This window comes from Vigna umbellata, chromosome 9 (assembly GCF_029865625.1).
Source record: "Vigna umbellata cultivar VRB3 chromosome 9, Vumbellata_1.0, whole genome shotgun sequence".
In the NCBI taxonomy this organism is placed as follows: Eukaryota; Viridiplantae; Streptophyta; class Magnoliopsida; order Fabales; family Fabaceae; genus Vigna; species Vigna umbellata.
Genome location: NC_142173.1, coordinates 352,881 through 424,969, shown reverse-complemented (window position 1 = coordinate 424,969; position 72,089 = coordinate 352,881). Strand labels below are relative to the sequence as shown.

Genomic DNA, 72,089 nt, shown 5'->3' with positions numbered 1-72,089 from the left:
GTAGGTCATGTGTGGAAACGGCAGGAGGTCCCGTCCTTAGGGGTACTTTGGATGAATAGGACTAACCTCGGGTGGCAGCTGATGAGAGCATTCCAGTTACTACACCACCCGGGTGCACGAACGCCTGTAGCTACGCAGATTTCATACAGTCCGGACAGTTAGTCTAGTAATAGGCTTTGTGTGATACATATGTTGAATTTCTCTTGTGTGTTGAATTGTTTAACTTATATGTTGAAGCATGAATTAAATTACATAAGCTTACCCTGTGTATTTCCTTGTGTTGTCTTGTTCTTGTACGTCCGTCTTGTTATTGCATTGATCATCCGTGTGGATGTGAGCAGATGGAAGCGCGCTACTGGAAGAGGCGCTGGAAGAAGACAATTTGGAAGATGCGAACCTCGTAGAAGTGGGAGTAAAGGCCGAACCGTACACTAGTGCAGCGAGGGGCTTTTACCGCGGTTCATTTTCATTATACGTCGCGGTTCTTGAACCGCGGCATATTCCGCCGCGGTAGTAAGTCAGACACTTTAGGCCGCGGTTCTAACCGCGGTATATAGGTTGCGGAATATGCCGCAGTTGTCGAGGGAACCGCGGCCTAAAGCCATTTTTTTAAAAAAAAAAAAAAAAAGACACTATATGCCGCGGTTCAACCATACATTACCAAAACTATAGAAACTTCATACATTACCAAAACTATAGCATTATGCAAAAACTAATGAAGAAATCACGTTAAGAATGCAAAAGGACATAAATACCTGGAAGAGGAACGGCGAAAACGCTTGGTGCCAAAAAAACCAAATCGCAGCAGAGATGGAATGACTCGTTTTCAAACGATTTTGATCGGCTAAAATGTTTCAAACGCGTCACAAATGAGAAAGGAACGAATAATTTCAAGTTTAAACGGTGCAGAAACGCTTACTTGAGATGTTGGGTGGTTCGGAGGAAGAAAGAAACGCGTTACAGAGAGCTCTTGCGCGAAGACGACGACACTGTTCCAAGTTTTGTTTTTTAACTCTGAACGGGGGAATCTACCGCGGTTCACTACTTAACCGCGGTATAATATGGGTATATGCCGCGGTTTCACCCCCAACCGCGGCATATACTGATTAAAAAAATAATACTAAATGGCATTTTTGAAATTATTTTCAAACTATATGCCGCGGTTCAGCGCGCAACCGCGGTATATACCTCGAAATATTTCAAATATATATTAAATTAATTTCTGATAGGAGAATATGTCGCGGTTGCTCAGAGAACCGCGGCATATACCCCTGTAACGTGCTAAACACAACTGTCTCCCCAACTGCCTTTTGGGGAATTTCAGAAGTTACAGGGGGCATATGCCGCGGTTCTCTGAGAAACCGCGGCATATACCCCCTGTAACTTCTGAAATTCTCTGACTGGTAGAGAAGTTGAGAAGTTACATGGGTATATGCCGCGGTTTCTCAGAGAACCGCGGCATATACCCCTGTAACGTTTAAAATTCTCTGACCAAGTCAGCACCTGCAATAAATTGGCATGGGTATATGCCGCGGTTGTCCAGAGAACCGCGGCATATACCCCTGTAACTTAATTTTTTATTCACACGTGGCGTCAAAGGGGATGGTTGACCGGTGTATATGCCGCGGTTTCTCGCTGAACCGCGGCATATGTGTTCGATTTATTTACAAAACTGCCACCGCGCACCATTATGCTGCGGTTTCCGTTGAACCGTGGCATAATGTGCGCTGTAAAAACCCAATTTTTTACTAGTGGTAGGACGTTCGGTTTGTAGATAGTAGTTTTGTAATGAAGTGACCGTTCGGTCACTTCCTTCTCCTTTTGTTATCTGACCGATCGGTACCTTGACTTTTGTAAGCCGTTCGGTCATGTTTCCCTTAATCTTGTACAGTTACTTTTGATTAGTATAAGACTGAATTGATATATTACCAATTGTAATTATTTCTAATGTATGATTTATTACTATATTTTTGGGATGTTACAATTATTCAACACATAAAAATTAACTAAGTTACCACAACTTTTTTTCTGAAAAAAAAAAATCACTAAATTCTTTGCCGACCATTAAGATTAACAACACGTAATAAATGCTTACATACTATAATGCCATTTAGGATGTTCAAATTCAATCAAATATATAAAAACATCCAAAGTTATTCAAAAGAATGGATTAGAACCAATTTTTTTAAAATAATAATCATTTTTAGAAGAAAAATAAAAATGTTTGTGAATTGGTTTCATTTCAAATAATTACAAAGTAAAACAAATATTAAATGGAGAATTATTTTTTAGTGTTCACATGTTTTCCAAATTTACCCTTCAAATGATGGGTTTTTTTTTTTTAAATTTAATCATTTTTTTTAAATTTACCATTTTTAAGTTAAATAAATAAAAAGTCATTTACAAAATAAATAAAATCTATTTAATAATTGTAAAACTTATTTATGTTTATTTTTATAATTATAATTTCAATATTATTTTTGTTACCTTAAAAAAAATGAGCACATGAGTTTTCATTAGTAAATAATAATATTTGTTAAATAATTTATATGTTTGTTTTATTCAATGATAAAAAAAATTTTAAACATGAAACTTTGATATATTTAGAGATATATTTGTAATTGAGTATATTTAAAAAATTATGTATTTGTTATCTAAATAACTATATATATATATAAATATATATATATATATATATATATATATATATATAATGAGATATAGTAATTAGAGATGAATAATGATATTTAAAATTTTAAAAGACTGTTTCATAGAGAATTACTCGATTCTCTCATTAATTATTAGAGTGTTAGAGATTTCTCAACAAGTAAATCTTTCTTTGATCTTAATTAATAATTCGATGATTAGTTTTTAAAGTTCCAACTCAACTTTCTAAAATTCATTCTTTTCATATTAAAGGAAATACACTCTACACTAAAAATAGGAGGAAAGCAAAAGAGAATAAAAAAATAGGAGAAAATACTTTTTTTCTTATTTAGTTCACAATAAGAGAAAAAAAATTTGAAAAATAACTTCTTTTTATGTTTTTATTGTCTTTCATTTCAAATAATGAATAAAAGCATTTTTTTCATAAATTTAAAATATTTTAAATCTTGTCCTCTGACTAAATCTTTTAATATTGTAAAACCCCAGAAAATGGTGTTTTAGAAGTAGTGGTAGTCTAAAAATAGTGAGACTCGATTATTTTAATATTAAACGATTTTATTATAAATAGTTTTGTTGTAAATGAGTTTCATTATTTTAAAACGTATCATCTCTAGAAACTACTTTTCTAGAGTTCTCTACCTTCTCTCTAAGAGTTCTTGATCTCAAGTCATCTATTTGACGATCAGGAGGTGCTAGATGATCACGGCGTCAAGGTCTACCATTCTATCCGATCAATTTGGTGTTTAGAGTAAGTAAGTTTTCATCCCTTTTCTTGTTCCTTTTCTTGATCCTTGATCATGCAAAGAGGAACTATTTTGCATGTATCAAGTGATCTTCTTCCTTGATTATTGGTTCAATCTGGGATCTAAGATTTGTCTCCAATCGCCAATTGATGATTCATAGGTGTTTCTAGAAATTCCTTGTGCGAGAAGTAATCGAGGCATTATTTGAGCTTTGTATCGTCGATGTAAGGTAAGGGAAGCTAGAGTTTTCTTTAAATCATGCTAATTGTGCATGTTAAAGAGTGTATGAATATTGAATGGTTGAAGTAAAATTATGTTCTGTGAGTGTAGGTATAGAAATCAATTTTATGTTTAATGCTTTGGGTGATGATGAATGTTGTATAATTATGTTGAATCTATTTGTATGAGTTTTTATGTTGGATTTGGTGTTGATGAAGTGAATTATGATGATTGAATTATTGGGAGCAATGGTTATTATTGAGTGTATATTATTGTGGTCTAAAAATGAGGTTTTGGGCAAGGAAATTGTGTGAGAAGTGTTTTGAACTGGCTAGGGGTATTGGGAGTTGGTTATAAGTTTATTTGTGAGCTGTTTCTAACAATTAAAATAGAAGAGATATGAAGTGTGAGTGTGTGTTGGTGATTAGGTAGAGTTCAACTTGGTTGAGAACTCAATTTTTAGGAAGTGGACTACTGAAAATCTGAGTTGTAGGTTTTGTGCTTGTATGATCAGTTTGGGGGGTCTTGGTGAGTCATATGAGACTTATTAGAGTCCCTAAGTTACTTGGAATTGTGTCACAAAGGGTATAATTCAATTTGGGTCTATAAGTTGAGCTTTTGTAAGTTTTTGGGTTAAATCTTGAGGCTACTTATTTAGATTGATGTTAGAAGGGTTTAGACACACTTAGTTAAGTTTAATTGAGTATATAAAACAATCTAGGAGAGTTGGAAGTTGATAAAAATAGTTAGAATTGGTAAAAATTTGTATAGGTTGCGTAATTTTGCATAATTGGTGTTGCAGACTCGCTGAGCGAGTGGTTGTAGAAATGGGTTTTCTGTCTAAGGACTTTCACTCAGCGAGAGGGTGCGCTCAACGAATGGTTGAGGTCTAAGAGTACTGCCAGTTTTATTTGGATAACGAGTGGATTGCGCTGAGCAAGTATGCTTTAGCTGAGCGAATAGACTTGGTTCACTGAGCGAAAATATCAGATTTTCAACTAAGTTTTTATATGTTTTCTTAAAGTGTGTACAATGTATATGAATATTTGAATGATTGGTTTCTATTACTTGTGGAGTATGAATTGAATTGTAATATGAATTGAAATACATAATGTTTGATCATTGATGTTATGTATGTATTATTGGAAGTTTTTATAATGGACGTAATTCCATGACTCAGGGTAAGATTTCATGGTAGTGCCTTGATTGATGTTGATGTTGTTGTATGAATGTATGGAGCTTTGAAATGGTAAGTCTATTCCGACACTCTAATGATCATTCCTTCTCAAGTCGAGAGGAATGATGCATGTGGTGAGAGTAGCGGGAGGTTCTTGTCTATAGGCTTTAAATTTAGCCCTAGGCATTGAATATGGACAAACATTGTATGGTGTTGGGGAGTGTCAGTTGTACCATACAAGTGCACAGACTACTAATAGTTCGACATTCATACCTAATCCAGATGAGTCTTGATGAGGTCTTTTCATGTTAAGATGTTTGGGCTGATATATGTGATTTAAATGATTTATGTATGCTACGTTATAATTGTGATATGATTTCTTTGGTATCTAGCTTACCCTTGATTTTCTGTGTCTGACTTTGTATGTTGTTTCTCGTTTGCGATGATCACCTAATTGTGTGAGCTTAGGGATTCACGTTTTCAGTTGTTCAACCAAGAGGTGAGGGAGAAGCAAATGAGTTGCTGGGTAGATCTACAGAAGTAGAGCTCTTCTTTTAGGGATGTTTGTTTTACCTAGTTTTTCTTGTAGCATCTATGTAACGTTTCATTTTGGTAGTTTTATACTATTAAAATGGGATGTTACATTAATGGTATCATAGCAGTTCGTCCTTAGGAGGACATATGGATTGTGGGTTTGTCGTGTCTTCCCTATGAAGAATTGATTCTAAATGGTATGGTTTACCATTTCCTCCAAGTGTAGATAGTATAGTTGTGTATTTAACTAGAAGTTTTGAGAACAGAAAACGTCTTGATAGGAGTAATGAGGGTGCACACTCATGACTATATTAGAGATTATTTTCCTTTTTTAATTCTAAAGGTTTGGGGGAAAAGAAAGGGTTGTGATTCTAGTGTTGTTGTCGATAGTAATTTTTGTCTTGTTCTTGCCTTTGTGATAGTATATTGTGCTCTATAGTGATAGAGGAATGCATATTCAAGGACAACTTGACCTGTATACCTTTATTAGAATTGATTTAAGCCTTTGAGACAAATTCTTGCCTCGAAGATAAGGAATTAGAAGTCCAAAATGTAGGTTTAAAAGGAGGGGTGAAGATATTGGAGTTTAAAAGTAATGTTTTTGGGCGAAGAAGTTTTCAAGAATAGAGTCAGAAGATCAGATATCGTACGTTTCACAAAAAAAGTTGAGTTCAAAGGCTAGAATAAGAGGAGCTTTGGGTAAGCATTGGTGTAGCAAGGTTTGAGAAATCAGTTTGGTTCTATGTATCAGTAACGTTAGAGGTAAGAAGAAAGGAAAGTGTTGGTGAGCAATGGAGTAGCATTGGGTGAGATTGGCAACATGGTTTGGTATATCAAGGATGTTTGAGATTTGAAGAAGAAAGGTGGTGGAAGGTTTAAAGCTTGAGTTAAGAAAGGATTAAGAATTTGAAAGTGGACCTAGGGTTGAGGAACAATTGTGTAGGGTTAAGTTTCCAAGTTGAGAGAATATGAGGTCTTTGAAAAAGAATGAAGTATTGTAAGGGTCTTAAGTTAAGTAAATTAGAAGGAGATGGTTAGGTTTTATCAGCAATTGGATGCATCCGAGTCAAGTTTAGAATGATGTTTCAAGATTAGTAGCTCGCATAAAAGAAATGTTTGATCGTGAGTTAAGATGAAAGATTTCAAGTGTTGAAGGGAGGAGTACATGAGAACGTTAGTTTTGTAAGGAAAATGTAAGGTAAGAGAATTAAGAGTACAAGGTGTGAGGAATTGAGAAGAAAGGTCTTCAAACAAATAAAATGGGAGTGGCTACAATATAAGTTGTTGAAGTGATTATCGAGATGATCAAATAGTTGGGTTGGTTGAGAGGTTTAGGGATATGAGGATGCATATTGAGTTGAAGTAAATTTTTATCAAGTATTGTTTGGTGGTGGTGTTGAGTGATCGACTAAGTTTGATCAAGAGGAAACAATTGTTGGGTGTTAGGTTACAGAAGACATTGAGACTGTGGGATTTGGAGTAGGTCAGAAAGTTTGCTTGAGGTTTCGAGTTGAAGAGGTAATTTTTGAAGAAAGTTTGAGAGTAAGTTGACAATGTTTGTTATAGTAGGGGTTACATGAAGATTTCTATGTTAGGTGGCATTTGACGAGGTGATCAAAGTACTTAAGTTGGAGGTTTATGTGAAGTAATTTCTTTGCAAATTTGAAGCTTGACCTTATGAGATAATGAATTGATTATAAGTCTTGTTCTAAGGGAGTTTTAGTCTTCGAGAGGGGTTGCTCGTTTTGAGAAAAGGAAAACAATTGTGATGCATCAAGGGTGGATTAAGATATAGTTAAGGATCAATGTTATGTGAATCAAGGTAGTTTAGCAAACGCAAGTGAAGGAAAGATGAAGTTGTTTCTTTTATAAGATAGGAGTGTGATTGCAATGATGGTTTAGCTGTGTTTCAATCTCCTTTTTTGTGGTTTTTGATCTTCAAAAGAATTGCTAACACTTATGTACTACACAATATCTATGGTATTATGAATAATTTTATTCAATATTAAACTATTGATCAATCTACTGAGTATTATTGAATTTTTGTATTTAGCTTTTTGAAACAAAAAATTTATTGTTTGTGAAGTAGCTTAATGGGAAAAAAATGCTTAGGTGTTTAAAAATGGTATAAAAGATACTTCTAGGTCAGGAGTGATAGGACAAAATCTTAGTGAAAAAGAATTAGAAATAACTTAAAAATAGTAAACCATGTCAACCTAAGTCTTCTCCTTCATTTGATTTACAATTATACTTACTTTTATCCCTTTTAATGGAATCAATTCTGTTGTACCAAATGCGGATGTAAGTTGGCCAACGCAATAGTTAAAACACCTAATCCCATCTAAAGTGGAAATTAAATAAAATGATAGCATTGTTAAAAAAGGTAGCATTGTTTTATAAACAGTAATATATTTATGCAGTTGAAAACAAATTTCGTGCAATGAAATGAAAAACGAGTTAACGTTTCAAATCACACATTTAAAAACTAAATTAATTCTTAAAATCAAGATAAAGAATTAATCTTAATCATCAATTTACTTAACAATCATTACTGTTCACAATTTACCTAATGAGGATTTCTAAATTTGAACTTGAGAAGACTTTTAACAATCTTCACATGTAGGAGCAAAAAGTGTATGATACATATAGAAAAAAAAATTATTTGTATCTTTTATATTCTTCTAAAACAAGATATTTCTCATCATCATTGAATTAAAAAATAATCAATGAATTAAAAAATAATTATTTTAAAATAATTTGATAAAATTATTATAGTTAATAAAAAATGTTTTTATTTTTTAAAAAATTCACCTACAAATTTTAGAAGATTGTGAATACATAATATATAAATTTTCAATTTTATATTAATATTTATTATTTATGTAATAACCTAAATTAGTAGTTTTATAGGTTTCTTCTGTCGTTACATTACCACCCAATACGATATCTTTAACATTGCAGGACCTGTTGACTCATTGGATGCATCATTTATCTCACTATAACACCCCAATTTTTCGAGATGTCACGGTGTAAATTTTGTTTTAAAATTTTTCTATAAAACATTCATTTAAGATAATGACATTGGTTCATGAATGATTTGACTGTGATGTTGATACCGTGATGAAATATGTTTATGATTAATTATTATGTGTTTAAAATGATTATTGTATATTATGTGTTATGATATTTCTGGTTGTTCACCCTTGTATGTTGTGGTTGTAGTTTTCATCTACGATGATCGTACTTGTACAAAAGTAGATGTCGTTTCAAATAAGACTGGATTGAAGTAGTTAACGAGAGTTGGGATCTTTTACTTCGAAGTTGATTATTTATTCATTATTTAAAACGTTTTCAGACTTGGAAATTATTATGTAAAAGTGATATTTTGAGATTTTAATTTTTAACAGGTGAGGTTTATAGTTATGTGTTGCTTCCGCATTTTGATCAAATAAAGTTTTATTATCTTAAATGAATGTTTTATAGAAAAGTTTTAAAAAAATTTACACCGTGACATCTCAAAAAATCATGTTGTTACAACCACTCCATCAATACCTCTTGAGTTTGTTGCTCACAGGGAGTTTGGTAAGGTTTATAAGTTGTGTCACTCTCTTTATGGCCTTAAGCAATCTCCACGTGATTGGTTTGGTAAATTGAACTCAATTGTTCAAACTTTTGGACTAAAACTCAGTGAAGCAAATAATTTAGTTTTCTACTATAATACCCTTCTTGGGAAATACACTTACCTAATCATCTATGTTGATGACATAGTCATTACATGAAATGATATTGCTAGAATTTCTCAATTGAAGGAGTACTTGTGAAAAGATTTTCAAACCAAGGATTATGAAAGTTTCAAATATTATTTGGACATTGAGGTAACTCAGTCAAAAGATGGGGTTGTAATCTCTCAAAGGAAGTACAATTTTGACATTCTACAACAAACATGCATGCTTGGTACAGATAATTCAATGGACCAAAATAAAAAAACTAATGATGGAAGAAGGTAAATCATTATTTGATTTAGAAAGATATAGGTGACTAGTTTTGAAGCTAATTTATCTTACTATTACGAAACTTGATCTATCTTTTGCAATTGGAGTGTTTAGTCAGTTTATGCAGACACCACGTATTGCCGTTAGAATGGTATCATCTATATTTTAAGGTCCCAAAAATAGCTTTAGGACAACATTTTCCATATGAAGATAAAGGAAATATTCAAGTCTCCAGATGTTGATTGGGCAAACTCCCTTACAGATAGATGCTCTACTACAGGATATTATGTCTTCCTTGGAAAAAATATTATCTTATGGAAAAGTAAGAAGCAAAATGTAGTAGCTGGTCAATTGTTGAAGCTGAAGATCGAATAGTGATGTCTCTTACTTGTGAACTTATATGGATAAAACAATTTCTTTGAGAGCTTAATTTATGTGAAATTCAAACCATGAAGATCTACTATGTCAACCAAGTTGTCCTCCACATTGCATCAAATCCAATGTTTAATGAGATGACTAAACATAGAAATATTCGTGAAAAATTGTTGTCCAAAGAAATTTTTATTGAGTTTGTTGGATCAAATACAGATATGTTGACCAAGCCCTAAAGGGAATCTTGAAGTGAGTTCATTTATTTCAGGCTTGATGCATACAAATTGTATGCTCCAACATAAGGTGGAGTGTTAGAATAATTATATCTATGTATTATCATTAAGTCTAAGTATAGAAGATATAATATTGGAAACATCTATTCGTTGTATCTATAATCGTACCTAATTATATATTTAGGTATATAGTGTAGTCTCTTAATCTTACCTAGATTCTTATATCAATTTTTCATTATAAACAAAAGATTGAGAGATTAATCCTTTAAACCCTCTAAACATTTAGATCTTAAATAAGCTTTTTGTCTCATTAGGTTTTTCATCTATTTATTTAGAAAACTTGAATCTCTACCTTGAATATTTTCATGTGTTACATCATTTTTATCCTATTCATCCAATTTGCTTTCATCCATTAAGGTGATGAAAACATTGATATTTTACATTGATTTACATGAGCGTATGATTCTATTACCATATAAAGGATGCTAAGCAACTTATTTGGGTATCTGAGTTCTAAATGTTATACTTCTTCTCTTGTTTGAATTGTTAAGAGTAAGTAATAAAGTGCTTAAACTTTATCATCTAAATATGCGAGCTAAGAACCATCAAGAAATTGTATTCTAAAAGTGTAGAGAAAGTAATATATTAATTACAAGTGATCACGTAATATATTAAATTATTTTAAAAATAGTATCTATACTATTTAATTAATTGATAGTATAATTTTCCTACACGATCTATCCATAAAAATTGAAATATAACTCGAGAATAAATAGTTTATCCACGTAGTATAAGACACTTATATAATATTATAAAATCACAAACTTCCACATATCATACGTTTATTAAGTTTAATAATACCCACTATAAAATCCATATTGTTTATAGTTTGTTTAGAAGTTAAAATCTTGATATAACACGGTTAAAAATGAGTATGAAAGTGTATGGTTTTTATATTGAAAGAAAATGTAGAAAGGAGAAAATAAATTAGTGACATACGGGTAATGAAACTCATACTATAAGCTAAAACAACAGAAAAGTATAAAAAGTCCTTAAGATTATCATTACATTGACTCTTTGCTTTGCTAGCTGGTTCGCACACTCGCTGCCTCTCCAAAGGAACGCTGAAATACTAAGTTGGAGTGGAATTCTGGAGAAATCTGATTTTGAGCAACACAGCATGATAGTTGGAGGTGTTCATAATCCTTGTTAATGAGGTCAAAGCTAGTTCGTGTCTCACAGGAGACTATGGATTAAAAATGACCCCGAGAGTTTAAATATAAATTATTATAAAAAATTATAAAATTCAGCTCGGTTTAAAAAATTATAAAATTAACATGATGATAAAAGAACCGCTTGCCCTGACAAAAGTGTAAAATCATTTTTAAATTTTTAAAAGGCGTACAACTTTTTTTAAATGATCATAAAATTTCTAATTTCTAATATTTTTCTAAGCATTAGGCATAAACTACGACAAATATCACTGTTTGTTAACTAATGGCGCAAGCAAATAAATAAATAAATAAAAGAACGTTTTATCATGTTTTTTTACCTTTAATTTTACTTATTTACTAAAAAAAACAAAACATTTGTAATCCCATGCCTTGCTCTGTTTTTTTCTGTGCATAACAAAAAGAATATTATGCCTTTTTTTGGATTTCTAATACATTGACTAACTTGATACGTTAATTAATGTTAATAATCAAACTCGTATTAACTTCATATTCCGTCGTTCTTGAAAAAGATGGAAAGGGAGAAAAGAGTGAGACCAAAAACATCAGATTCCACGTACTTGCGACAGCATGATCAATCAAAGATTTCACGCGAATCCAGATAATCTTAACACCAATTTAAGATCTAAAATAACCCTGTAAATCTGTATCACCTTCAATCGAAGGGGTGGTAGAAGGTTTTCCGAGGAACGTATAGCGTTACAGATTTTCTCCCTTTCCCTGTTTACTCTCTCTAGTTTCCTTCTATATCTTTGAATTGAGCAGAGGAACAATATTAAAACAGAATATACCTGATGAACAATTACCTAAGCGGTGCATAGACAGAAAAGGGTGTATACACCATGCGTAAGGACAAAAAAAAGTTATATAGACACGTACATCCTGAAGGGATTAGGATAAATGGTTGCATTGGCCAGAACCAGCATGAAGCAAACAAGCAATCAGTTTACTTCCCCCACGTGCTGCAAACACGGCCAGCTTGGCTCACAGATGTCTCGCGGTGAATTCCCATCATTATCTTTTGAATTTATGTCTGCATTATGCTTCACTAAATACTCAGCTATGCCTTCTCTCTCACACGTAACAGCGTAATGCAAGGCAGTTTGTCCATCATTATCCTTTAAAAAAGAAAACATAATATCAACAGAAAGTGGAAGAGACATTAGTATCATTAACTGTAAAATGCCAAAAAGCATCTCCAAAAGCCTAAGCTAAACTACGATATTATTCAACTTCTGCAGTGAGGTTTGTCTGGTTCAGAATTGAGGTTCAGCTCCGTTTTCATTCTGGGGAGTTACGGCAATGTCATGAAATATGAGTAGTCCCTGACGTTAATGCATATATTATTGATTCTAAAGCATATGGAATACCTTGGCATTCACATCAGCATTCTTGCTCAGAAGCAACTCTGTGACATTAAGGTGGCCACGATCCACAGCCCAGTGTAATGGTGTCCGGCCCTCACTGTCTGCATTCATTTCAAAAACGCATGTTGATATAAAAAGGAAAAATAATAACAAGAATCAAAAGCAAATATTAATTTGATAAGCCACTGTCACGACATGGCAAATATCAATAATGATGAGATTGCATAGGAACCTTTAGTGACTAGGTGGCAGTCAAGGGAGAAAAACTTTTATCCACATCCCTAATATCATCTGATGACCAATGTTATTGTATCCTCTACAGTTAAAATAATCAAGACTTTCCCCTACTGTATCAAACTTGTCATAGAGAAGAGCAACTAGAGTGAATATAGCTACTTCTTTATATCAAGCTTTCATATCTAAATGAAAAGAAAATAAAATACACACAAAATCACCGGTACATCTCTTCGCCCACAAATGTAGGAATCAGGAGAACAAATGGGAACGAAATTAAATTGAAGGTTGAACATGTAACAAGACAGATTTCTCCACTTCAGCTAATTTTCACAATAAAAAGGAAATTACTAAAGCCCATGTCCTAGAATATTTATTCCTTTTGTGCCACATCAGTCACCAGTCAATTTTCTATCTTCAAATGCACCTTCAAGCAATTACACAGGCTTGCTGATTAATATTGGAACTCTCAACTTTCATAATCAACAAATGGGAAAAAGAAAAAGAAATGTGTAATTTGGAGAAACAGATGAATGGGAACTCTTGGCACAAGAAACATGTTTTCAACGTTTCAACTTGTTCTCCATTCTCCTTCCTCACATTTTGTTACATTTTTTTCTTTACAATCTCACTCCAACTCTTACCTTGAAAGATGAAAAGAAAAGATTCTCCACTTCATGCAACCAATCCGATGAGAAGAAAAGACTCTCCATTTCATGCAGCTTCTAAGGGAAGAGTTGCCCTTAGGAGAAGGTTCTAAACAAGGTAAAGCTCCCCGTCATATTTTGGTTCTCTTGTGACCCCTACAATATAATTTTTTAAACCTTTTCTATTTACAGATTGTTATATTCCATGTTTACCTGCATGTAATTATTCTCACTTTAGAGGACACAAAGATTACTGTTTCTACCATGATTCGCTTAAAAGTTTCCTGATTTTTATTCTCTCCAACATTTTATTGAAGGATATTTAAGGAAGTTGTTTTGGTATCTCATAGTAAATAATATCTCTGAAGTTTTAGCCTTCAACAAAGATGAATGGTGTCAGGTGTTGGCTTCACCAAGTGGGATAAGGCTTTTGTTGTTGCAGTTTACATTTTAATGAAGTGGTCATGAACTATCTTCGCTATCTTAGCATATTCTGCTGGAGTTGTGATAGAAAAGAACCACCCTTGCATTGTTATGGCCTTTCTACCTCATGGTACATGTTATGCCCTCACTTAGTTTATACAAGTCACCATTCTTATTTTATACATGTTATCATGCAACTGGGCTGCAAGCTATTTGGAGTTATGGTCCCTCCAAGGACATTATTTCTTTTACAGGCCTCCACTAGATTTATAGTTCCCTCTTGGATTTTTTAGCAAGTATAACTCTACAGCTATAGGAGACTCGTCATGAATATATTGAATTGCATTAAATATTGTAATGTAATGGAACAATATATACCGTATTTGTTGATATTCCTAGACTGCATACGGACACACACATATCTTCCAACAGGCGATTATTATCTTTTTGATGTTGAAAATGTATACACTAAAGAATTTTTGGTCAAACTGAAAATACAATTTCTTTCAGCAAAAGGATCTCGGTAACCATGTTTTGAGCAACTTAGGCTTACCAGGGTAAGTAGTATTTCAATTAGTAACTTAGCGTGTGTACCAATTATGGGTTGGGTTTTGGGTTGTAATTCATAAGTCATAACAAAAACATAGCACCTGCCTTTGGTTTTAAAAACAGTGAAAACAAATTTACTCATGTTAGACTTATCAAGCAATGCTGCTAAAATTCAGGTAGATGACGTTTCACTAAATCACTGACTGTAATTTCTAGAGCTAGCCACAATTTTTTATTAGGAGCTTGATCCATTCAAAAACCAAAAAAAAAAAACATTACTGACAGCTCACAGCTCGGTAGAGAATAATGTTTACACAAAGAAAAGCAAATAGCTATTATAAATAACTCACCTTTCAAATTAACTGAAACACCATTTTCAATACACTTGAGAAGATTAGCCATATCTCCTTCCCTGGCAAATCCATGAATGGCTTCCATTTGCCTGTAAAGGAAGAAAATTAAAAATCAATATGCCTATCAATACTTTGTTCATTCCAGAAACAGTGCCCTTTTCACGATGAAGCACCTAACTACTGAGTTTTATAATTTTGTGGCTGATCAAAAGTTTTTATTCATCAACAAATATCCTTGATACTTGGTATATATTAAGTTTGACAATTTGTAACTTCTAAAAAATCTTGTGATCAGCTCATATAATCCCCCAAAATGTCAAAGGATCAAGGAGTTTAGTGATAGGTGAGGGTTGATGATTAATGTAAAGACAGGGTGGTGTACAAAAAAGAGGAAATGAGACCTGAACTGCATCCATATTAAAAATAAATACTTCAGAAGGATTTGTATTAGTAGTATTATCAAGTAAACTATAGAAACCATTCCAAAAATAGGTGAAAAAAATTCCCACTTAGAGAGAATTACACACAAAGTAATTCCGTTAAATAATTAGTTATAAGAAATAAATCATCAAAAACATTAAATTAAAAATTTCACTGTTATATACGTGACTTTGCTGGGAGGTACGTATTGGTAAGTTGTGATCAGCAATGAACATGATTTATATGCATAATAGTTTTTGAAATTCATAATAAAAAGACATACAAATTCACATATAGCAACAAGAAATCTTGTAGGACCAAAGCAGATTAGAGATTAGTAAAAAAACTAAACCCTCTGACTTATCCTTTCAAGACCCGCCATTCTAAATACATTATAAGTCATCAAGGAAATATCATTATAATTACATTTAGCTCCACACACACATAGGCTCCCAGAACAAATTATTATTGGCTTTAGGAATCTTACGAGTCGCTGCCATATTCTTCTTCATAAACAAAAGTACTGAAAACTGGCCCCATTGGTCCCTTAGCCTCTGAACCAGAGCCAGCACCATCACCACTTCTACTCCTCTGTTACAGAAGCTTTATGAGTTAGGCAAAGCAATGAAAAAATAAACACACCAAGAATGTATTTAAACATACTACTTTGATTCTAAATATAATATTTCCTCCTTTTGGAGAAAGTAGCGATTCATCCATCTAAAGCTAAAGAAGAAATAGCATTTTGGCTCACCAAAGATGAACCATCAAGCCAAGCAGGATACAGTTCAGTCACAATATCAATGTACTTCTGCATTGCATCTTCAGGAGGCATCGCGCCCAATTTCTGCCACGCTTGCCTACAAAAGAGGGTAATGCGACAGGTAAGGGAAAAAACATCAGTTGCCCATTTACATACAATATTCAGTAATAGTACGTCAGATATTCCGCAAACACTTAGGTTTTAAAAAAAATAAACATTACTTACATAAAAAGAAAAAACCATAAAGAAAAAGACGAAGAGGATTTGTATTTGTGGTATCAGTCTCAGCTTTAATAGTACAAACTACAAATACATCCAAAACAAGCTCAATGATCGCCAATCCTACATTTCACACACTGCTGTATAAACACTCAGAAGAGCACGAAAGATTACTAATTTATACTATTTCAATCTCTTCTCCTTTTTCTTTTCCTCTACAGTGTCACTTCTGCAGAAAGCGCATATAAGAACAGAGAATAGCGAAGAATATACCATTTAGCACGTGCGGTCATTTTGAGGGGCGAAGGTTGGGGCGTGCTGCAGGGACCTTCGGTGGCAATCTTGTACAACCCGTAGAGCTGGAGCTGCAAGTCGCTCGACACCTTCTGCGAGAGCCGATCAGCGGCGGCGGCGGCCACGAACGCCGTCGCTGCGCTGAATGCCTCGTCCAATTCGGTGCTCTCCACACCTTCCCAATCATCATCGTCGTAGTCGCCGTCACTATCATTCCTCACGCTACCGTGCTCGGCCACCACGGACTGCTCCTCTAACCTGAGCGAGGCCGCGGAATCTGGAACGACGTCTTCGCGTTTAACAGCCTCGGATTCGACGCGCTCGGCGGCGGCGGTGGCAATGGCAGCGCGCGTGACGGTGAGGTTGTCATCTTTGAATGAAACGACGATGGAGATGAGCTTGGCGAGAAGGTAAGAGAAAATGAGGCCGACAATAATCGATTGGAGGAGAGACTGCCACTCGGCCATGGCGGTTGACGAAACCCTAGAAGCTAAAAATAGGTTCACGAAGAAATCGCTTCAGTCGCGAGGGTGAGCTAAAACCCTAGCGAGAGTAGGAGATAAAGCATGTTGGGATTGATGACGGAGAAATTGAGAAGATTGCAGAGGAATTTCACAATGGAGCATGCGCTGGCACGGTGGGAACGGAGAGGATTCTCTCTCTCTCTCTCTCTCTCTCTCTCTCTCTATCTGTGCTGTTGGCGCTGGGGGACACTTATCAGGTGCTTCCTGGAATTATCTGTGCTTTACCGTATAGTTGTTGAAAGAGCGACACGTGTTTACTTTTGATGAGTATACGTGAGATCGCCACCGGCGATCCGTGATTCAAAGGGTTAAAGAGAATGGAGAAAAGGAAACGAATCTTTGGAATAATTATGCTTTACCAACGAGATGGACCAGGTTGTTGAATGCTCTTCCTTTTGATTTCGAATTTTCCTACTCCAAATAACTGATGTTTTGGTTATGCGTGCTTTACTTAAATTCACTCTACAGCTAGAATGCTTTGTTCTTTTAGTAAAATTTTAATTCACATCGAAGTTCTCCATTTTTTTTTTAAATATTACTAAAATATTTTTTTACTCCTAAAGTTTGAACCAAATTTTATTTAATCCTAGTATTTAAAGTGACATTTTTTTTATCTTTCAAATGTAAAATTGACATCTAAGTATCTCAAAAATTTAAAATAATTATTTTAATCCTGTAATATATATATATATATATATATATATATATATATATATTCTAATTTAAAATGATTTCTAAATTTTTAATCGGAAATAATTCATTATAATTTTTAAAGCTGACAATGTATATTTGTTCACATAATTTTTAAATTGAGAAACATGATTTTGATAGCATTTGATTTTCTTTTTCTCTTTGTCCCACTATCCCTTTTCTTGTAATAGTGATCCGAGTGATTATTACTTTAACTAAGATATAATTATTTTCTTTCTTTTTTTTTCTTCTTTTTTTCTTTTTTTTTTTAATAAAATCTTCGTGATAATAATGTCTAACATATGTTTATTTAAAAATAAAGAAAATAAAATAGTAATTTTTAATTTGAAAAAAAAAAAACTCAAATTTGAATTGCTAAATAAAAATAAAAATATATTCAGCTCTTTCAAAACTTAAAATTAATTTAAGTATTCTACCTTAATGAGAAGCTTAATTTAGCTTATGCAAATTTTTAATTTACTTTTGTTATCTTATTTTCTTCTTTGTATATAGAAAATGTATCCAAAATATAACTAATGAAAAAAATAGTATCAATCATTCATTAAAAACAAGCTATTAATATTAAGAAATCTTTGTTCACTTTAATTGTTACAGTTAAAATATTGGTTTAATAGCCAATTTAGTCCCCACTTTGGTTGAAAAATCTCAATTTAGTCCCTCGTTATAAAAGTGTTTTACATTAGTCCTAACTTTTAAAATAGTGGGTCAGATTGGTCCCTTTCGTTAAATATAAGTTAACGAAATTAATGGATGATGATGTGACACAGCTTAAAGCTGATGTGTTAGATTGGTCCCTCGTTAGCTTTAAGTTGTGTCACATCATCATCCATTAATTTTGTTAACTTATATTTAACAGAAAGGACCAATCTGACCCACTATTTTAAAAGTTAGGACTAATTCAAAACACTTTTATAACGAGGGACTAAATTGAGATTTTTCAACCAAAGTGAGGACTAAATTGGCTATTAAACCTAAAATATTAGTTGTCTTTTATTATGAATAACTGAGAATAATTATTTATTTTGTCTTTGTCCATTTAGACTAAGAGAAGTCAAACGCAAAAGAAATTCATTAGGAAAAGACATTTTTGGGTGGCTATGATTCGTAAATTGCACCTATATTCATAAATACTACAAAAGGGAGGAAAGTGGAATCATTGTAGCACGTAAAAAAAATACTGCAATTAATTAATTAAACATGCTAAAGGAGGATCCAACCATAAAGTTACAAACTAAATAAAAAAAGGGAGAAAGTGGCTGCTTATTTTCCATTCCCCTCTTTAAGTATAATTACACACACTGAAGAATTACCCAAGAGAGTGCATCCTAATTAAATAAGTTATCAATCATGCCACTGACCACTCGGTATCATCGAGCGGTGAACATACTTCTTGATTTATTACAAAATATCGACAAATTGATCGGCTTGATCACTCACAAAATTATTAATAATAAGAATAATCATTTAATATTAAGTTAGATCAATATTGTATTAAGATTAAATTAGATTTACACTAATAGAAATATATTCTTAAACTTATAAATATAAGTTTGATATATAAATAATTTGTTACTTTTGATTACATATTTATTACGGTAGTATTTGGACTTGATTTTAGTATGGAAATTCTTTTCAAAGACAATACTCAATCCGATCAAATGATAGAGAAAGGATTAAAAACATAACTTTGACCTAAGTTTAAAACTTGGAGACTTTATGTGAAAAAATACTTAATCTTGACCCATGAATCAAAACAATTACTAACTAAAAACGAGTATCTCAATTTATAATTATATCATATTTTTAAATTTGTTACCATAATTTTTGTTGGGCTAAAAATTCTTCTACATTGAGTTAATTAGTTTTATTTTTCAGATGGTATAATATTAGATTTGTAACATCTCAAAATCTCACACTCGACATTTAATAGATTTTATAAATATTGTAACATTTCTACGTTCGGTCACTTAGTAATATATATATACTTCACACTTGATAATTCATAGTTAATATATTGTAGCATTACACCACCACTCATAATGAATATAAAGAACTTCATACAAGATACCTATGTGTGTGTGTGTGTGTATATATATATATATATATATATATATATATATGTTTTAAACTCAGATTTCAACTAAAAACTCATAAATACAACTCGAACTCTTCTAATTTATTCTTCTATCTCTTCCTTCATTGGCACTGAATCGAACGATATTCCTTCATCTGCTCCCGTATAACGAATTATACGATCATCGCACAAACACAAACACAAACAAGTAGGGGTGAGCTAACATTACACAAATCATTTGTAAAACATGCATAATTACATTGATACACTTAACAAACATCATATAATAATTATGTCATACACCCACATACTATCATACAACAATCGCACCATAGACACTCATCCCATCATACCACAATCCCTAATAGACACTTATCCCACAATATTCAATAGACACTCCCACAACACCCAATAGACACTCATCCGGATGATACGTTGATGAGCAGTCACGGGAGGTTATGCACTTGTGATGACTTCTACCTATTCTTACAAATACACTTCCAAAATATTTTATACCATCCACAAGGTTAGTACTCAAAATGTCCAAAATCGACACATAGACCAGGACCTCCTGTCCCTCTCACCACATAATTCATCCTTCTCTACTTGAGATTGGATGATTATTAGAGTATCAGGATAACCTCCAACAACAGGACCCTCAACATCAACATATACACTAATACCATATCATTACAGAATCTCTCCATGAGACTCGTATCATGCTCATATTCCTCAACTCATATTATACCATTACAAAATCTTCCCATAATACTCATATCATGTTCAGATGCATAATTTCATATCAACATCATAAAATACATTCATCACAGAAATCATACAAGATAAATATATTACAAACAAATTAACAATAATAAAATATTACTATAAATGGTCACCGGAGAAGAATCAAATGTTTGACAATCATTAAAATAATCTTAATATATAAAAATTCTTGGGGAAACAAGAAGTTGAATCTGGCAGAGCCGGTTAGATAATTTCTCATCCTTCCAAGAAGATGCAATAAAAATTAAATAGAACAGTAAAAGTTCTGGGGAAACAAGAAGTTGAATCTGGCAGAGCCGGTTAGACAACTTCTCGTCCTTCCAAAAAGATGCAATGTAAATAGATAAAACAATAAAAGTTCTGGGGAAACAAGAAGTTGAATCTGGCAGAGCCGGTTAGACAACTTCTCATCCTTCCAAAAATACAATATAAATAAATAAGAAAAACAATAAAAGGTATGGGAAATACAAGAAGTTGAATCTGGTAGAGCCGGTTAGACAACTTCTCATCCTTCTAAAAATGCAAAAGAAACAACTAAGTGTTCTGAGTAATAATAACGTACAATTAGTGTAGCAGAATCAGTATCACGTTTTACAACTATCAAACTTGGATCTAGGCACAAAAGCATGTTCTTATTCGAAATTCAAGATCATACAGAAACAAAATACTCCATAATCAAGATTTAAGATCAGACAAAAGCAAAATATTGCATATTCAAGACTCAAGATAATGAAAAACGAAATACTCAAGGTTAGCTCCCCTTACCTCTATTCCAGACTTAATCTCCTGCTTAGAAGTTGTTCCCCAAAAACTTCCAGAATTTTCCCTTTGCAACTAGAATTTCCTCCAACTCTCTTCTCTCAAAATTTTTCTCAATTTTGGGTGCAAGTTTCAGCCTTCCTCATGCTTGCTATTTATAGGCTAAGATTTGACACTATTTAGGTTTTTTTTTTAAATAATATTTTATTATAAATAATATTTAAATCCCATTACAGAAAGTTGTTCCCCTTAACTCCACTAAGTAGTTTTGTCTTTTTATTTATTTATTTATTTATTTATTTATTATTTTTTTAATATTTTATTAAAAATACTATTTTATAAAAAATAATATTTTGACTTCACTACCAAAAGTGTCTTGCTCACCATTCCACTTCTGAAAGGTTCTTTGTCATTTTGCAATCATATTATTTTTTTTATTTTTTTATATATAAATATATAAATATATATATATATATATATATATATATATATATATATATATATATATATTAATTTATTATTATTATTATTATTATTTTTAATGGACTTTACAAGATTACTCAAATGATAGATAAAATTGTTATAATATTACATTCCTCATAACAAATTGACCTGTAATAGGAAGTAGTTTTTTTCTCTCAGTACACGTTTTTATAATTCTTTATCCAACTTTTTGTCTTCAAGTATTTTTCTCATAAATGATTTTAAATATAATTTCAATCATAAATACACTAATTTATGTTTCATTTTCATCTATTCCAAACTTAGAAAATGTATTGTCTAATGTCAAACCTTCAAACGACATTTTGCCTAATGGCTCAAAACATGTAGGTTTACATATTAATTTTCAAAAAATTAGTTTTAACCATTATTTTGTCTAATAAATTTTGAGACAACTTCATTCTTAGACATGTAAGAGCCTTAAGATAACCTTTATTTATCTATGCGTGGAAAATATATAAGTGCCACAACAAAAAGAGAAATAAAGATGACCTGACTATATGTGTTAAAAAAGGAGGATTTCTTCTTCAATATTTTAAGGCAAGAACTTCTTGCACCCTATTAAATTTCTTGCTGCACCCTATCAAATGTTTTATGAACTTTTATAATGTATAACGCACATTCATCCTAACATATGTTACTTCAAATGTTGATTATGTAGATAGTGTTGGTGGTGTTAGTTGTAGTTCCAGTGGTTTACCTCCAACCTCACGGGCATTTGATCAAAACCATGCATATAAGTTGTAGTGCCACACATAAAATATGGTAGCATATATGACAAGAATCCTATCTCTTCCAAACAATCTTTGAGGTTGAGTTTTTCATTCCATTCCATCAATATCAATCATCTTCCCATGTAGAACATATTCTTTTGAAAACAACTCCATAGAAGGCAAGGGTAAGCTTTGATTTTATTGGTTGGCCAAAGGTAGTGTTGGTTCGAGTGAAAAGGGCACAAGAAACCCATAATCAATGAAAAAAAGCAGAAAGAATGAAATGAATGAAATGTAGTGAGCTAGAGAAAAGAGAGAGATCTGAATGAATACTTTGATTAATTCACTTTTTAGAAATACAAAGACATGCTATAATATATAGCCAACCAAAGCAACTATAACAGATAGTATAAAACATAAAACTGAAAGCAACAGTAAAAGACTGAACGACACAAAGCAGTAGACGACCAAACAGAAAAAGCAAACACAATATTTGAACATGACCAAACGGTTACACGTACAAGACCGAGTGGTCCACAAACTGAACATTGTTGAGTCTAACTAACAATTCTCCACCTAGACTCTAACAAAAAACTACCGAACGGTAAACAATCAAACACCGAACGATACAGAACTAATCCTGGACAAAAACTTCAGGGATTTTCCCTTTGCGAGTTGCTTAGTTAACATATCTGCAGGATTGTCTTCAGATGTTATTTTGCAGATTTGGACAGCACTGGATTCCACAATGTTTCTGATAAAGTGCAACTTAACATCAATATGCTTTGTTCTTGAATGGTAAATTTGATGGTTAGCTAAATGAATGACGCTTTGACTATCACAATGAACACAGACAAACTTTTGATCAATCCCCAATTCTTGATGCAAGCCTTTTAACCAAAGTGTCTCCTTTACCCCATAAACGAACGCACAGTATTCTGCTTCAGTGGTTGAAAGAGCAACGAATGATTGTAGTGTAGACTTCCAGCTCATAGCAGTTCCGAACAAAGTAAACACATATCCCGAACGAGACTTTCTTGTGTCCATGCAGCCAGCAAATCAGAATCAACAAATCCTTCAATAAAATCTCCACCTTGAAAGTTATTTTGAAAGATTAATTTAGTATCAAGAGACCCCTTTATGTATCTAAGCATCCACTTCAAAGCTTCCTAGTGGATTTGTTCAGGATCAACCATGAAAAGACTAAGAACACTTATTCCATGCGCCAGGTCAGGTCTAGTGCAGACCATGCCATACATGATGCTCCCAATCCCCTTAGAAAACGAAACAAACTCCATCTTCTTCCTCTCACACTAGTGCAAAATTGGCTTTTAACGTCCCCCCATAGACGTCCGTCCACAAAAGCCCCAACGTATATAATTGACCGGTGGCATATTCGTAAATAAGTAAAACTCGAGACGTCCGTCCTTGGTCGAGCCGGACGTTTATAATATTATAGACGTCCGTGGGAGGGGGACAGACGTCTAATAGGCTCCCATGTCAGCCCTTAGAACGTCCGTCCTGGGGCCAGACGGACGTTTATAATATTATGAACGTCCGTCTGGGGGGGACGGACGTCTAGTAGGCTGAACAAGTGAACGTTTCAGTCCCCCTGGTAAGCCCTTAGAACGTCCGTCCTGAGGCAAGAAGGACGTTTATAATATTATTAACGTCCGTCTGGGGGACGGACGTCTAGTAGGCTGAACAAGTGAACGTTTCAGTCCCCATGGTCAGCCGTTAGAACGTCCGTCCTGAGGCAAGACGGACGTTTATAATATTATGAACGTCCGTCTGGGGGGAACGGACGTCTAGTAGGCTGAACAAGTGAACGTTTCAGTTCCCATGGTCAGCCCTTAGAACGTCCGTCATAAAGGCAAGACGGACGTTTATAATATTATGAACGTCCGTCTGGGGGGACGGACGTCTAGTAGGCTGAACAAGTAAACGTTTCAGTCCCCATGGTCAGCCGTTAGAACGTCCGTCCTGGGGCGAGACGGACGTTTATAATATTATAAACGTCCATCCTGGGAGGGCGCGGACGTTCACTAGGCTGAACACTGAACGTTTCAACTCCCCATGTGTCGGCCACTTGAACGTCCGTCTTGGGAGGGCGCAGACGTTTATAATATTATAGACGTTCGTCCTCCCAGGACGGACGTTCACTAGGCTGAACACTGAACGTTTCAACTCCCCATGTGTCAGCCACTTCAACGTCCGTCCTGGGAGGGCGCGGACGTTTATAATATTATAGACGTCCGTCCTGGGAGGGCGCGGACGTTCACTAGGCTGAACACTGAACGTTTCAACTCCCCATGTGTCAGCCACTTGAACGTCCGTCCTGGGAGGGCGCGGACGTTTATAATATTATAGACGTCCGTCCTCGGAGGGCGCGGACGTTCACTAGGCTGAACACTGAACGTTTCAACTCCCCATGTGTCAGCCACTTGAACGTCCGTCCTGGGAGGGTGCGGACGTTTATAATATTATAGACGTCCGTCCTGGGAGGGGGCGGACGTCTATAACAGTATTAATATTGTAAACGCGAACCCGCGAGCAGTTACGCTCGTCTTCTCCCCGCGAACGCTGTCTGCTCCATTGATTTTCCAGGTGTGTTTTCTCTTTTTTGGACCGTTTAAATTAACTTTCAATCCGATTACATTGCTCTATGATGAAATACCTTTGATTTGAACCAATTAAAAATCGTTTTCGGTACTTTTTTTGCAGTCTCTTGCGTGTTCTTGGGCGGATTCTTTGACTGTTTTTGGGCTACATTTTATGACGTTCCCTCCTCGATTTCCCTCCCTTTGACTGTTTCTGGGCTACATTCTTAGGCCGTTCCGGCAGTGCACAAACGGACGTCCAACCCCCCAACCCCTACCACTAACAATACAGCCAAGTAGACGTCAAGGGTCGAGGTGCCGGACGTCTATATGGACGTCTATATAGACGTCCAGCCTGACACAACGGACGTCTATATAAACGTCCGGCCTGGCATAGCGGACGTTTATATAGACGTCCGGCCTGACACAACGGACGTTTGTATAAACGTCCAGCCTGGCACAATGGACGTCTACATAGACGTCACCCGCATAGACGTCCGTTGGAGGTCGGACGTCAAAAGGCCCACAGAACGGACGTCTATAGCCCGTTCTGCACTAGTGTCACCATCGGTCTTTGGGCTTTGCTCTTTGGTGAGTTTCAAGTATTGACTGATCGGTGTGCCAACTTGTTTGGATTAAGACATTCGATACGTTGAAACCACCTTTTGCAAGTAATTCTTTTGAGATAAAAGCAAGTTTCCCTTCAGTTTATCTCTCTTTATATCAATTTCCAAGATCCGCCTAGCTTCTCCTAACTCCATCTCGAAAGCACCACTAAAACTTGCTTTCAACTCACGGATCATGCACTTGTTACTGTTGGCAATAAGAATATCATCCACGTATAGTAAAAGATATAATACCTCACTGTCACGATTCAGAGTATACACACAGTCATCATAATTGCTTGAAGTTCAACTTTATGAGGAAATCATCAAATTTCCTGTACCATTGCCTTGGGCTTTGCTTCAAGCCATATAAAGACTTTTGTAGCAAACACACCCTATCATCCAAAGAAAATTCTTCCGGTTGCTTCATATAAATGGTTTTTTCCAAATCTCCATGCAGAAACGCAATTCTCACATCCAATTGCTCAAGGTGAAAATTGTGATAAGTAACGATAGCCATAAGGACTCTGATCGAACAGTGCTTTACCATAGGCGCAAAAATCTCATGATAATTTATACCTTCAACCTGGGTGAAGCCTTTGGCTACAAGCGTCGCTTTGTACCTTGCTTTCTCACCCCCTAGTATAACTTCCTTTTTCTTGAAGATCCATTTTGAACCTACGACCTTTTTACCCTTTGACAGATCCACCAATCTCCAGGTGTTATTCTTCCTTAAAGCCTCAAGCTCCTCCTCCATAGCACCTTGCCAAAGTTTTTGTTCGCTACTATCAATAGCCTCCTTGAAACTTCTCGGTTCATCTGAGCGTTCAAGATCTTCAGCAACATTTAAGGCGTAGCAAATTAGATCAACTTCTCCAAACCGTTTGGTTGGCTTAGAGATCCTTCTTTCTCTATCACAAACAAGCTGATAATTTCTGAATTCAACACCAGCTCCTCTTGAGTGACTAACATCACTAGACGTTCCATCTGTGTCGTCATCAAAATTTGTGATAGATTGTCTTTGCACTTCACCACATGTTCGGTCTTTCTCAGTTAACGATCGAACGACTTCATTAGTAGTAGTATGCTCAACCTCAATGAGAGTCTTCTTCTCACATTCAGGATTTTCAGCATGCATCGCCATTCTTGTCTCATAAAAAATGACATTTCTACTAATGATCAATTTTGAAGGTTTACCATCCAACCTCCATAGCTTGTATCCCTTAACTTCTTCAGCATATCCAAGGAATACACTCTTCACCGCCCAAGCCTCTAGCTTATCTCCTTTGACATGTGCAAACGCCAAAGAACCAAACACCCTTAAGTTGGAGTAATCTACTGGTTGTCCACTCCAAACTTCCATTGGTGTTTTATGATTTAGAGCCGAAGACGAACTCCTGTTGATCAGATATACTACCATATTGGCAGCCTCTCTCCAGAAAGCCTTTGGCAACCCTGATCCAAGTAACATGCACCGAACCCTCTCTAGAATTGTTCTATTCATCCTTTCAGCCAAACCATTATGTTGAGGTGTTCCCACTGTAAGACCCTTGAAACTTGTTGTAATTAAGATACTAGATATTTTTGAAATAAAAAAAATATAATTTTATGTATAAATGCTACAGTAAAATGCTACAGTAAAATACGTATAGTGCTACAGTAAAATATGTACAGTGCTATAGTAAAAATACCTCGTGAATCATGTGTTGCTACAGTACTGCTACAAGAAAAATGTAGTACAAGCTACAGTACCGCAACAGTGAATAGTAGTACAGCTATAGTACTGCTACAGTAATTGTAGTACAGCTATAGTACTGCTACAGTACTACTACAGTAACCCCTAACTTCAACTATAAATAGGAGTGAGAAATGAAGTTTTAAGAGAGGAGAGTGAAATTGAGTAAGACTTTTGTCAAAAATAAGGAGATATTAGGAATAGAATCTGAGTTGTAGAGAAGGTAGCGAGAGCTTCTGAAGAAGTGCTCTTCATTCATAAAGGAGGGAGAATCAGGTAAGGGGAGCTAACCTTGAGCATTTCGTTTCGTATTATCTTGAGTCTTGAATATGCAATATTTTGCTTTTGTCTGATTTTAAATTTTGAATATGAAGTATTTTGTTTCTGCATGACCTTGAAATTTGAATGAGAACATGCTTTTGTGTTTAGATCCAAGTGTGATAGTTGTAAAATGTGATGTTGATTATGTTATGTCATTTGTATATTATTAGTTGTTTATTTTGTATTTTTGGATGGATTAGAAGTTATCTAACCGACTCTGCCAGATTCAACTTCTTGTTTCCCCAAAGCTTTTGTTGTTTCTTATATCTTTATTTTTGGAAGGACGAGAAGTTGTCTAACTGGCTTTGCCAGATTCAACTTCTTCTTTCCCCATACCTTTTATTTCTTATTTATATTGTATTTTTGGAAGGATGAGAAGTTGTCTAACCGGCTCTACCAGATTCAACTTCTTGTTTCCCCAGAAATTTTATTGTTTTATCTATTTTTTTTATTGCATCTTTCTGGAAGGATGAGAAGTTGTCTAACCGGCTCTGCCAGATTCAACTTCTTGTTTCCCCTGAATTTTTATATTAATATTATTTTGATGGTAAGGGGAGCTAATTATTTTTGTATGAATTTATTTTATAAAAATATATGCATATGAATGTTGAACTGGTAAGCTCTTGTGAAACTATTTTATGACTTTTATTATATTGGGTGTTATAACTGAAACTGTGAAATTGTACATGTTGTGATGTGATGAATTTAATCTGTTTTGAATGAGTTTGTTGGCTGAAATTGATCTTGTTGGAAGGTCTGGAGTAAGGGTTCTGTAATAGCTTGTATATGGGTATTAAATAGATGTACAGATATTGTTTGAGGTTGCTGTGAGAGGAAGTGAAAATATTAAAATTTGGCATTTCAGATTTAGAGCATAAGAGAACAGGGTAGATAATTTAAATAAATCAATTGTTAATTATTGAGGGCCCTTCTTTGTTGGTAGGATAGAGGAACCTTAAAAACCTGAGTTGGCACATCCCTGATCATAGAGCAGCCCTGGCCTGGTCCAGTCAATTGTGACTAGTCATATGTGCTGGCGTCGAAGGTGAGTTTGATGCGTTCAGACATCTGGGTCCTCTTCGGTGACCAATTGGGGTATAGAAAGATCTCTACTAGGATGAAAATAAAATAAAACAAGTTGATTGTAGATGCATAAAGTTATCATGGTAAAAACTTCATATATATTTCATTTATCGTTACATTGAGCCCAGACTTTAATATGTAGTTCCTAAGATATGTTGATGTATTTTGGCTGATCTATGATCTTTGATTGGTGAAAATATGTTGAGTTATACTCGTTATGGGCAAAATGAGTTTATAATATGAAGTATGATATCTGGTAATATGTTTAATTTATTGACACCAAAACGGGTTATTGTGAATTTATGATTAAAGAATGAACATGATTGAGTTAGGTGGATAAGAGGGTATGAATTGTTGATTTTATGAAATGTTGGAGTGGATATAAGAAATCATTACTTATGAAATGATGTTTACTACTGGGAGTAGTATGTTCGAATTATACCATGAGAGCTTGATATGAGCGAAGTAACACCCGAGGTTTATGAAAGCAGGCAAAAAGTAGTCTGACCATAAGGCTTTGACATAAACATATGATTCGTAAGTTTTATGAAAGCAGGCAGAAAGTGGTCTGACCATAAGGCTTTGACATAAACATATGATTCGTAAGTTTTATAGAAGCAGGCAGAGAGAGGTCTGACCATAAGGCTTCAGAAAGTAAGACATAATATACAGGTAAGGCTTAAGGAAGCAGGCAGAGAGCGGTCTGACCATAAGGCTTCGTGAGTAAGCATGGTATACTTGTAAGGTTTATGAAAATGAGAAAGAGGATTTTGAAGAAGTTAAAAAAAAATGGATTAATGACATCGGGATAATGGTATTTATAAATTGCGGAAATACATGATTGAAACATTTATATTATAAGTAAGTTTAATGATTGTATGATATGGTTGGCTTACCCTTATTTGTTTGTGCTATGATCATATAACTCATGTTATATGTGAGCAGATAATGTTGCAGATGCGGTTGAAAAAGCTTAGAGATGATGAGAGAGATGCGGGGAAAAACTTTCAGGGATTTTTGTAAAAAGAAAAGAATAAATTTGCATTGGAAAAATATGTTGTGTAAGACTTATAAGTTTAATTTCAAATTTATGTTAAGTGGTGAAGACTATAATGTTTAAAGTTTGTAAGTTTGGAATTGTACTTTAAAAGAATTGAAATAAAGTTTGATTGTTTATATCAGATATCAAATTAATTTAGTCTTTACTATCAGTAATACCCTTTTATTATATTTGGGTGTTACACCCACCACGTTCTTGTGCCTCTTGATCCCTTTAACCTTGTAGAACTCATTAAATTCCTCTGAAACAAACTCCAGACCATTGTCAGTTCTCAGGCATTTCAACTTGAACCCCAATTGATTCTCGGTCTAAGTATGTCACTCCTTGAACCTTTGGAACGTTTCAGACTTATTCTTCAAAATGTAGATCCACACTCTTCTTGAAAAATCATCAATTATACTTAGGAAATATGCTCCTCCACCATGAGTTTGAGTTCTCGCAGGCCCCCACAATTATTCAACAAATTTTATTAGAATTTTCGGCTGTATTCCAAGAGCCACAAGGTTTGCCACCTTGCAGAGATGTGGTGCATTTCATTACATTGTAGTTAGAAGCGAAAGCAGTGAGTGTGCGACCATATCAGTACCCATATCATCATAAAGAGAAAATTGAAAAACAGGTTGGAAAGATGTTGAAATAAGGAATTATTAAATCCAATTCTAGTGCTTTTTCCAGTCCGGTGATTATTGTTAAGAAGAAGGAATTATTAGATCCCATTCTAGTGTTTTTCTAGTTCGGTGATTCTTGTTATGAAGAAGGAATTATTAGATCCAGTTCTAGTGCTTTTTCCAATCCAATAATTCTTGTTAAGAAGAAAAGACAGTTCTTGGTGCATGTGTATGGATTATAGGGAGTTGAATAAAGTCACGATTCTCGATAAATACCCAATTCATGTGGTAAAGGAGTTATTGGATGAGTTGCATGGTGCAACTTATTTTTCTAAACTGGACTTGAAATTCAGGTATTATCAAATACGCATGGTAGAGGAAGATGTTCATAAAACGACTTTTAGAACACATGAGGGTCACTATGAATTTTTAGTGATGCCATTTGGTTTGACAAATGCCCTTACAACTTTTCAATCTACTATGAATCAAATTTTGAAGCCTTACTTGTGGAAGTTTGTACTAGTATTATTTGATGACATACTAGTTTGCAATAAAGGATGGGAAAAGCATTTGAAGCACTTAATTATAGTGTTTGAGTTGTTGTGTGAACAATCTTTAATGATTAATAGAAAAAAGTGTGTTTTGGGGAGTAGGTAAGTAGAATACTTGGGTCATCTAATTTTTGAGCAAGAAGTTGTAGTGGATCTAGAAAAGATTAAAAGTGTGGTAAATTGGCCCGTTCCTCATAATGTCAAGGGTGTGAGGGGTTTTCTGGGATTGACGGGGTATTACCAGAAGTTTATTGCGGGTTATGGTAAAATGGCTAGCCCCTTACTGAATTGACGAAGAAGGATGGATTCCATTGGGGCCCCTCAACATTATTGGCTTTTCAGGACTTAAAAAAGGTGATGACTCAAGTCCCCCTATTGGCTTTACTTAACTTTTCTAAGCCGTTTGAAATTGAGTGTGACACTTTGTGAGCAGGGATAAGAGTAGTATTGATGCAAGATTTTCAACCAATAACTTATTTCAGTAGAGCTTTTTCATCGACTAATTTAAATAAGTCAGCCTATGAGAAAGAACTAATGGCATTAGTGTTGGCGGTCCAACATTGGAGGCCATACCTGATTGGAAGGAGTTTTAAGGTGTATTCAGACCATAAGAGTTTGTGACACCTTTTACATCAAAGGATCACCACAAAGGCTCAACAAAATTGGCTGGAAAAACTGTTGGGATATCAGTTTGAGGTGATTTACAAACCTAGCCCAGATAATGGAGTTGTTGACTCGTTGTCACGAATGTTCGAAGGTAGTGAATTGAGGGAGATTCACTCTTTTCCCCTATGGTTTCAAGAACAACACATCCAAAAGGAAGTGGAAGTAGATCCATTTCACAGTCGATTGTTAGTGATCGAGACCCTTTGTTTATGAGCCTCTTTTGGCACAAATTATTTCGATTACAGGGAAAAACTTTGAAAATGAATTCTTCTTATCATCCTGAGACCGATGATCAAACGAAAGTGGTAAACTGATGTTTAAAAGCTTATTTATAATGTTTTGTGTCGGAACAATCCAAGAACTGGTCATATTGAGTACCTTGGGCATAATTATGGTATAATACTACTTTTCATGGATTAACAGGAAATAGTCCTTTCAAAATCATTTATGGGAGAACACTACCTACATCAGTGCACTTTTCACAGGGAGAAACGCGTGTGGAAGCTATAGCCACTGACTTGGTTGATAAAGATGAAGCTATTCGACAATTGAAATACCACTTATTGCGAGCTCAACAACAAATGAAGAAATTTGCAGACGAAAAACATAGATTCATGTAGTTGGAGGTAGGAGAGTGGATGTTTATAAAATTACGACCACATAGATAACAAACCATAGCTTGGTGTATTAATCAGAAGTTGGCACCTTGGTATTATAGGCCTTTTTTAGTAGTGGCAAAAATTGGAGAAGTGTCTTATAAGGTATAGTTGCCGGAATCAACCAAAGTACATCCAGTTTTTCATATTTCCCAACTGAAAAAGGCTATTGGAAACCATGCAGTAGAACTGACTTTACCAACAAAGTTGAGTCTTGAGGAGGAAGATAAGGAAGAGTCTGAGGCAGTGTTAGCAGCTAGGGAGATTTTGGAGGGTGGTAACATCATCAAACAATGATTGGTGAAATGGAAGGTGAGAACAGAGGAGGAGACAACTTGGGAAGATGAGGTGCTATTGTGAAATCAATTTCCTTCTTTCAATCTTGAGGACAAGGTTGTTGTTGTAGGGGGAGTAATGATAGGACTACTAATAAGGATCATAAGGTGGGAAGTGAACATAGGCCTATTACTCAACAAGGAACAATTATAGAAGGAACAGTTAGACCCAAAATATGGAATGTTTATGTCAAAAGAAAGTGTGGTTAGGAAAAGAAATAGTGAGAAGTTAGTTAGGATGGGAAATGGCGTGTCAAGAATCCATGGATAGGGGAATTCTTTTATAGGAGAGAGAGAAGGGAGAGTGTGAAGGGGTACGGAGTAGGAAGTTGTGAGTCAGTTAGGAGGAGAGTGATCTTTTGGAGGAGTCTAGTACTCTAGGGTTGCCTTATTGTTGCAGAGCTATCAACTCAATAATATTTTCCTGCATAATATTCTAAATAATATAGATTTGGAATTCAGTTTTTATCAACCAAGAAATAACGATGATAATGTAAGTTAATGTATTTTAAAGTTTTGAGAATTGTTTGGCGGAAGAAAAATGTGTTTTACATCCATAAGATGCTATATGCATGGTTATCGAAAACGCGAGTTAACTCGTTAACTCGACCGAGTTTACGAGTTCAGACAATGCTTTCGAGTTAACTCGTAAGCAAACTCGTTTTTAGAGTAGGATCGGTAGACTCGGTTGTTGACTCGCTAAACTCGCCTAAAATAGCGATTTTGGTTCCAATTTTGCGAGTTTGGAAAAAAAATTTGAAAACGCAAAATGGCTACGTTTTTAGGACGCATCAGATTAGGATTTATAAAAGATTCACTCACTGTTCATCTTCTTTCTCGCACTCTCGCATTCTATCTCGTTCGATCTCGCCTTTCGTCGCTTTCTCGTCCATCAGGTTCGCAGTCCGCCGCGTCGTCGATCTCGACTTTCGAACTCAGCCTCCGTCGCGCCGTCGATCTCAACGTTCGACCTTGCCTCTGTCGCACCTTCGTTCTCGTCGTTCTGTAAGTGCAAACCCTCTATCACGTTCGACCTTGCCTCCCTCACATATATTTTAAACACTTTCTGGCACTCACAGGCACTGCAACATGATTTTTTTTTATTGATTTTAAGTTGAGTTGATGTCACGGGCCAACAACATATTTTTAAACATTTTTATGGCACTGCAATACTTTGGGTTCACATCACGGGCACTGCAACTTGTAATATTTTATTGATTTTAAGTAAAGTTGAGTTCACGGGCACTGCAACTTATAATATTTTATTGATTTTAAGTAAAGTTGATGTTACGGGCACTGTACTACAGCAAATATTTTTTTAATAATTTTATGTGGGGTTCATTGGTATGCAACAGCAACACGTATTTTAAATATTGTTTTGTTTTCCAGCTGCAACATAATAGTATGTTACGGGCACTGCACCACTTTACAACATCATTCCTTTTATTTTTTTCAAAAATAAAGTGTTGCATACTGCATTGTTAAAAAACCGTGCTGCCACAATATTTTTAAACTTTTGGACATTTTATTTTTTATATTTGTAGTGAAAAAGCTTACCTCACTATGTCGGGAAACGCATCAAATTCAGGAGAAGTTAATCCAAGTGTATCTTCATCAGTTAGTAGAAGTAGAAGTAAAAATGCTCCAGGAAACCGATCTGATATTGGATGGAAACATGGATTTGATGTTAATGGTAATGGAAGAAAAGTGAAATGCAACTATTGCTCAAAGATTGTAAGTGGAGGCATATTTAGATTTAAGCATCATCTTGCTGGAACTAGAGAAGATTCTGAGCCTTGTGCTTCTGTTCCGGATGAAATAAAAAATTTGATGATAAAAGTAGTTGCAGAAGCTAAGAATGCTTCATTAAAGAAAAGAAAGATAAATATCGGTGAAGACGAGGAAGAAAGTGAAAATTTTGAAGGAGGACACAAGGTATTCGGTTTTAAAGGAAAAGAAAAAGTTGCTACTACTAGTAAGGGGGGAGTTCAAGCAACTATAAATCAAATGATGAAAAAAGGATACAAAGAAGAAGTTGATGCTCAAGTTGCTGAATTCTTTTACACCAGTGCCATTCCTTTCAATGTAATTAGAAATCCAGCATTTGCAAAGATGTGTGAAATGATTGGTAAGTATGGAGTTGGATACAAACCACCATCTTATCATGATATTAGAGAGAAGCTCTTGAAACAAGCTGTGAAGAAAACAAATGCAAATCTTGAGGAATATAAGGAGGAGTGGAAGAAAACTAGATGTACAATTATGTCTGATGGTTGGACGGATAGAAAAAGACGTTCTATTTGCAACTTCTTGTTGAATAGTCCTAGAGGGACGGTTTTTCTTTATTCACTTGACACTTCAGACATTTCAAAAACAGCTGATAAAGTTTTCAAAATGTTGGATGATGTTGTCGAGTTTGTTGGAGAAGAAAATGTTGTTCAAGTTGTCACTGATAATGCTGCAAATTTCAAGGCAGCCGGAGAGTTGTTGATGCAAAAGAGGGACAAATTGTATTGGACTCCATGTGCAGCACATTGCATTGATTTGATATTCGAAGATTTTGAAAAAAATTTGAAGGTCCATGAATTGACCATTAAGAAGGGAAGAAAAATTACAACTTACATTTTTGGGAGATCAATGTTGATTTCCTTATTGAAAAAGTTTACTAAAGGTAGAGACCTTATAAGACCGGGTGTGACTAGATTTGCCACGGCTTATTTAACTCTTGCTTGTCTTCATGAATTGAAGGCATCGTTGTTGACCATGTTCAGCTCTGAGGAATGGAAGACAAGCAAGTTTGGAACTTCACAAGAGGGGAGAAAAGTAGCACATGTAGTATTAGATAGCCGATTTTGGAAGAATGTCTCCATATGCTTGAAAGTTGCTGCCCCTCTCATGGTTGTCTTAAGATTAGTGGACTCAGATGTAAAACCTGCAATGGGTTTCATTTATGAAGAGATGGACTGTGCAAAAGAGAAGATTAGGTCTAACTTTAACAATATCAAAAAGAGGTAAATTTTCAAACTTTTACTCATTCAATGTTTAATTACTTATGTGTTAGATTATTTCTGATATAGCATGATTGATGTAGTTATGAAGATGTTTGGAGAATAATTGATGCTCGATGGGATAATCAACTTCATAGGCCTTTGCATGCAGCTGCCTATTTTCTAAACCCTCATTTCCACTATGAACCTAACTTTAGATCTGATGATGGTGGAGAGGTGAAAGAAGGATTGTATTTTTGCATGAGAAGATTGATACCAGATATGGCAGAAAGAAGAAAAATTAATTTACAAATTGTTGAATTTCATAATGCTAGAGGCCTGTTTGGAATGGAAGATGCAAAAGAGTGTAGGAAAGAGTTAAATCCTGGGGAATGGTGGGACATGTTTGGTGATGGAACTCCAGAGTTGAAGAGATTTGCTATTCGAATTCTAAGCTTGACTTGTAGTTCTTCTGGATGTGAGCGTAATTGGAGTTCATTTGAAATGGTAATTTAAATTATTTTTAATTTATAAATTCCTTTATTATGTTTATATCTTCACTAAAAATATTATCTTTCATTTTAGGTTCATACAAAGAGAAGGAATCGTTTACATAAAAAAAAGATGAATGATTTAGTTTATGTGATGTATAACTCCAAGCTGAAAAGACATAGAATCAGATGATGAATGGATAGCTGAAGAGACAGATGATGTTGTTGAGATTGATCAAGTTGAAGGTGAAAATGATAGTGAAAATGTTCACTTAGATGGAGCAACAACAGATCCTGTTTTAGATGCTCTTGATCTTGATAACATAACATTTGAGAACAATGAGGATGCACAAGCACAATATTCATTAGAGGAAGAGTTAGATGATGATGATGATGATGGAGATGATGATGCCATTATTAAAGGATTAGAGGATTATGCACAGAGACTTTGACATTTCAATTTATATTTTACATTATATCTTTATGAACAATATTTCTATGAACTTATGTATTTCAATTTATATAATTTTGTTATCTTATTTGAATTAGAATGTTATTTATATTTTTTTCATACAAAGTAAACTCTTACGAGTTTACGAGTCGAGTTTACTGGACTCTCACGAGTTTACGTAAACTCTCGAGTTTGACAACCTTGGCTATATGTATTATGTGCTCATAATTTTCTGGTGATAATCCAGTGAAATTTGTGTAGCAGTAGCACTGGAACATATATATACTTTTACTTTGATATTTAGATGGCCTCAAATGCCCTCAATTTACTAGTCAATATTAACATAAAACCAGAGCCTAAAAAGAATTCTTTGCAATATTTAATTTAGCTCCTAAAATTGTTGAATATTGATATTTAAGTGTATATCGATATATTCAGGTTTCAGACAAGGAATCTTGGGAATTATATTCCTCATCCTAGTTCCCTTTTGATTTCCTTAATGATTCCAATAAGCAAATAACGGACTGGGACAGCCATATTGTTAGCCCGTGCTTTAGTTGGTCTCATGTCACTTGTAGAAACGGACATGTCATATCACTGTATTTTCATCATCCTAGAGAGTATTAAGTTGCATGTTTGCTTAGACATTTGGAACCTCGAATCCAAGTTTTCTGATGTGAAAAATAGAAGTTATTCAAAGTTCCTTCAACTTGAATGTAGATCATGGATCTAAATTTAATTTGATCTGAAGCCAAATTAAACACTCAATAGATGTTGTTTTAGTCAAGTCTCATCATCCTTTATTCAAACACCTTTATTGCATATATGAACCTCTCAAACATTTGCAGGAATTTAACTTGTTAGTGTTATTCAATCTACAGGGCCCTGCTTCGGTTGGATTGGTTGGAACACTGTCTCCCTCAATTACCAAGTTGAAATATTTGGTTAGTGTGTAAATTGTCAGCATGATAAGTTGACAATTATAAGAAATCGATGTAAAATATACCCCAGTCTTTGGTTTAGTGAAACAGATTGATCAGTGATGTGTTTTTTTCCTTAGATTATATAGTGATCTGTCTTGTAATGCAGGGAATTGCAGAACAACAATCTTTGAGGACCCTTTCCCGATTACATTTCCTACTTGGAAGACCTACAATATCTAAATCTTGCTGACAATAATTTTAATGGTTCTATACCAGATAAATGGGATGAACTATCCAATCTAAAGTATCTGTAAGCCATCACTTTCCATTTCTCTAGTCTTTCTATCCTTTTATAGCTGTGTGTGTGAAAAGAGATTTAAAAACAAGGTCTTCTCGGTGGGGTAAACAGTTCAAAATTGAAAATGATGGTCTCATGTGATTCAGTATTTTGGGAATGAACAACTGTTCCTCAATCAATTGCAAATCTAAAGGGTCAGCAAAACTATAAAAAAATACGTAACCAGAGACTATTTTGGTTATGTTTAGTTGCTTCCATACTCATTCTTAAAATATTTGTCCATTATGTCTTCAAAATATACTGATTGACATTGATTTAAATGTTTTAAAATATATTAAAAAGAATTAAAATATACCAAAACATCTGTGTAACACCAAAAAACCCCAATAGAGAATCTAGACATAGTTCTTTCTACCTTGATCTTGAATAATATAACTGACTTGTGTTTTCATTTGACAGGGATCTTTCGTCTAATGGTCTTACTGGAAGGCTCCCAATGCAACTCTTTTCAGTTCCAATGTTTAAGTAAGTTTTATTACAACTATGTATTCATTTGAATATTTTATTTCTTCATGCTCTTATGAAATTTTGTTTCAATCATTGCTTTCAATTTTTCAGACACGCACCTTCAGTGTGGTCCTGGCATCCAGCAGACTTGCACTTCTAAATCTGAAAATCAAGGTTTGATTGCTTACACACACAAACAAGCAGAGTGTGCAAATATGCTTTGTTACCTAACTCAATTCTTAAATACATACACGCTTGTTATAAATGAGAGAATAGGAAATCAAAAGAAATTAATATAAATGAGAGTATCGATTGCATTTCTTAATACACATTCCTAACTGAACAGATTCAAAAAATGTAGGGGATAAAATAATGATGCTTTAGAGGTCAAATATTCATCAGAGCATATATATATATATATATATATATATATATATATATATATATACACACTTCTTATCAGGCTACATTAAGTTCCAATGTCAGTAAATTCTTCAATCAAGTATTTGCACATTTATGTTTCCTTCAAGTGGAAAAATGTGGAGGTTAAAGGCTCTCTGTCACTATACAGAAACTTCCTTATAGACTCGTACGTTGTAAACTGTCATCAATTATGTTTTTCTATAATTGACATCATATCATTTCATGCACCCTCAAACTAAACAAATAATTAAGAGGTAAACCATGCAAGAAAAATTTACAAAATATGAAACATGTATTGGGGCAGTTGGAAGTCGTTACTTCATTTGGCAGTGGATTAGTTTCTTGGTAATGATCTAAGCTTTTAGACTTAATTGAATTAGCTCAGGATAACAATGGTGGAGTGTGAACATGCATGAAATGCACTAAGCTATTTGTCTCTAGAACTGATTTTCTTTTACTTGTTTCAACCGAAATATTGACTCAAATTTGTGTTATTTCTTATCAATTGAAGCATGCAAGATGCTCAATCATACTCTTCACTTGTGCCCTATTGGATCGATCTTTTTAACTTATTGTGTCCTGTCAATTTGATACCTTCCATTTATTCTGTTGGAAGGATATTGTGCATATCTTGATGTAGAAAATGCTCTGGACTTCTCACTTGTGGAACTGATAGGTGTAAATGCTAAAAACATTTTCGTATTACATCCTGATTGTGTTGAAAATTTGTTAAGCATGGTTGATACATTAACAAAAAGTGGAGTTGTAGATGTCATTGTGATTGACCGTGTATTGTTAACCATTAGCAAAAATTTGTTAAGCATGGTTTATAAATACTTTCATGTTAGAACTTCCCTCTTCTATTCACTATGGCAATTTACAGGATGCTTGCATACGAAATAGTATCTAATTGTTCATACAATATTGTTTTAACTCCATTATTTTATTTGTAGATTTTTAATGATTCATCTCCAATGGAAAGTCCAGACGTGGAAGATGTTAGAACCAAGTGGACTTCTTTTATTTTAAGTGTTAGTAAATTGTAGAAACTTGGCTACAATTTAATAGTATATATGTAGGTTAACGTAATATTTGGATTGGATATATAATTTTATATACAAATAATTTATTAAATATTATTAGACAATTTAATGTATGAAATGAATTCAATTTTTTTTATTCAATTGAATCTTTGATTTTCAGATAAATTGATTGGATGAGATGATAAAACAGGGTAATTGATTGTAAATTGATTGGATATCAAATGGAAACACGTAACCTTTAAAAAAACAAGTTTTTATGACGTACATGATAATGTGTCATAATATGTTAATTCTGAAAAGTATATATTATGATAGGTGAAAAAATATCTGTCATAATACATAGGAAATATTATGATAGGTGAAAATAACTATATCATAAAAGCTCATATATTATGATAGGTAAATCGAACTACTTCATAATAAATTGAACATATTATGAATGATAATTGAAATTTTGTCATAATAGACTATATATTATGACATGTGACAGAAAATACGTCATAATAGGCTGAACCTATTATGACATACTTTTTTACTATGTCATAGAATGTATAGACTTATTATAATTATTAGAATTATGATGTCAATCCACCTCTCATAATATGTCAATTTTACCCTTTATAAAAGGTTTTCTTCATACTAGTGGATTGTTATAACATGTCAATATGTTTGTGTTTGGAAAGGTAAATATATGCTTGTATGTGGTGACTCGGTGGAAGGTGGTGAATGATAATTTTACATAATTGTGCTAGAGATGAACTTCATGGGGGCTCTTGAAGAGAGTAGTGGGAAGTGAGACTTGGATACTTTGTCAAGAGAGCTCTTTAGGGGAATGGTGGAAAGTGGCATTTATGTACTTTGCCGGGAAAGCTTTCTAGGAGAGTAATGAAAAATGATACTTATATACTTCGCTAGGGAAGCTTTTGATTAGAGTGATGGGAAGTGGACCCTAAGGCTTGAGGGAAGCAGAAGGGTGTCCCATTTGTAAGCTTGAGAGAAGGGTAATTGCTCTAATCGTGAGCAGTTGTTGGTAAATTGCATGTGAGAGTTGCAAATCGGTTCCTAACATTGAGATCACTAACGAATGTATAAACTGTTGTGATGACATGTTTTGATGATATGTTTAAATTGTTGTTTGAGACAATAGGCTTTGTGAATGGTTATGTGACACATTAGGCTATGTAAGGTTTGGGAAAATTGTTATATTGTGATTTATGTGTATTATAGTTATGATATTTTAATGTTTGTATGTTAGTTCACCTTTATATTTTGGTGGTTACGGTTTTCATATGTGAAGATCGTGATTTATCACGAGAGCGAATAATAATACAAATGTTGAGAAAGATGCATGACATTAGGGAGAGAAATCAATATAGAAAGATGTTTGGGATAATTTTTCAATCTTATGTTTTTACTTTTCAATAAAGTCTATTTGTAAAACAATGATTTTTTTTAATTGAGAAAATAGGAATGAATATTATTTGTTTTAAATTATATAACTTGTGTTAATTATAAATTTAGTAAATAAAATTAGGTTGTTATAGTGTAGGTATATTGCCATATACCACGATCTTCATCTTCAAAACCGTTAAGATGCGTTGCTGAGCTTGAGTCGCAAGTTAAAGTTTCTCTTTTACAATATTAGTTTGTGCACAGATTTTATACGCAGATTGGGTCTATGACCCATATCCACCTATACTCTTCCGAAAACACACATCTCTCTCACTCATTTATTCTTTTCTCTATTCTCTCTATTTTTCTATCCAGCGTTATTTAATCTTTTAGACTTGCTTGCTAGTTTTGAATTCTTTAGAAATATTCAAGAAATATCCCTTATGTCATGCCTTAAATTAGTTTAAAAAGACACGCCATCTCTTTATGATCTCTTAAACTTGTATGAAATTTAGCTTTAAGTCAATCCATATACCACTAATTGTTGGTGACGTTGGGAGAAATGATGGAAGATCACAACAACACCCATCACGTGCCCGGGAGTGGAAGACAGAGACATTGTTAGATGTTTTCATCGATTTAGTCAATCTTACTCCTCAATATTCGAATGACATTACGAGTTTTACCTTTGGAAAGTACTGTGATACCACTACACCAGATACTTCTTACGGTTTAGTTCTTCTAAACAACACTCTTCATTTGCTTCTAAGCCATGCTTCAAAATTGATTTTTCAATTTGATATAAGTAATGTACAAAATAAAGTTGATAGATTTCCTTATCTAAGTCATGGCGAAAACTGAAAAGTTAACAAGGTTGTTTAGAATCAACTGGATATTGTACAATCAAATACATGTAAAATGATCACATATACTTGGATTTATATGTTAAAATCACGAGGAATACTACAAAGTTATGCAACATCATGCAACAAAAGCAAAGAATTAAATTTTCTTTCGGACGTAACATTAATCCACTGGCTACCCTCATCAAAATAGCTGTGGTACGTCATGGCATAGCAGCATACTATAGTTCTTTTCATCGACATCCTAGTTCAGCTCTCCCTTCATCATTGATGGACTTGTTTGTGCAGAGTTTCTGGAGATCAATATAACCAATAATAGTGTCCTCAAAAACTGCCTTGTCCAGCTTAGCCTCGTCAAAGGTGGAGCCCGACAATACTGTGTTCTTAAATACAGCTCCTTCAAGATCAGCTTTCTCGAAGTTCACACGGTCCAACACTGCATTTGAGAAGTCCACCCCTGTAAAATATCCCTGGATCATTGCTTTGTCTATGTTCCAAATAGAATGAATCACAACTTGCAGGTTGACATATAATTTGGAACTATTCTATAAAATCTCCATAGACTCATCATGTTCATCTGGTTGTGTCAGAAAAGAACACTTCGAACAATGATAAGTATCAGAACATCTCTTAATCGCCCGGTTAAACTAGTTTTGTGAAAGATAAATAAATGAAGGTAGTTTTATATGTTCTGCCATTCAAGCTTAGTAGATTACTGATCTCAACAACAACGACGAAAGGAGGAGATACATTTGATAAATATAGATACACTGAAGAACTTGTATTCGGTCCCTAAAGGCTGACGAAGTGACACAGTAATCCATTGTTTGGTTGATTTTGCACAAGTGAAAAATGTTACCTTTAAAGCTGGCACCAGCAGCATAAGCCTTAGACATTATAACTTCTGTCATATCAGCACCATCAAACTTAGCATCCGACATGAGTGCTGCAGAGAGAGACTTCCCCTTGAGGTTGGATTTTTCATTTGTGAAATCACATTGCCGGAGATCTAATGGTTTATCGTATACACCATTTGCCTGACCAATTGTGTTGCCAATAAATGCACGCTCACAGCGATTGGGCTCAGTCGACAATGGGGGAAGTCTCTGCATGGAAAACATACACGCACTAAACAATTTCAGTACATATATTGCACATAAAACCTGTTTTACCACTCTCCTTTCAAACAAGGGCCTCCTTTAACTTTTGTTAGCTAATCTATCAGCAAAGGAAAACTCATCCATGAAATTTCCTCATTGGGCACATTAGCAATGGGAGCTTAAAAGTTAAAATTAGGAATTCAAAGCACATCAATTGCAACAGCTTCTGTTTACATATGTAGTTTACATGACTACAACCAAATCAGGCAACCTGTAGAACCTAGAAATCTATTAATGATGTGACCATTTTTTATGGATTGATAAAATAAGTAGGGAAAATTAGATAAGATTCCTATATGCAATGTGTAGAATTAAATTAAAGATTTTCTATAAGTGTTGAAATTTAAACACAGTTTGAACCTGGGTAGCAGCAGTAACGGGAAATGCAGCAGAAGTAACAGCACAAGCTGCAAGAATACCACAGGCCACGCCCTTCATTCCATTGAAACTGAAGAAACCTCCCTTATTCTGATGAGATCCATCTAAGTCAGCTACTCCTACAAAACAGGGGTAATCATTTTACCAACAAAATAATTAGTCATCTAAGATTGCTGCGGAGATCAAGAGGTAAAACTGTAATTTAGACAACACATTGAGAAAATGGATAAGCTAAGCATTGTGTAAATCATAAAAAAAATAAGAAAAAAAGGAGAGGAAGAGTAAGACCAGAGCAAGAAATTGTGAGTGGAGGGGTGAAAGATGGGCGTTTGGTTGTGTAACTGGGTATGCAGAAACCGTTTCGAGGGAGTGGAATTGAAACGTTGGCCATTGTTCTTGTCTCTTCTTCACTCTTCACTTCAGTTTTGAAACTTCCACACACTCTCCGCATCGCTTATCCGCGGATAAATATGTTACGTGGAATCACACGTGGCTCTACATCATTGCTTGTATTTTTTGAAACATTTTTTTTATATATATGTATTTTGAAACTAATGAGAAATGTTTGATAGTTCGTGTATACGTTAATAATTGAGATAAAATTAAAAAATATATATTTTGAACTCTACATTTGTTGGACCTTGTCTCTAAATATTAAATTAATTAACTACTAGTTAAAATAAAATTAATAATGAATCTAATATATTATATACTTTAACTAACATCTATAACAAGGAAGTATTTTAACATATGACGCATGTTTTAGGTTCATTATAAATATTTTATATCATGATATTATTTATAATTATTATTTTTTAAATTGTTAAAATTTTCTTTAAAATAAAGATAAAATAAAGTAAAAGAAATAAAACTTTTAAAAAGATTCTTAAAAATATTTTATTGTTGATGTATTGTCAGACCTCGTTAAACACACCCAAAACCCTTCGTCAGACTCATTAAAAACGCACCCAAAACCCCATGCGCGGACGCCAGGTGTCAAGAGACGAGGATCCTAAAATCAGATAGTGGAATGCAGGTGTCAACGGGAGAGCGGACGTTCGTTTGAAACAAAAATTGATTTTTCTGAAATCCGCGTCACTCTCTTCTGCATGCACCCTCTTCCCCAAACTCTGAAATTTTTACTTTCTCTTCCTTCTCTCTAAAACGTTTCCCTTCTCTCTACAAAATTCTCACCTCTCCTCTTCTCCGATCAACCCTCAGGCACCCATTATACTCTTCCGGCGTAGAGGACGATCGTTTGAACCGATCAGCTTAGGATTCTGAATTGGTAAGTTCATCTTTCCTCCATTCGTGTGTTTTCTGTAACATGCAAAACCAGATTCCTGGTTGCATGAGTTGATCCTATCATTCTGAGTATCTCGCTGGTTTTTATGTTGGTTATAGCTCTTAGAACGTGCTGTAGAACGTTAAGGCTTCTGGTAGAAGGAGAACCCTAGTCTGTATCTGTGAATGTTCGGATATCTTAAGAGGTAAGGGAAGCTTATTAGTTTAATATATGTGATTAAGTGTTGCATGAACGTCCGTTTACTTGATTGAATATGAAAAATGATGATACTATGTTATGATGCATGAAATGTATGAAATTTCTATGATTTGATGGTATGAGATATGAAAAATTGATTATAGTATAAATATATACAAGTATGAAACAGTATGTTAAGAACTGAATTTGAATAATATTGATTTTGGTGAGAATTTCCCGTAATAAAGTGTACGTACATTAGTGAACAGTCCTTGACCGTTCGGTTTTCTGGTGAAGTTGGATTTGTAGTGGATTCTTTCATTTGGGAAGAATCCTAGTTGAGGACGAGCGTCTTCACTTCGGAATACTGTGCATGAGCGTTCGGCCAAGCACAGTTGAGTATTAACGTTCGGTTATAAATCTAAGTATATATGTAATTGTATATTTTATTATTCGTAAACACTACTTCAATATTATCGTACTATGTTTATCAAGCCTTTTTATGTTAAGTTTATTAGTGCTCGGTCTTACACCAAGCACTCGTATTGAGTAGTGCTCGGTCTTACACCAGGCACTCGTTCCATTTCTGTAAGCTAAATTTTAATATGAGCGTTCGTTTAAACCCTCTAGGGTTCGCTTTCTATAGTGTTCAGTCTTTGACTGAACATTTTGATTTCTTGATACTAAACTCAATCAAACACAAGTGTTCGGTTTTCTTCATGGAAATTACCCTAAGTACCAGTCTTTAGATGCCTTAAAATATCCTTATTCATTTGCTTCACCCTAGAGTCCACGTCCTTGTTTTGGTTTTCTTTAATGTTCTGAGTAAGTTCTCAAGAGCCATTTCATTTAATTGACTCAATGTCGAAATTGACGTCCGTCCCATTCGTCCTTGGAATATATACATTATTGTGCTCGCTATTTTTCTTAAGACCGATGTAAACCCCCGGTCTTAATCCATTCCCAAATTTGAAGATCTCCCGGTCTCCTCTATATGTTCGGCCCAATTTTTAAATTTGGGTTGAACGTTCATCATTTTAAGTTTGTTGGAACCTTTGTACGAGATAGTTCACCGAGATAATTATTAAGGAAAGATGAAGAAAATGTCATTTGGAAATGTTGTGAATTATGGACGAGCGTTCCGGGGAGGGACGACTCGTGTGTGAATATTGGAATTGGTAAAGTATAACTGTGGGCATGCTAAGCTGGCCGTTCATCCTGATGTTCCGTGAGTACTCGTCTTCACGTAGAGGAGGGTAGGTCATGTGTGGGAACGGCAGGAGGTCCTAGTCCTTAGGGGTACTTTGGACAAATAGGGCTAACCTCGGGTGGCAGCTGTTAAGTGTATCCCAGTTACTACATCACCCGGGTGCACGAACGCCTGTAGCTACACAGATTTCATACAGTCCGGACAATCAGTCTAGTAATAAGCCTTATATGATACATACGTTGAAATGCTCTTGTATGTTGGATTGTTTAATATATATATGTTGATGCATGAATTAAATTACATAAGCTTACCCTGTGTTTTCCTTGTGTTGTCTTGTTGTACGTCCGTCCTTGTCATTGCAATGATCATCCGTGTGGATGTGAGCAGAAGGAGACGAGCTACTTGAAGAAGCGTTGGAAGCGGAAAACTTAGTAGAAGTCGAAGTTAAGACCGAACAGTAGAACGTTCGGATAATAGTTTAGTTTTATTGTGAGGTGATCGTTTGGTTACCTCCTCTTTTGATTTTGTCTGACCGTTCGGTAAGTTCTTTTTTTTTTAAACCGATCGGTCATGTTTCACTTATGTTGTACAATTTTAATTGAAACTTATGTAAAGTCGTTCGGCCATATGCGTTCGTTATCTTAATGGAAAACTGATCTTGACTATTATTAAATGTAATTATTCTCCTTATATAGTTTATATTATATTTTTGGGATGTTACATGTACAAATCTTAAAAGTATTGAAATTGAAAAATAGCATGGCAAATTTTCTCATCTAATATGGTTATTTAATTTAACTATGTATATCATCTTTCTATACTTATTAGAAATTTTATTTTTATAATTGAATGAAATTAATATTTATCGTATGTTTTACATAGGTTAAAATATTAGTTAATTTGAAACAAAAAAATTATAATTGATAAACTAAAATATTTTTTTATTTCAATTAAACAAAATGATTTTTTGTTTAAAATATTAAGTAATATATATATATATATATATATATATATATATATATATATATATATATATATATATTGCGACACTAAATGAATTTTGACCTCAATAAATATATATTTATTTGGAAAATCCTAATTAGTCTTCAACACCGATTAAAAACAATTAATAAACATTAAAATTTTACAAGACACTAAATGAATTTGACCTCAATAACTATTAATAAAATTTTACTTTATTTAGAGGATCAAAATGTTAATAAATTTATTATTTAATGATTTTTAATTTGTTTTTTTCCTAAGCTCTAAACTTTAATAATAAAATAATTCATTTTTTAAATACAAATAATAAATTATCAATAGTTTTTTTAACGTTGTTAATTTGTTATTTAATTATTTTTAAAATTTTTGTGAGTATCAAATAAATTATCAATTAAAGTTATATAACACTTATGGACATTTTTATTCTTTATGTAAAATAAAACTGCATAAATAATTGTTGAGGTCATAATTCATTAATGTCACATTTAACTATGATTTTTTTATAAAATTCAATCTTAATTAATTATTTTTAACCAGTGCTCTTAGATACTCGTTAGCAGGATCTTTTTATTTTTACTTTGAATATTTATTTCCACCAAGTTTTTGGTTAGCAGGATCTATCTCTTAACCAATGACTATAGCCGCGGCAGAAACGACATATGCCAGTGCGTATGGTTGGAAGAACTTTTCATGAACTTAAAGCTTGATTACAGGCAACTGGTTCAGTTGACGATGGACAACAAGTCTGCAATCAGTCTGTCGAAGAACCCAGTGTTCCACGGAAGGAGCAAACATATCAGCACAAAGTTCCACTTTCTGAGAGATTTAGTGAACCAAGGAAAAATTGAACTGGTGCACTGCTCGACTGAAGCACAAACTGCTGATATCTTTACAAAGGCCCTTAGGCAAACTAGATTCGAGAAACGTAGAGAAATGTTAAATGTTAACTCTCTTAGTAGTTTAGTTTAGGGGGGTGTGTTATTGTAAACTAAAAGCAACCGCCCCAACTGACGAGCGTTAGACATTGTGCGCTCGTTGGACTGCTTATATACTCTTTTACTATTTCTTCTTTCAGTTAGTTTTTGAATAATACAATTTACCTTTCATTCTAATATCTGCTCTCCGCTCTCTCTCTCTCTCTCTCACACCCTCTGCATCATTTTCATCTCGCATACCCCGCGTTCGTCAACAGTGCATCCGTCAACGTCAACAATGTGTCCGCCAACGTCAACATCTCATTCCACTTTTCCCTCCTTTTTCTTCTATTGATCTCAAGTTCATGTAAAATTTGACAACCCTATCATGATTTGTATTATGAAATTGCACCTCAAAATAATTCAACATTTAACCCTTCTAAGGTTTTAAGGTAAGTTTAATAAGCATCTCTTAGAAAGTATCTGTTCATTATTTCATTCATTGCAAAACAAAACTATCATTTTGGGAATTTAATCTTTTTCGTACACCTGTGTTTCCTCTTACCAAATTTTATCCTTTTTTTAATTTGTTTTCAAGGATAATTTGTTTACATCTATGTTGTGTTTGTATGGACAATTTAAAAGAGTAATTTATTTATACGAAGAATTTAAATTTTTTTTAAGTAATTAGAAAAAAATTTCAAATTTAGGAATTTTGAAAGTATTTCAAATAAATAAAATAGAAGAATTTCAAATACATTTTCAAGTGTAAGAAATTTGAAATTTTACTCCATTTTCTTCCACTTACACTGTACACGAAGGTGAAATCAAATTAGTTCAGGTTGAAGGCTTAAATCAAGTTGATCCGGACAAAAGGCCATGTTGAGTCAGTCAGGGTTGAAGGTTAAGCCGAAGTCGAAGGTTGAGTCAAGTTGGCCTATTTCGATCCGAGTTAGCCCGGGTTAAAGGTCGGGCCAAGTCAGTCTGTGTCAAAAGTCAAACCAAGTTGCATTGGACCAAAGGTTGAATCAAGTCTACTTAGGTCGAAGGTTAAGCCAAGTTGCAATGGACCAAAGATTGAGTCAAGTCTACTTAAGCCGAAGGTCAAGTCAAGTTGGTTTGTGTCCAAGTTTGAATCGAATTAGCTCGCGTTGAAAGTTGAGCCAAGTCGACCTAGACTAAAGGTTGAAATCAATCGAATCTAGTTAAAGATCGAGATGATTCAACCTAAGCTAAAGGTTAGGCCTAGAAGATGGAAAACAGAAGAATATGGAAAACAATAGTATATCAAATGTGTTGCATAGAAGATGGAAAACAATTATATACATGTGCATGAATCAAAGAAATGTCTAATTTATATATATTCTTGAGATACACACTAGCAAATCACAAATGACATTAACAAGAACAAGAAAGTTAGTTTTTTTTTTTAATTTGTTTGCAACAACTTCTTTTAATTGGATTTAGATTGAATACTTTTTTTAATTTTGAAAATTTAAAATATAAGGTGTATGTACTTTATTTCAAGCTATTTGGGATTAAATATAAGTAAGATAGAATTGGGTCGACTTCATGCAAGGTTAAGTCTAGGGATGACAACAGGTCGGGTCAGACACGGATAGTGTCTACCTCCAACTCGACTTGAAAAAAAAATCTGACTCGCAACCTGCCTGCTACCCGCACGAGTACCCGCTTAGAAAATATCCGTGGGTATTTTAATACCTGCGGATATCCAAAAAAAAATATATTTTATACATTTTTTAAATAAAATTTAAATAAAATTATAAAAAATATAGAATATAATATAAAGTAAATTAAATATAAATTAAAATTTAATTTTAATTAAATTTAACCTAATAAAATATAAATTAATTTTATTTTTAATTAAACTTAATTTAAAAAAATAAAAATTAATATTTTTTTATTATTTTTGTAGGTAGCGGGTACCCGCGAGACGGATAGTTTAATACCCGTACTCGACCCGTTTAGAAGCGGGTATTAAAATACCCGCTACCCGTTACCCACGAGTAATAAATATCCACAGGTAATAACTACCCCCTCCGCGGATACTCGTATCCACAGATTTTTTTGCCATCTCTAGTCAAGTTAAGTAAGTCTGGGTCAAAGTCAAGCCAACGCAACTTGGGTCCAGATCATATTGAGTTGGTCCTAGCTTAGGTAGAGCTAAATCGATCTAGGCTTAGGTAAATCCTTCTCAACCTAGGTCCAAGGCAAGTTAAATTGGTGTAAACCCACGTTTAGTTAAGTTAGGGCATGTCTAAATTCATTTGATTCAAGGTCAACCATTGGTTATTCGAGTTAGGCTAAACTTAGCTCAAGCCCTACCCTATTAGGACGAAGTTGGGATTCACCCCATTAAGACAAGTTTAGTCCTGCCTTATTAAGATTATACCCAACTAAAATGAGTCAGCCCGATCCAATGTTGAGTAGGGTTGGCTTAGGCCCATTTTGAGCTGAATTGGCCAAGGCATATCAAGTTGATTCAGTCCACTAAGGTCGAGTTGAGTTAGCTAAGGCCTAGGTCGAGTCAAGTCGACCTGAACTCCAGTCGAGCCGAGTCAATTTGGTTAGGGCCCAAGGTAGTAAGCTCAGACCTAAGCTTAGTTGAGTTAGCTTGAGCTTAAGTTGTGATGAGTTGGCTTAGGCACATGTCAAGGTGAGTTGGACAAAGCCCAAGTTTAGGTGAGTTAACCCCTACCTCAATCAAGATAAGTCGTCCTAGGTTCAGGTCAAGCTTGGAGCTTGAGGTCAAGGCGACTCAGTTCGGACCCAAGTCAAGACTACTTGGCTTGAGCCTAAGTTGAGTTGAGTTGGCCCGATCCTTGGTCGAGTAGAGTCGGTCCTATCCCAGGTTGAATCAAGTCCACTTAGTCCCTAGTCGAGCCAAGTAAGCCTTGTCTTATGTCAAGATGAGTCAGGGTAATTCTAGGTTCAACCAAGTAAGCATTGACCTTAGTTTATCCGAGTCAACCTAGGCCCTGGTCTAGTAATGTCAACCTGGACCCTAGTCAAACGAGTAAGCCTAGACACAAGTCAAGCTGAGTTAGCCTAGACCTAGGTCGAGGTGAGTTTGGCTAGGCCAAGGTCAAGGAGAGTCGACCGTAGAGATGTTAAAATGAGTTTCAACCCACGAGCCAACCTATCTTACCATAACTCAAGCCAATTTGGATTGAAAAAAAATTAGTTTTATCAAATGTGGATAAATTGAATCTGACACACTTAACCCGTGGGTTAAACGGGTTCGAGCCGATTGAAGGGGAGTTTATCTATAACCCATCAACAATAACTCTTTATTAGTTTCTTTTATCACTTTTTTAATTTTATATTATAATTATTTATTATTTCTAATTATGTAGGTTGAAATTTTGATCTTTTTAAATACTACAAAGTTGTTCAATAATGTCTGAATAGTTTGGATATTTTTTTTTTGTACAGTTATATAGGTTGACACTTTAATTTTTAACTTGTATCTTTATAATAATGTTTGGTAAAATGATGATATGATATAAAAATTATGTAAAATTGTTAGATGAACCAGTCAATTGCTAGGCAAAAATAATATTTTTAGATTTCAAAGACTTCGATTGATCTTACTAGTTAGGTAAGCTAAGACTTGATGGGTGAGATTTTGAGAAAAGCTCTTAGAGGTCTTGCTCGCTAGATGAGTAAAACACTCTGGACAAAATTTTTTTTAGAGAATCCAATGAACTTAGATTGCTTGAGTTATTGGGTAAATTTTGTTCTCGCCGGACAAATTTATATATCTTTTCTTTTAGTACTCGTTGGACGTATCACTCTTTTCATTGGATGAACATCTTTTATTAAATATCCAGAGTGCTTAGGAAGGGGTTGGTTGTTGATGAGTCATTCCTTCACTAGGCGAGTTCCTTCGAGGAGTGACTCGCTAGGTGAGGGAATAAGGTAGATGAGCGAGAAAAGGTTTTACATATACAAATACATGTTTTGATATTTTGAAATAAAACAATAGATGTGTGGTTAAGTAGAGTTTGGGTGTTGATGCCAAAAATTTATTGTGAGTGTGTTTAGGTAGAGCATAGGTGTTTAACAAAAAGTCTAATTTGAAATTATATTGATATGTATATGTTTAGTATTAATTAATTATTTTTCAGAAGGAAATAATATATAGAATGATCCTAGAAGGAAATAATATATAGAGTAGTCTTAGGATGTATATTGAATTATAAGGTAATTTGACTCACATAGAGAAAAAAATTAGATGGTAAGAGTTGATGACTTTGCAAAGTGAGAAATTATATGATAGGTATAGAACTTCAACTAAATACACTAATATTTCGTAAATAGATTCAAATGTCTAATTTATTGGCATTATAAATGTATTATAACGTGAACATGAGCCAAAAACTTATAGACTTATATTATGATTATGGTATTCATATGCAATAATAGTGTGTTATACATAAATAGAATATAATATATGTGAAACTAAAGTGTGGTTATATATATATATATATATATATATATATATATATATATATATATATATATATATATATATATATATATATATATATATATATATATATATATAATAAACGATTATTTAACTTAATTAAATTTATATTATACGTAGTAACAGCTCATTATTTCTTAAGCAACCTTACATTACCTTTTCTAAAATTTTTATTAAATAACTTTTATTATGATTTATGTATTGCTTTTACATTTGAGTATTTAATTTTTAAAATATAGTTGTCATGCATAAAAATTAATGATTATACTGACATAATTTTGTAAATTTCTAAACATAATTTCAGTGTCTTAATTATTTCTTACATAACATAAAAAATAAATAAAAGTTGAACAATATGAAAAATCAAAAATAATTTTCGCATGGAGTTTGAATAGGCAAAAACAAAGAACGCATCAATAGTGTAAGGACCAATCTACCCAACCCAAATATTACTAGTAAACAAATATTTGCAGATAAAACTACCGAGTCTGTCAGTATTCACAAATAAAATTTACTGTGGATATTTATTAGCAGTGAATAGTAAATGATGTGTATTTTAATGTTAATTTATAAATAGATTGATATAGGTATCATATTACTCATGTTTATTATTAAAAAAAATAAAACCTCATTTATAGTTTATTAAGTTAAATTTAGTTAAAATCAAAATTAATTTATATTTTATTAGATTAAATTTAATTAAAGTTAAATTTTAATTTAATTTACATTATATTTTATATTTTTTTAATAATTTTATTTATATTTTATTTTAAAAATTTATAAAATATATATTTTTTAAATATTTATAGTATTTCGGTATCCGTAGATTTTAAAACATTTGTAGGTATTTTTTTAAACATATATTAAAAGATAATGAGATGGAAAAGGAATGAATTTTTTATTACAATTCGTAAATAAACATTATTTGTAACTAATCTAATACGTTGTCATCCGTGTTTATATCATTCAATCACGAGCATAAAACATGTGAAAAGACATTAACTATTTTTATCAGTTTAAACCACCCACACTAACAACAATAATCAACATAATATTAAGCATGGATGTTGTTAACAAATATTTACAGCATGGTTAATGTTTTGAAAAAATTGATTAGCAATACACAACGTTAATAAAACATAAGCTGAACTTATATAAAAAAATTGATATCATAAGGTTATAAATCTCTTCTCTTTTTACATGTAGTTAACTTTTTCTGAATATTTCTCAAAAATACATAACTACACATTAAATCCAAAGGTTTTATTAAAGCAATGAACAATTAACTAACTATAATGATGATGCAGAGCTTGGAGAGGAAAAACCATCGTTACATGTTTCTTTGTCGGGTGTATGTATAATTTTATCCAACATATCTCTCTGCTAAGTTAAACCAAAGTTATGCTTTTTGTCTTTTCCTCATTGATTAACACAGCTTTTAGCATTTGATTCTCTGCACCAATGCTCTTTGGTGGGTAACACTGTCTACTACCATGGTTGGCTTAATCTCAAAAGGTTAAACTGTCACACATTAAAAAATTCAAAAGAATAAGCAAATACACATCACACAGCCTTTCCAATTACCCAACTCATAAATTTCAAAATACAAACAGCTTTGATTAAGATTGCAGCAAACCCAAACACTGCCTCTAAATTAATCATTCATTTTTCCCCAATGGTTGTGTCACTGATTCGATTCCTTTCTTGGGTCTATTATCTGTTCATCATAATGTTCAGAACCATGTGCATTTGATTAGGCTTGCCTGTTTTTGCTTTTCTGTTTCTCCAATGACCTTCATTAATTCATCATCTTTTGTTTCTCTCTGCAAAGGTTTTGGTCTTTAAATGTATTAAGACGCTTTTTCTTCAATCACCATATCATGTTTTAGGTGCCTCTGTTCCCTTTTTAAATATTATTTACCACAATTATAGACCATACAGAGTGTTCCAACATTACAAAACCCATTTTTCTTTTAATTCACAATTCAATATGTTTTTTTCAAGACAACATAAATATTCTTTCAAATAATGCTCCTATTTTTTACTAATTTTTAATCTTGTTCCATATATGATTCTATCTCATTGATTTTCCCTTTTGCAAGTTGCCCTTTTCTATCATGATGTTCTTCACCAGGACATTGCTGGTTTTTTGCATAAGGATTCCAAATATGTGGTGTGTATCTATCTATTTTGTGCAACAAAAAGGTAAAGAAGAGGTATAATAATCATTCATCATTGTACATACATAAAAAACAACCTAATTTTGTGACATAACATTTTGTGTTGTTATATTGATAAAAAAAAATACCCTGAAAATAGAAACAGAAGACAAACCAAACACCAGCTTTAAGCAGTAGCGAATAAAGCCTACTAATCATTCGTAAGAAAGATTAAAGTAATGATAAGTACCCTCCATGTGACCATCACACATTCTGTTTTCCCAATAACAAAGTATTTTACTTTTGAAATATCAAATGGCATTATGATATGCAGGAAGACAATATTGCATCAGCAATGTGTGGACATGTTCACGAATCGATGTCCTTGAACAGTTGAATGTGAAAATAGTGTACTTTTTTTGTAGTCACAACGTTGTCATTACGTGTTTCAATACTAATTAAACTAAGGATGATCACTCATACATCAAAATAGGAAGTGGAAAGCCACATTTGATTAAAAAGACTTGCTCTAACTCTTGAGCCACATAAGAGAACAGCAGTACAGAACTGAATTAAGCATAGACCTCATGTGAATGAGCAATCAAAACCAAAAGAGGGTTATAATTTGAGCGCAGGACAAAGCAACGCGTTAGTGCAACTGTTCTTTGACAAGGGACAAAGTAACCATCAGTCACTTCAAAATCTATTGGCTACAACTTTTGTGACTTATTCCCCTCAAGTCCCTTCACTAAAGTAGATATGATTAATTAAACTTTCATCGTGGCAATGCTAGAGTCTAACAATCATGATTCTGGCCTTTCGGTTTGATGATGAAGCAGTGAGTATTCCTCAAGAAAAAAAGTTTATCTTTTCTTCATCTCTAAGGTGTCCATTTATTCAGATTTTTATGTAACTGATCATCAGAATTTATTTTAACCACAGATTTTACATTGGAAGTGCGTCCGTGTAAAGTCGATTGTGATGTTTGAAACATCAATACAAGTGTTTGAAAACTAGTTGTGAACTGAGACATCAAAGATGTGAAAATTATAACCATTACCTTCTAAGATTCATATCCTAGACGTATAACAAAACATGTGTACCAAAAATTTGAAGTATAAACGCACTTCCAAAAATCTAAAAACACCACAGAAGGGGAAGTAAAAAGAAGCATCATAGAAAGAACTCGTGTTTAATTGTATTTCCACCAAGCCCACAAAATTTTACTTACATTGGTTACAAATGTACAAATCTGCCTACAGTAGAATGGAGATAGTATTGTGGTGTCAAATTAAAAAGGATAAGATAGTTGTAACTCAAAAAAAAATTATGTCAGTCTGAAATTGAGACCATATTCAGAATGTCTGTTAATAATAATAATAATAATAATAATAATTATGAGAAGTGCATCAGTTGCCAAAGACTCTGACAGTCAAGTAGAGCTGAAGCCACAAAACAGAAAGCAACTGGATTGGTTGTTCGTACTGTTTGTGTGATTGCAGCAACAGGCAGCCAAAAGCAGCTATTCGAACAGAAATGACCGCCACACACATTCTCACCACACTTGAAAGTATCATCCTCAGGCACATGAGGCCCTACCATGAGATGGACGGCAAAATTGGCAGACAAAGAGATTCATTTAGTTAGTCTTACCAATAGTAAAATCATCAACAACCCAGCAGCATTTTTATCATAGTGAGAGCTTGAGCCACTACCTCTTCAATCTCCTCCTCTCATCTTGGCAAAATAATAGCCCCACAATATATCAAAATAATATCTCATAGGCCCCCTCCCAACTTCCAACACATGACTTTGCATCTCTTTTAGGGGTCAGCAGATTCTTGGTCGCAAAACGCAATTTACCCTGGGTGCCAGGACAAGCTAAAACTTGACCATTACAACCACAATAGTGCCACAGCTTGTCATGAACCAATGAGCAATATGAATCCTCTGAAATCTTATAGGGGACCCTCCACAAGCCCATGTTCACAACTCATTGGAACTGCAATTACTGCTAAAGGTTTTTACCTCAACCTCGATACTGCCAAATTTAACATCGTTCATAAAATCTCCGAGCTGCATGGATTTTTCCAAGGACAATATGTCCAAGGATAGGAATATGAATGAATCTTGATTCTACTTTCCAACATAGGAAAAGTCACTTCATTTCAAACGGGTATAGGTAGCCCATAATTGTGGAATGCTTTTATCCTGCCATCCCAGCCAGCAGTGACAATGACCATACCCCACGCATGAGCAGATGAGGTACTCTTGCAAGAAGACTTCAAGAAATTGTATTCGGATTGGTGAATCAGTGATGTTTTCACCTTTGAGCTTGAAACAGGAAGCTTCTCCTCGGGCCAAGTTGCAGACCCCTTTGAAAAAGACTCCAAAACAAACTCTTGGCTCAGAGAGAAGGAAGCAGGTGGATTAAGTTGAATAACTTGAGATGATCCTTTATCCAACAAGTTCAACTGATGTTTATTTTCAATATTTTTAGATTTCAAACCATGCCAAGGTACTGCTACAGATGCATTTGAGCAAAACCGCTCACAAGATGTAATCTTCTTAGCTTTCACAGGATTAGAAGACTCTTCCTCACTAACATTCCATAGGTATACGTTAGAGTCCTCACATGCTGATAGAATATGTTTCCCATCAGAAGTAAACGATGCACATATTGGGCTCCCTGTGCTAAGGCCTGGAACAAAAATACAAAAGAATCTTAGTAACAGAATATAAAATGAAATAAAATTCAAATTAATACGAATTAAGTTTTTAGGAACTAAAAGAAAGACAGTTGCACAAATCTGCTGCAGATTGAAAAAATTGTCAATAAATATAGGAGTTGAGACAAAAGGCCATACTTTTGTACTTGCCAATCACATTAAGGCCGTCAAGGATTCTGACTTGTGAATCAGCACAGGAGACCATAACTTTGTTAGAGTCTTGTGGAAGAAACTGAAATAAATAATAGATAATCAGTTTACAACACAAAAAGTAAGCTTATATAGAAAACCAAACATTCATGAGAAAAAGTAAAATATGACCCAGTACAATAAACAAAAGACGGAAAGGAAAATACCCGAAACCCAGTAATCCCTCTGCCAACAAGCTTCTTTTTACCAATTAAGCATAGTTGGGAATCTAACTGCAAGCGATTCTCTGGACCAAGCAAAAATGAAAATCAGAAGAGTTAAAGGCCAAATTCCAGTCCATATGGTTGTAATTGTAATATAAGCAATGAAATTCGTAACATGCCAACCATAACTTGATTGGCATTTCAAGGCATACAGAATCTTGACACAGCAGTAACAATAAATCAAACATTAAGAAATAAATAGACAGGAAGCATTTATAGTATCAAGTTTAGCACAATTTCAACATAATCTTCTTTACAATCATAAGGGAATCTACCAAATGACACCTAACTGGTTTAACCAGGGAAAATAAAATATTAAGATATATGTGAAAAAGAAGATACCTGATACATTGTAAAATCGACAATTGCCAGCCAAGGAGCCAATGATCCCTCCCTGTATAAAGAATATCTTCATCTTAAGATCATTTCAAATTTTGTCTATGTTTCTACAAAATTGAAATTGTTTTGAAGTAAATGTTACCTGCCCATCAGGCCGATAGCATACTGCAGTCACTATATCTTTGATACTAATCCAATCAACAACGTGACAATCAGAAATTGCCCAGATGCGCACTTTTCCATCTATAGATCCACTAATGAAATAGTTATCATCCACAGGATTGAATTGTATGCACGTCACTACAATGTATCAAACACAAACAAAGTGTGAGATAATTTATGAAGATGAAAAAAGTTAGGATGACGGCTCAAGAAGCCTGAAAAAAAATTAGAATGCAGCAAAGGCGCACCATAATTACTGTGTGAGAAAACCTTCAAGCAACGGTCATTATTCACTTGCCATAGTCGGACAGTTTTGTCAACTGAAGATGACAGAAGATACTGCATTCAAGAAGATGAAAAACCGAATCAATTCTCCAAACTTTTATCTCACCCAAGTGTATGGTGCTTAGTTTATTAAAAAAAAAACAGAATAAATGTCATTCACTCACATTATTGTTTGACCAAGAGAGATCCAAAACTTCACCTCTATGCCCATGAAATTCACGCAATGGTTTCTCCAACAACCGGAAGATCTTAGGAGGAAAAACTACACAAGCAGAATCTGATGTTTTTTTCAGGTTCTTCAGTTTGCTAATCTTTTCTTTATCAATAAATAGTGGTGTCAATTCAGAGAGATTATTCACAGTGAAATAAATGCAAGATGGATCAATTTCTGGAATATCAACTTCATTACATCTATCCTCCTCAACCACTTGCCACAAGCGCACAACCCCATCTTCACCACCACTAGCAAGATACTGCCCATCAGGACTGAACTTCATGGTCAAAATTGAACCTTCATGAGCTTTGATATCTTGCCTCATGTAAAGAGCTGAAAGTTCCTTCATTGGCTTCTTTGACTGACGGACCTTAACTTTCGGAAGCCTACACCCTGGCATTTCATCGAGGCCTTCTCCTCTTCCAAAATCACCTTCCCCATGACTATTAACCATGCATGATATTGACCGCAATTTCCTGAACCAACCCTTTGTCCTCCGAACAGAAGCATTGGCATCCGTTTCCCTAAAGCCATTCCCTGAATCCTTAGGCTCTGCCATAACCACCAATCGATCTGAATCCAGATCTCTTCCATCACTCATCTCCCTACTCTCCAGCCCCTCTTGATCCACATTACCCTCCAAATTCTCATTTCCACACGGCGAGTTATCCACTAAACCAAGCTCCTCTGAAGAATCCTCCCTATGCAAACAAGACATTGATGTCCGGCTTGAACAGAATTCTTCTTCCACAACACAATTTCGGGTCACAGCCCCACTAGTAAATTCAACTCTATCATTTCCCTCTTCACACAGAACACTACCCACATCTACTGAATTTTCAGTTCCTAGGGCAGTCAAATCCATGCTACTCAGTCCCATACTCTTCATAAACCTGCCCTTACGCTCTCTAACACTCCTTGGACTCCGAATCCACAATCCATAATCGAAAGCATTGGATACCCCTTCATCATCCGCTATAGACAAAACATCCTCTTGAGCATCGAAAAACCGACATTCATCGTCTTCGCTGAAGCTACCCATGATTCTCTGAATTCAACCCATGAGACCCCCCTCAAAGAAGCAACATTTTATACCCAAGGAATTTGTCAAAATCCAACTTTTCTCTCTCTCCAGACGAAGCCACCCAGATCATGAACTACGCATTAAAAAAAAAGCAGCACAGAAACCAATATTAGCCATAATAAACATTTCACTAAACCACACAACAAAGATGATAATAATTTAATAAAACAACAGATACCGAGAGATCCAACATAGATCCCAATCCACACCCATTTAACCTGGTCTTATTACATTCGACAACTGGGAATGTAAAGCGCAAACCGCTTTCGAGAAATCAAAAAATGAGAACTTTTTTTATGAAAAAGAAAACACAGAAATAAAAATGAACCCACAAAAAAAGGGTATGTGGAAATTGCAAAACCCTTAGAATTTAAAACCCGACGAAGACAAGTGAATCAAAAGAGAAGAGAAATTGGCAGAAGAATAGTTGGAAGGAGACAACCTTTCAAGGAGAAACAAAAGGAGGAAGTAATAACGAAATATATGCTTACATGGGGTGTGTTGATGATGAGAATAAGATTGTATGTTGGGAAGTTGAGAGGGTTTAGACAGAGAAATGGTAGCACCCAAGTACTGCTTTGTTTTGCGATGAGACGATGGAGCAGCAGAATGTGCGAGCAGAGCCGAAAATACGAAGTGGAATATATATATGCGTGAATAATATGTTAAAGTGCAAAAAGCGAACAAGTCGGAGGGAGAAAACCCGTTTTGAGTGTAAAAAAATACGAGGGTTGAAAAGGGTAAAACAGGAAAATACGATAGGTTCATCGGTTTTGGTGATGGTTATGGCTCAAGAAACGAGATTGGAAGAAACACTGTTCAGACTTGTGTTGTGAGCGCGGAACGCAACATCCTCTCTCTCTCTCTTTCTTTCTTTCTCTCTCTGTGTTGTGATACTCTTCGCTCTGTCTCATTCTCGTGTTAATGAATTTCGAAAAATTAAAACTTCAAAATAAAAAAAAAAACACAAAAAGACAATTCATGAAGCTTTTGCATCTCTCTGACCCAATAGTAAATAATTCTGCTTTTGCTAATCAGTAGTAATAAATAAATTATTTCAGGTGTAGTTAATTCTTGCTTTTGTCCAAGTTTTGAATTTAACAAAAGTAATGTCCTCCTCATTCAAAAGTAAGTGTCGTGTTATTATTGTACAATTATAAACATGTCAACCTATCATCATTAATACACTTACTATATTTGTAATAAAAAAATTTATAATAAGATAATAGATTTGGATTAGTGAAATCTATTGGTGTTAGTGTCACTGTGTTAAGAAACTAAACTAAACATTCCTAAATATCACTAAGGTATACTTGATTGAAAATGCATGAGTGAGAAACATAAAAAAACATAGGAGAAAATAATGAAAAGCATAAAATGCGTATTGTTTGTAGGTTAAAAACGAAGAACTTTATCAAGGTTTCACATTTGGTAACAAACACATTCGCTATTAGTGTATGTGTTGAACGTGAGAAGATAGCAATGCTTTAGTCCAAAAACTCACTTTTTTTTGCATATTTTCCAAAAAATCAAGATAGTATTATCTCTATATCTTCTACCTTTAACGTTCATCTAAACTTAGCCAACGTATCTACCAAACATAGCAAATGGTTTATGATAACCAAATCGGTGTAAGATTTGTTTATTTTGATATTGAAACCAAATATAATCTTTTTTAAATATATATTTAATAAATATTGTTTTTCTATATCTCTTCACTTACTTATCATTAAATATATTCATATATAAGTTTTACTAAAAATATGATGAATACACTTTGTTCTTTTATAGACTCTTAAAAAGTATGTTGGCGGTGTTATTAAGATCAAAATACTTTTAACAAATTACTATTCATTATACTATTGACGGAGTATTAAGCTTTGCACGCACCATTGATGAAAATTAATACAACAAGCACCGACCATTTTTTTTTTGTGTGGTATATTTTGTATTGTTAAATCAATTATTATAAATTAAATTTAATTATTCTAACAGATGGATGTAAGGGATGCGTAATAAAAAAAAAATACATTTGATATAAGTTTAATTTTCAGTGATACGGAGCTAGATCTCCTTCTGACTTTTATATTTAATTTACATGCTTGTGTTAAAAAGACAACAATTTTAAGATATATTGTTTATACAGATAAATATATTGTATTCATACAACTAAAAGTTGACACTACAAACTATTAGATCTTATACCTTGTTTTAGATCTTATACCTTGTTTTCTCAACAAACTAGGAAAAATTATTCTCTAAATCATTTGCCGTTTTATATTTTTTATTCATATTAACAAATATTATTACTTAAATTCAGTTACTGAAATGTAAACCTGAGTTTGGATTTTAAATCTTGATATACAATATCAAATTAATAGATATAGGAATATATTTCATTATTTTTATTCAACCAAAAAGTTTTTCCTTTCATATATAGTAAGGTTTTGTTTTTTTAATTTCTCACAATACAAATATCATGTGCTATTAAATACGTGAATTTGAGACTATTTAAAATAATAAAAGAAATTACTTAAATCTAATAGACTAAACACTGATAAAGTATATCTAAAAAACATGTTGTAATGAATGAAAAATATAAAGCTTTTAGGTGGAAAACTGGTTAACCTACTCAGAATAAAAAGAAATGAGTGTAAAATCAAGTAATATGTGTACAGACTAAATAAAGTGCATTGTTTTTAATAATAAAAAAATGTAATTGATTTATACTGCGATAGGTACATTCCCTTACATCAATGAATGACTTGTTTTGGTCATGGTCAGCTGAGTCCTAATCAGTTTAAAATTAAATTTGATGTTTTTTCAAGAAAGCATGATTTGTTTTCTGACCAAAATATTCGATTAATTATAGTGCACTATAGTGCTCACATAATGGTATACTCAGTCAAATTTTGACATAATCTTAAACAGAGTTTGATCATATAAAAGATAACAAAACAAATGACCTAAACTTGCACCAAACATAGCACGATTCTTTGACCCGGAAATGTTTCAGTAACACCTACTTCATATTCTAGGGTTGTTTTTCTTTTGTCCTTTTTGTGTGTGAATTTTTTAGGGTTGAACTGATCGGTAAAAAGTGTATTATTGATTATTATTTATGGAAAGAATGAAGGAGCATGGAAGAGGAATTAGTCAACGGTCAGAAACGACCCATAAATTGTTTTTATTCTGTTTATAATTGAGAAACACTGTTGAAGCAAACATGGTTTCCTTGTCACCATTTTTTCCCAGCTCATCTAACCTTGTATTTAGCAGGGCATGGGCAAATTATGTCATGCCAAATTTACCCTTACAAACGTCCTTTTATACCCAAAAGTACTTTTTTTCTTCACGTAAAAAAATATAAAAATCACAGAATCTCCATGAAAATAGTATACTCATTATTCAACATTTGTACAATAATACTATTACATGCATCTATGTTTCCTTTGTAGAGTCTCAGTGTGTGAGCGTCATTTTAACGGTTGTTGAGATGTATATCTCAATCATGCTATGTACAACCCCACGATGGGACCTTAACTTTTTAAATTTTTAACTAATTTATGCTTTGATATATAATAATATGATTAGGGTTGTTGTTTTGTGTTGGCTACTCCCGAGAAATAGTGTGTTTGTATTCCCTTGGACGTGTTGTGGAGTGAGATAATGAATATAAAATAGAAGGTAGAGAGGTGTTGGATCCGATTGTTACACGAACAAAAGAAAACAAAAAACATCAAGGATTAAGAGATGTTATCATTAGGTTAAACTAATAATGTTCACCGTGTCACTACAATTAAGAGATGTAATGGGAAGTCAAGATTTTTATTTTTACTTCGTGTAAAAGGGGACAGCGACAAAAATCCACCAGCATATATATTTTGGGATAAGGATCGTATTTCGTCCTCAATATCCATCTATATTTTTTCATTTTTTTTATTGGCTGATTATAATTTTGGTCGTTTTCTTGAAATATTCTTTTTTTTTCTGAGAATTAAAAGGGAACAGGATATGGGAGATCATACTCTCCATCTTCTTGAATGCAATTGCCATCGTCATCTTTATGTGAAGCAATTATTACATGGATTAGGATAATGTAATTCACTTCATCTCCATCATATATATGATTATTTATCATCATAAATTAAAATATATATTAGTAATGAGAACACGTCCCATTTTGGTCCGTTCTTTAATTTATAAAAAATAGTTGATTGGCTCGACTTGCATAATAAATACGTGTTAATACTAGTGGAAAATAAGGTTTTAATATCTTGTGTTCGACATCAGAAAATTAAAAAAAAAAAACATCGTTATAATGATCATGACATTTTTTATAAATAAAAGTTTAATTAAAATGTTGGAATTTAAACTTTTTTAACCTCAATTGGTTATTGAATGTTGAAATTTTTAGTTTTCGATGTTGGATAAATTTTGTGAAAATCTTTGGTTATATACTTATGTATGATGTCAAATGTTCTAGTTTTAGATGTTAAAAGGTTATAAGACGTCGAAATATCATTTTTCAAACATTATATGTTAGTTAATTCATTAAAAATTTGAGTGGAAGGTTGAAAATTCATTCACTTTATCTTCGCTCGAAAACTTCTTCTCTGCTTAAACCTTTCTCAGACGAAGTTTTCGATGATCAACATATGTAATCTTTCTTTCATTTTATACAAATGCAAGTTGATTAACTATTTTATGTATGATTTTTGTTCGTTTTGATCAATTGGTTTTGTGCATAGGTACTCTTTGGAGCATATACATGTTCTCCTTTCTTCCTCATTGGTGGCAACACTTTATTTAGACAAACCTACCTTCAAGAAGGTTAGTTTTTGCTTTCGTTTTGAAGAAGGTTGAACTTGTTATTATTGATACTGGTGAACTTGTTTGTTGTATTGTTGACATTGATATTGTTGAACTTGGTTCATACACATTATACATCCAAACTTAGGGTAAAATTGATAGTATATATTCAAAACAACTCCAAATGACTTGAAATTTGTTTAAAGTACCAAAATATCATGAGAAGCTTCCACAATAAAATTTAGATGAAAATTCAAAGTCTAAGTATGTGAAATATTTTTGCAAAGTTGGAAAAAACAAAAAAATGACGAAAAAGAGAAAACGACATTTTTCTATCCAAAATCGATATATAATATTGTCAAATCGGCCAACCGAAGCAAATATTAAGTTTGTTTAAAGATCTGTCACAATTGACTTTCCAAATAAATTTTATACTTCACAGAGATCCAAAGTAACGGCTCCTGGTTTTTTTCTTTGAATATGAGTCCTAAGGAGTTGTAAAAAAAATTCCTAAACCAAAAATAATAACCATAACTTATCAAAACCAAAAATCATAAGTTAATACCACTACATTCACTATAACACCATTCACTTGTGATAGTTTTTGTTTATAATTTATATTTCATACTTCAGTTCTAGATATATAAAATGTCAAAACTGGATTACATTTGTTGGTTTTCTGATTTTTAAATCTCATAAAGTTGTAAAATTGAATCACTATTTATTAAAACAAAAAAATAGAGTTGATTAACATTGGAAAATGAAAAAAAAGATTCCAAGGTCAATCAACATTGCCTTTTTTTAGCTTCTAACATCAATTTAATGTCTTCCGATTAATGTCGATGTTCAAGGTTAAAAGCAACTACATTAAAAAAAATTTCACTAGTCTAACTTTGTAACTTATCTTACATAACATTTTATTTATGAATTTATAGGTTAGTTTATAGTCTATTTAAAAAATTATTTATTTTATAAACTTTTATTATAAAATACTAGAATGTAGAATTTTAATAACTTATTTTTATTTAATTGAATTAATAAAAGTAATAAATTTTATAAGTTTAAGTAATATTTTTAAATTTATAATTATATATAAGTTAGATTTTTAATTTACTTTATTTTTAATTATATAAGTTAAAATTATGATTTTTAATTACTATTTTTATAAGATTAATTTTTAGGTTTAATTAATATTTAATGAAATAGATAAAGCAAATAAATGAATCAAATTAATTATGAGAGAATAAATACACAAATATAAGTTAAAATATAAAGTAATTTAAATAGGTCAATGCATTTAGTTCATTCATTCGAGTAGATTAAATTAAATTATAAAATATTTTACTTATTAAAAACTTAATCAAATTAATTTAATATATGAAGTCAATCCCATATCAACATTAACTTGCATTAATACTCATAATTTAAAGATAATAATTTTTCTCTTACCAAAAAATAGTCAAATTTAAATTATTTAAAAATTTATGAAAAAACTCCCATTCAAGATAATAATTAATTTGTTTTTTTTTTTGCTTACCATCATTTAGCACTCTTGATAAAATTGGAAGCATCTTCACAAGTTTTACTCTTGGAAACGAACTGGTTCTCAATTAGTCACAATTAAAACTTTTGATATGAACCTTGCTTTGGGATTAAGTAAAGATGATAATTGTTTTAGGAAGTAAAACAAATAAACAGGGATTACGTGGTCATACATAAACCGACGATTAAGATTAAAGGATACTTAAACTGTAAAAATAGTCTGATAAAAAAAATGATTACATCTTGGGGGCAATTGAAGTGAGATTAGGGTAGAAATTATAAGGGGTGTGGTTGTCTCCTTGAGAAGAATACAAACCCTAGAAAGTCAAAAAGATGACATCCACTGCTTCCATTTAATCCAACAACTTACTTTCAATTACTTATTAACTCTTTTATTGTTGTTGTCTACTAGCCCTACACTATCCTTAATCTAGTACCCACCCGCGAATTTAATTAAAAGTGTTTGGTATCTGTCCTGTTGGATATGCCTGATTAAGTCTAAGAACAACTGTAATTATGATAAAGGTTCGCAAAGAGTGCAGAAAAAGAGAGATAACTCAGAAAAATGTTTATTTAATGGTCACTGTAGTTCACACAAAACATTAATGATTCAATGTTTCCACCTTTGTTCCTACCTAGTTTTAGGTTGCACAGGCTTAATCGACATGCCGACAAACCTTTCATGCAGTGTAATAATTAATCACCCCTTATTTCAAACCTAATTTTCTTATAATTAATCGTAATTCGTGACCAACTCATATCATGTTTCGATTGTAGCTTACCGACTACAGTGTTGCTCAATAAAAAACTCATTTTTTTACTCTTGTTTAAATCATTGGTTGAAATTTAAAAAAGTGTTATTGTGTTTTGTCTAACATAAATTTTAGGAAATGGTACTACCCATTCGACATTTAATCACCAATATTTTGATCCCGAGCCTTCCAAAAAAAAATTACCTAATATTATTGATTCCTGAACTTTCTAAAAATAACAAGTAATGCTATTTTGTTACATATTGTTTCTACTGTGAAAAATTGTTAGAAATTTTGCACTCTTTGAAAAAGTCAAATAAGTTAAATAAAAATATATTCCTAATTTTTAGAAGAATTTTATGTATTATTTAATTAATTAGGTTTAGTAGATATTTATCAAATCAGTTACAAATTCTGTAGTATAAATATTTATTGCTTATGCTCAATAAAATATATCAATTTCCCTTTCATTTTTTGTATACTTTAAAACCCAACAATTGGTATCAAGAGCATAAAGAATCTTACGGGATCTGTCATATAACTCACAAACACCTACAATCACAAAATAGCCACCACACATAAGATGGAATCTCAAACATCATTTACCACTGTTTCTGTACCTGTATTTGATGGACTAAACTATCAAATGTGGGCTGTCAAAATGGAAGCATATCTAGATGCTAACAATGTGTGGGAAGCGGTAGAAGAGAACTACGGAGTGTCTCCCTTGCCAGATAATCCTACAGTCACTCAAATGAAAAATCACAAAGAAAAGAGGCTTTGAAAATCCAAAGCCAAATCAATTTTGTTCACAGTCGTATCTCCAGTCATTTTCAATAGAATAATGACGTTAAAAACGACATATGAAATCTGGAAGTTTTTGAAGGAAGAATATGAAGGCAATGAGAGAATCAAAGGAATGCAAGCTTTGAATCTGGTTCGAGAACTTGAGATGCAGAAGATGAAAGATTCGGAGACTATTAAAGATTATGTGGACAAGCTTCTCGGCATTGCAAACAAAATACGTCTTCTTGGTACTGAGATTCCTGATTCTCGAATTGTTCAAAAAATACTTGTAACAATTCTAGAAAGATATGAAGCCACATTGACATCCTTGAAGAACTCAAAATATCTTTCTATTATTACCTTGACAGAACTTTTGACTGCACTTCAGGCTCCAGAACAAAGAAGACCCATGAGAGAAAAAGGTCATATTGAAGGGGCCAGGTAAATTTCTGAAAAAAAAGGGTAAGTCAGTAAGTTTCAACCACAAAAATGATAGTAAATCCTCTCATGTTTTTCCATCATGTCCTTTTTGTAAGAAAAACAATCATCCACATACAAAGTGTGGGTGGAGGCCAGATGTGAAATGCCATAACTGTGGACAATTAGGGCATGTGGAAAAAAATCTGCAAGTCATCAAAAACACAAGAGAATGTACAAGCTGTTGTTGAAGAGGGTGAAGAAGAAGAATTTTTTGTTGTTTCTAGCTTTGCTATTACAAGATCAACAGAAAGTTGACTAATTGATAGTGGTTGCACGAACCACATGACTTATGATCGAGAATTATTCAAAGATCTTGATGTAACCTACAACACAAATGTCAGAATTGGAAATGAAGCAAAAATAGCAGTGAAAGGCAAAGGAACCATTGCGATCAAAGGTTGCACAGGTTTGAAATTAATTACTGATGTTCTATACGTTCCTGAAATTGACCAAAACTTGTTGAGTGTTGGCCAACTTCTAGAGAAAGGCTATAAAGTTCTATTTGAAGATAAAACCTGCATGATTAAATATTCACATAGTAAAAAATTATTCAGAGTTCAAATATTTGAATTTGATTGATAAAGAGCAGTTTGTTGTGCACAAGGTTGAAGACAATATGCAGGTACAAGGGCTTCCCAAACTGGAAGGGAAAAATCACCCGTATGTGCAGCTTTGCAATATGGAAAACAAACGAGGTTGCCTTTTCCAAAAGACAAATCTTGGAGAGCAACAAACAAACTGTAGTTAGTACATACAGATGTCGGAGGACCTAAAAAAATCCTATCTCTGAATGGTAAGAAAGTATAGCTAGTGTCTGTTAAAGTTGGTTAAAGTCAAATTGAACTAGAAAAATTAGAGGAAGAAGAGCCGCCTAGGACAACTCTTCCCGAAGCAAAAGCTGAAAATGCGAAAAAGTCAATTGCGAAAGATTGTAAGGACATGAAGACTAAGCAAGAAATTGTGATCGGGACTTCCAAAAGTGAAGAAACTTTAGATGATATGGTCAAGGACGAAAGAACTTAGTGTATGCTGACTTTGAGTCAAGGAGGAGATTGTTAGAATTTTGTGACTCAAACAACATTTAGTTGAAGGAGTCAAATAAATTAAATAAAAATATATTCCTATCCTAATTTTTAGGAGGATTTTATGCGTTCTTTAATTAATTAGGTTTAGTAGATATTTCTCAAATCAGTTACAAATTTTGTAGTATAAATATTGATTGCTTATACTCAATAAAATATATCAGTTTCCCTTTCATTCTTTTGTCTCTTATACTTTAAAACCCAACAAAAGCCTATTGACTTAAAAATTAGTTTTTTTTATTTAAAAAAAATTCTCAATTGAGCTAAAACAAACTCATAAAGTTAACGAGCTAGATTGTAGATCTATTAAGATAATCCCAAATTATATTTTCTGACTTATTACAACTAAAAAGTTAATAGGTACATATATACGTTAACAAAGTCCACGAATATTTATTTAATTAACATATACTCACTTATTATTTTAGTTAAAGTAATATATTACCAAGTCATAGTGTAACCGAACACTAATGCAGAAAGGACTTTAGACGTCTGTTATTTTAGGCTTTTAACGTCTGATCTTTGTCCGACATCTATATGGGTGACGTTAATGAGACGTCGGACGCTCTAGGTCAGACGTCTCTATAGATGTCGGAGGTCAGACGTCTATATAGACGTCGGACCTGTATAGGTCAGACGTCTCTAAGGTGCTGCTGACTCATGGTGATTCGAGTTTACAACTTTATATTTTAGTTGAAGAGAATGTATTGTACATTTTTTTTATTGGATGGTTTTAAAAACGTAGTGGAGGGAATTGGAGGAGTACAAAACGCAAGAAATCGCTGCCAAATAAAGCCGCCCAAGGACAAGAGAATAACTGCACCAAAACCCAACGAAAATGCATTTTAATCGGTTAAAATGAAAGATAATGCATCAAAGAGTGATGTAATCGGTCGGAGTAAAATTAATTTAAAACGGTGCAAAAGTGAGAAAACGAACCTGAAAAGCGTAACTCGTAGAGAGAAAACGCGACAAAGATGATGAACAATGAGTATGCGAAACGGTTGTCTCGCGTTCACGGTGTTTTAATGCCGAAATTTAGACATCGGTTTCCCCAATAATAGACGTCTAAAGGGCTTTAGAAGTTGGAGTAATGGTGTCTAAATGGAGTCAAAAAGTGACTTTTTAAATTTTTGGGTTTAGGGTTTAGACGTTGGTTCCCCCAATTAACAGACGTCTAAAGTGCTTTAGAAGTCGGAGTGGCGGGATCGGACGTCTAAATGGAGTCAAAAAGTGACTTTTTAAATTTTTGAGTTTAGGGTTTAGACGCCGGTTCCCCCAATTAACAGACGTCTAAAATGCTTTAGAAGTCGGAGTGGCGGGATCGGATGTCTAAATGGAGTCAAAAAGTGACTTTTTAAATTTCTGGGTTTAGGGTTTAGACGTCGATTTCCGCAATTAACAGACGTCTAAAGTGTTTTAGAAGTCAGAGTGGCGGGATAGGACACCTAAATGGAGTCAAAAAGTGACTTTTTAAATTTCTGGGTTTAGGGTTTAGACGTCGGTTCCCCCAATTAACAGACGTCTAAATTGAATACAAAATTATTTTTTATTAACTTTTTCGTTTAGTTTTGGCGTCTAATTGGAGAAGCCGACGTATACGAGTATTTAGACGTCGGGCCCCCCAATTAACAGACGTCTAAATAGAATAAAAAATTATTTTTTATTAACTTTTTCGTTTAGTTTTGGCGTCTAATTGGGGGAGCCGACGTATATGAGTATTTAGACGTTGGGCCCTCCATAGCCAACATCTAAATAGTTGTTTTATTTACGTAAAATGTCACCGATCATTTTTTACGTTGGATATTCAAGAATCAAACGTATAAAGGGTGACGTTAAAATTATTTTCTATACTGGTGGAATTTAAGATAGTTTCTGATTATAAAATGTACGTAGACTAAACTAAATAAATATATTTTTTATTGAATTTCATTGTTTCAACAGTTTATAATAGTTTTAGGGTTAAATATGTTTTTAGTCCCTAAACTATTGGCCGTTTCTGGTTTTCGTCCCTCTTTCAAAATAAGGTACAATTTGGTCCTCATTCTTTTCAAAACTTTGGTTTTAGTCCTCGAAAACTAACACCGTTAAAAATTTGGTAGTTTTCGAGGTTAGTTTTCGAGGGCTAAAACTAAAGTTTCGAAAAGAATGAGGACCAAATTGTACCTTAGTTTGAAAGAAGGACGAAAACCAGAAACGGACAATAGTTTAAGGACTAAAAACATATTTAACCCATAGTTTTATATTAACTTAGTTTTGACCGAATAGAAACAGACAAGCCAAACTATGACATGACTTGTTTTTGTCACATTAGTTCATTCCATTAAATCAGTAAAAGAGAAAAAAAAAGAAGTAAAAATACATATACCATACATAATAAATTTATAATATGCTAAAAACTAAATTTTTAAATAATGTATAAGTAAATACTTAGATTTTGTGTACTAATTTACCAAGTGGTTGATTAGCATTAAATAATAGTTAATCAA

At 33.5% G+C, this 72,089-nt stretch overlaps 4 protein-coding genes and 1 pseudogene across 5 annotated transcripts; 2 read left to right on the top strand and 3 right to left on the bottom strand.

Annotated features, from left to right (window-relative positions):
- Positions 1–11,700: 11,700 nt before the first annotated feature.
- LOC148192256 (acyl-CoA-binding domain-containing protein 1-like) lies at positions 11,701–17,296 on the bottom strand. The gene is made up of 6 exons (XM_088099535.1): positions 16,418–17,296; positions 15,917–16,022; positions 15,650–15,753; positions 14,740–14,831; positions 12,540–12,637; positions 11,701–12,287 (listed from the first exon to the last, which is right to left on the bottom strand). The coding sequence occupies exons 1-6, from the start codon at positions 16,903–16,905 to the stop codon at positions 12,111–12,113; spliced, it is 1,065 nt and encodes a 354-aa protein (XP_087955661.1). The 5' UTR covers positions 16,906–17,296; the 3' UTR covers positions 11,701–12,110.
- A 16,939-nt stretch (positions 17,297–34,235) lies between these two features.
- Positions 34,236–35,809, top strand: LOC148192255 (uncharacterized). The gene has a single exon (XM_088099029.1). The coding sequence runs from the start codon at positions 34,287–34,289 to the stop codon at positions 35,736–35,738; it is 1,452 nt and encodes a 483-aa protein (XP_087955155.1). The 5' UTR covers positions 34,236–34,286; the 3' UTR covers positions 35,739–35,809.
- On the top strand, positions 35,776–36,653 carry LOC148192254 (uncharacterized; annotated as a pseudogene).
- Positions 36,654–42,096: 5,443 nt separating this feature from the next.
- On the bottom strand, positions 42,097–44,090 carry LOC124845538 (thylakoid lumenal 17.4 kDa protein, chloroplastic). 2 transcript variants are annotated; one of them, XM_088098217.1, is made up of 4 exons: positions 43,928–44,090; positions 43,622–43,758; positions 42,961–43,207; positions 42,097–42,558 (listed from the first exon to the last, which is right to left on the bottom strand). In XM_088098217.1, the coding sequence occupies exons 1-4, from the start codon at positions 44,088–44,090 to the stop codon at positions 42,335–42,337; spliced, it is 771 nt and encodes a 256-aa protein (XP_087954343.1). In that variant the 3' UTR covers positions 42,097–42,334. The 2 variants fall into 2 exon arrangements, with proteins under 2 accessions (XP_087954343.1, XP_087954344.1); XM_088098218.1 differs by having other exon boundaries at positions 43,622–43,752; positions 43,928–44,087.
- Positions 44,091–56,096: 12,006 nt separating this feature from the next.
- LOC124845890 (uncharacterized) lies at positions 56,097–61,041 on the bottom strand. Its single transcript, XM_047323087.2, has 8 exons — positions 60,638–61,041; positions 59,013–60,219; positions 58,812–58,902; positions 58,544–58,701; positions 58,405–58,456; positions 58,006–58,085; positions 57,788–57,881; positions 56,097–57,621 (listed from the first exon to the last, which is right to left on the bottom strand). Exons 2-8 carry the CDS (start codon positions 60,102–60,104, stop codon positions 57,089–57,091), a joined length of 2,100 nt encoding a protein of 699 aa, XP_047179043.2. The 5' UTR covers positions 60,105–60,219; positions 60,638–61,041; the 3' UTR covers positions 56,097–57,088.
- Between the last annotated feature and the right edge of the window lie 11,048 nt (positions 61,042–72,089).

Bases quoted from the DNA above. Each gene is read 5' to 3' on its own strand.
- LOC148192256 (XM_088099535.1), bottom strand. From the start codon at position 16,905: ATGGCCGAGTGGCAGTCTCTCCTCCAATCGATTATTGTCGGCCTCATT. The intron at 14,832-15,649 runs GTAAGATTCCTA...CTTCCTTTACAG, and splicing joins GAAGAATATGGCAGCGACTC to GCAAATGGAAGCCATTCATG. The intron at 12,638-14,739 runs GTGAGTTATTTA...AAATGAATGCAG, and splicing joins TGTTTCAGTTAATTTGAAAG to ACAGTGAGGGCCGGACACCA.
- LOC148192255 (XM_088099029.1), top strand. From the start codon at position 34,287: ATGTCGGGAAACGCATCAAATTCAGGAGAAGTTAATCCAAGTGTATCT.
- LOC124845538 (XM_088098217.1), bottom strand. From the start codon at position 44,090: ATGCGGAGAGTGTGTGGAAGTTTCAAAACTGAAGTGAAGAGTGAAGAA. The intron at 43,759-43,927 runs GTCTTACTCTTC...CCTGTTTTGTAG, and splicing joins ACTCACAATTTCTTGCTCTG to GAGTAGCTGACTTAGATGGA. The intron at 42,559-42,960 runs GTAACATTTTTC...GATATTTTACAG, and splicing joins TGCTGGTGCCAGCTTTAAAG to GGGTGGACTTCTCAAATGCA.
- LOC124845890 (XM_047323087.2), bottom strand. From the start codon at position 60,104: ATGGGTAGCTTCAGCGAAGACGATGAATGTCGGTTTTTCGATGCTCAA. The intron at 58,903-59,012 runs GTGAGTGAATGA...TCTTGAATGCAG, and splicing joins TCTCTTGGTCAAACAATAAT to TATCTTCTGTCATCTTCAGT. The intron at 58,457-58,543 runs GTAACATTTACT...TTCTTTATACAG, and splicing joins GCTATCGGCCTGATGGGCAG to GGAGGGATCATTGGCTCCTT.